The following is a 70,083-nucleotide window of genomic DNA, read 5'->3' on the forward strand; positions in this document are numbered from 1 at the left end:
TGCAAAACCAAACCATGTTTTTTTTTTTTTTTTTTTTTTTTTTTTTTTTTTTGCCAAAATTCTAGTCCATGATCACCTTTATATTTCAATTAATTTTACAATAAAATTATAAGGTGATTTATTCATTCCATCAAATCAGGTTTAATTTACATACAAATCATACTTCGCATATAATTATTTAATCGTTGCAAATAATATAAAACAGATATAGTAATTACAAGTTAATAACACTTGCGAGACTCTTTAGGATTTTAGATTACCAAAGAGGCCAATGGAACCAAATGAACTAGGTTAAAATGGCATGTATGAGCCTGCCTTATTATTGAGCCCTTATCAATTTGTCAATTGTCATAGCCCAAATTCATCCCAAAAGTAACAGAACTAGACACAGCAGTATAGGCTTGCGTTCTTCGTCTAAGGCTTGATTTCGAATTTCGTTTGCATTACACACTTCCAACAGGTTGGTTTCTGTTTCTTCCTCTTACTCCCTTTCCTGTGGATTACTTGGATTTTTTCTGAATTTCCTCATTTCTGTCAAGATTTTATCATAGTTTAGATAATTACTTCATTTTATCAAAGTGGGTTGCTTGCATTTTGCTAAAAATTGATGCTTTCAATTGTTACAATTTGTGGGATTTTATTTGGGTTTATGTAATTGTTGATTGATGTTGTTGGGTTGTTGTTCTTTGATTGAAATATTATTGGGGTTTGTTTAAGCTGAATGAAATTGTTTATGAATGTGCACACCAGGTGTTTGATGTATTGCCTCTTTGAGAATTCAATGTTGCAACTTCAATTCACAAAACTGTCTCATAAACACTGTACACAACATAATATGTTTCTTGTAAAGAAATTTGGACAATGAGTAATATATCCTTTTCATTTTCATCTATGAAGGATGGTTTGGTGGCTGGTTAGAGGTTTTGGGCAATCCTGCAGGAGTCAGAAGGGGTATGATTACTTGCAGAAACTTACTCTTGTAAACATTAAGCTGAAATGGGTTAAAGATAAGACCCTTGATGAAGCCGTGGCGGGTCAGAGGGACCTCAAGGCGGCTTGCACCCTTGTGTCCATCATCTTCTCTGATTCCGAGGACTGTGTTCCAATATACCATCTTAGGCGCCAGCGTAGACAGCTTGGGATTCCTGATGAACTTAAGCTATCTAGCTTTGTAAGGAGATACCCAAGTATCTTTCATGAGTCTTCTTTTCTCGATAGTGGGGGCACGCCTGTCCCCTTATTTAGCTTGACCCCTGAAGCATTGAGTTTGCATCAGGAAGAACTTAGAATACTTAAGCAGAATCAGATGGATACAGTGATTCGGCTACAAAAGCTGTTGATGCTTGTTAAGGATACTACTCTTCCTTTACAGACTATTCACCAGTTAAAATGGGATCTTGGTTTGCCACATGATTACCATCAGTCATTGATTCCCTGCTTTCCTGAACTTTTCTCTTTCGTCAACCTTAAAGATGACCGTGTTGGATTGAAGCTGTTGTCATGGGATAGTCACCTTGCAGTTTCTCATTTGCAGAAAAACAATGAGGGTGCATCTGGTGATTGTCTAGCCTTTCCTATTGGATTCCCTCGAGGTTATGGATTGAAAAGGAAGTGTATGGAATGGTTAGAAGAGTGGCAGGGACTTCCTTATACTTCGCCTTACTGTGATCCTTCTCACTTGGATCCCCGTACAGATATATCTGAGAAACGGATAGTTGGGGTGTTTCATGAGCTTCTACACCTCACAATCCTAAAACAAACTGAACGTAAAAATGTGAGCAACCTTCGAAGTCCATTGCGCTTGCCTCAAAAATTTACTAAGGTGTTTGAACGCCATCCTAGCATCTTTTATATTTCAAAGAAAAGTGATACACAAACAGTTGTCCTTAGGGAGGCCTACTGTGGATCTGAGCTCCTTGAGAAGCATCCACTTGTAGAGATTAGGAGACGATATGCTGAAATGATGAAACAAGGATTCTTGGATAGGAGTAGGGGTTTGTATCGGGAAGCTAGGGACATAGAGTAAGAGTTCGAATGAAGCTAGGTAGTTGCAGTCATTTAGGAAACCCAGTTGGAAACTATCCAATGCTGATGCTCATTCTGGGAAATGGATGGCAGTGTGTCAAGGATTTATAGCTGCTAAGCATAGCCTCATAGCAGATATGCTGCTATGCCTCAATGAGAAAGCCATTTGTGGCTTTTGTCACGATACTCAGCTATGTCCATGCCATTTGTGGTGTCATCTCATACAGCTGTATGAGATCAGATCATATTAGTTGTCAAACTTCGACTAAGGCATTCTGTTCAAAGCTTGGAGGAATCTTCTTTGCAGCTTGTTCCATTATGGAGGTAAATTCACCGACGTACTTTACTTTGGTGTTCTGGTTTGAGCTGTTAAAACTAAGTTTGTCCAAACTTGGATGGATGTTTAATCCTAATATCTTGCAAATTGTTGAGTGTGCAGTTCCAGAGCTGTTCTTTCTAAATTCACTTTATTTATTTTATATTTATTTTTTTATTTAATATGCAGGTTGTCTTTGTATAATCAGCTGTAATTTGCAGTGATTTAGTGAGCACAAAAGGATGGTGGCACAAAGTCGCATGGAAGCTTCTAGAATCAGAGACAAAATAAAAAGAGATGCAACTTTGCAAACTGGTATAAGAAGTTTGCTTGAAGTTAACATCCTTGCATCACATTACTGGAATGTGGGATGACCTTTAAAGTATAAGTTGGTTGCATGAAGAGAATGCTGTTAAAAACTTAAAACACAAGTAGGATATCAATGAATTTCTGAAATTCTGATTTGTACATTACACTAGTATATAATTCATTAGATCCAACAGACAGTTTTTGTTCATCTGAAATTATTCATTGTTGGGATTAATCCGTCTGATATAGATCACTGTCCCAAAATCATCTTTTGGTCTGCATCTTTTCGGCATTATGACTGTCAGGGCTTAGGGTACTTTGCGGAGAAAGAATAAACTAGAGATCACTTCATTCACTTGTGACTTGAATACTCAATAATATACAAAATGGTTTTTGAATACTCATATCTACATTAAAATTCTAGATATTACAAGACTATCTCATGTTGCTAATCTTAACTTCATTAAGAAAACTGAATCACTATTCTGTGAAAAATCTCCGACTATAGCCCCTCTGGGATATAATATATATTTCTATCAAAGAGATCCTGAATATCCCCTGCAGTGTTTCGTATTGTTGCACAATATTACAGTCTCCCAGGAATTTGGTCTTCAAATGGTTGTAGAATTAGGTACTGCACATAATTCTTTTCTCAAATATAATCATGCTCTCGTATACTTGTGCTGGAATATGCCTGATTCATTTGTACATCTCCTACTAGTCTGCCAGTAAGCAGAAAGGAAAAGAATTTTAAGCAAATCCGTCAAGTGTTGTTTTTGACCTTGTGTCCTTAGGCGGGTGTTGGCTGAGGAACATCAACTAATCGCTCCATGGTCTGAAGTTGATCATATGGTGCAATCTATACCATGAGAGAAACAGTCAATTTAAAGATTATAGCTTATGCTTCAGTGTTGAAAAAATCATTGAAGTTTGTTTCATTATGTCCAAAGTTAATAACTAATAAAGACCAAATGAACTGAGCTTTAGACAAGCTTCAACGCTGAGAGTTGTCAGACGAGTTACTTTGTGAGTTTGTGGGATGTAAGCTTAGTTACAGTAACAAATTTATATGTGAAAGGATGAAGCAAAATTACCTGGTTAAACCCATCTGGCCATGTTATTTGCACAGCATAGTTACCCATAGGTCGGATTTCTTCTGGCTCAATGTCTTCTGAAATATCAGAATACTGCAACATTTGCTCCCCAGTCCATTCATCCTGTTAAAGGAAAAACAACCATTTTATCACATGATACAAGAGTATTTGATTGAGAATTTCTTTTGTTAGAAGAACTTTCATTATAATGGCTCACACAACAAGATACACAACTTCATCATATCACCCTTCTGTTAGATGCAGAATTATTTGAACCATGGGTGAATGATGTCACTCAGTTGTTCAAATTGGTAGGACATAGTTTATCTTGGCTTACCACACTCTGCGCTGATCGATCATTCCGTCTAACAGTTGCCGGATGTAGAAGGAACTCTTCTTCCGAATCAGGTACCTTCACCCTTATTGCTTTCATTGATTTGTCATAGCTGACAGCAGTTGATACTAGCAATATACAAAAAAATTTGACGTAGCTTAATTATAAATCCATTGAGATTAATTTACAAATCCAAGGCTTCTATTGATTCAATAACTACAAGGATCTTTTATAATGCTGTAAACCAGTGATATACAAACCTTGTTGGCGAATCTTGGCACATTGCTGTACAACACAAACTCCAAGGTCTTGAAATGTCTTTGCAACCTCTCCCAAAGGATCAGCTACAACTTCTGGTTGTCCACTATCTCCAGAAGCAGACAACTGCAGAGGTAAATATGTAGTTAGGACAATGTTTACACCAAGAAATACTGACTGCACCGACTTAAACTGGGCCTGTACATGAATATATTTGACCTGAACAAATATCAACTCGACTGAAGAAAAATAACATAACTAATATTGCCCGTCAAAAAAAAAAAAAAAAAAACATAACTAATATTGACTAATTTTCACAAGAAGCTGATTTAACATAGACCCGAAATGTGATCCAAGTCCCTAAAATATCCATATTGATTCAGAAAGCAGATATCAGGATTTTCTGGTTCGTAAATGAATATGCATGGCATTCTTATGATAATAAATGTTATTATCAAACTCAGAGCACATACAGCTGGCTTGATTGGAAGTTCGAATAGATGCGGGATTCCAAACTGCTGAACAACCTGAAAGGACAACAGCCACAATGATTGTGTTAGCTCCTCTCCAGACATGCTGAAGGATCGAGGCAGCATATAAGGAAGCTCAATGATCAACCATTGAAATCAATAAAGTCTGGAAATCAGCTGCATGCCTGAGAGCCTGAACCTCTGCCGAAAGGATAGAAGCGCTTTCCATCAGCATCAAAGTGACACATATTTTCCACAACAGCAACGCATGGTACCTGGACATTCATGCAATGAGTCACTAAATACTAAAGTTATTTGCAAGAAGTTCAAAAAAAATTCCTATCACAGGTTGTAACAGAAAAGCAGAAGGTAAATAATTGTACAATAGGTTTCTGCTCTGAAGAATCAAACCTTGAGCTTTGAGAACATGCGAACTCCTTTAGCGACATCAATAAATGCCAGCTTTTGAGGAGTTGTAACGATAACTGCTGCTGTTAATGGAACAACCTGACAAAAATATTCTACAAACTTCAGCAAATGATAGGGAAAAGAACTATAATTCCATTTTTTCTCCACTTTTAAAACCTAAAATAAGCAGAGGCAACAATAACCTGACACAAAGTTAGCTGAATGTCACCAGTCCCCGGTGGCATGTCAATCACAAGGTAGTCGAGTTCCCCCCTGCAAGATATGAAACTTGTCATATACTTAATTTTTTACAACTAGCGATAGTAAAGAGTCATCGTCTTTAAATTAGTTCAGCAAAGTAGTTAGATACTCATGGGAAGACTATACAATTCAGTTGTTGCAAACAGCTGGTTAATATTTAGCAAAATAGTTAGATACTTAGGAGAAAACTATACCATTCAGTTGTTGTAAGCAGCTGATTAATAACACCAGAAACCATTGGACCCCGCATAATTGCACGACCTTGCCCAGCAAATCCAAATGATACCAGTTTGACACCCAAGTATTCAGTTGGGATGATGGTTTTCGTCTCTGCAATCTGGACAATAAAATAACATAAACAAGCATTTCAAAAAGCACAGCTAAAAATGAGTTTAAAGGCATTTCTATCACCATTTCTAGTAGCCTGCTCTCTGGTGAAACCATTGTTGGCAAACTGGGACCATAGACATCAGCATCGAAAATACCAACTCTAGCTCCCATCCCAGCAAGAGTGTAAGCAAGATTAACAGCAACAGTTGATTTTCCTACACCTCCCTGTATATTGCAAGAAAAGAGAAATATGTTGAATAATTTGAATCCCAGGAAACAAAACAAATTTTGATATAACAGTGGCCATCATAATTTGATGAACAAAATGAATTTTACAGCAATCCAAAATGATAACCAGAATATCTGTCAAACAATTTTATAACTTGATCCAACTTTCCATGAATCAGCTTCTTCTAGTCTAAAACAAGGCTCTTACTTTACAGCTAGAAACAGCCACAATGTTTGAAATTGTCTGCAAGCCCTTTGGAAGATCTGCCCCAAAAATTGGTTTAGCAGGTTGAGCAGACATCGTGACATTCACTTTTCTAACCCAAGGAAGTGCTGCCACCACCTCATTTGCTTTCTGCTCAAACTGCAAAAAACACGACAATTATATACCCCATATTAATGCATTATGATTGTAGCCCAGATACACATTGCAAAGGAATAGGCGGTATAGAGTCAGTAGAGATCAGATTACGGAATTAAGGAATTAAATTATGATAGTTCTACATGACATATCAAACATTTACAACAATGCTCCAAGGGAAAAAATGACACCAGAACATACATTAGCAACAATCAAATTTGTAACTTGGAATTAATTTACCATGTCCTTGACTGGACAGGCAGGGGTTGTAAGCTCCAAGCGAAATGACACCTGAAATTAGAGGTTTAGAGCTCAGGGAGTAATGATAAATTACAAAGATACAAGAGCACAATATTATTTAAATGACCTCTCCTGAAGCTTCATCAATTTGTAGATCCTTCACAAAACCACAAGAAACAATGTCGGTTCCAAAGTCTGGATCAATGATTTGAGACAACGCTTTGAGGACATCGCTCTCAGCTTCTTTAATTGAAGATGTTGAAGCGCCCACTGAGTGTCAAAAAATAAAGACATGTTGAGAAACATGACTATATGAGTGACAAGGCAGAGAGTTAATGCTTACTTACAAAAATCAACTATTATTAGGCACAAGTTTTTGATCTCGACAATTAAAGAAAGTTCTATTAATTCAGATTTGAAAATGGGAATTGAAATTATATTGCAGGTTAGCTCAAGCTCGGCTGTTTACTAACAGGATACCTTTTTCTTATAAATAACTGATATCCATTTCATCATATATTGAACAAGAGATCAAAGCTCAAATACCAGGTAGCAAGAAAAATAGAGTAAAAATCCTAAAACACCCAAACCAGCCAGTGTTCAAACTTCAAAGACACCATGAGGACAAGCCTCATACATCCATAGGAGACAAAATCACAAAACTCAAAGACACATGTACGACAACCTACAGTCAATAAATGCCACAACACCCAAAAAAAAAAAAAAAAAAATCAAGACTCAAGATACCTAATAACCCAAAAGAAACTATCAATTCATTGAAAAGTATGCAGGGCAAATCCAAGAACATTGCAACTTGTGAAAAAAGCCTTCAATCCCCATAATAGCCATAATATATAGTTAAACCAAGAATCACATAGTACACCTACAACCTGAAAAAAATAGCCAATACACAAGGGAGAAATAAAATATCTACAAACACTAGATCTAACCCATGTCATTACCATGCCAAAGCTTCCTCCAAATGTCAGAGGTTGCTGTTCCAGGCACCTTTATCTCTAAACTCCAACAACATTCTGATAACCCATTCCCTTTGCCAATACCTTTTTAAATTATTTGAACTACACAATCCATCTGCTGCACATACTACGACATCTACAAAAAATAACTATCTAAAATACCAATATAATTTTCTGTCAACAGATATCATCAAGGTACAAGCACTGCTTCCAAAATCATTTATCCCCACACATATTTTCGAAGCAGCATACTAGGGATGAGAAATTAATTACTCACCCATTGCTTTTCCACAGGACCTGCTCCCTAATAGTTATACTATTAAGTTATAAATTTTGGAGCAACCTCTTACATTAATAGACCATATCAATGTCGTGCAGTCCCATAGAACAAGTATTACTCGAACATAAGCTCTTAGCGCTTGGTTTTATCCCTTAATAGCGTAGGAATTGAACTCATAATCTTCAAATTGTGAGCTGAAATCAAAGCCTCTATGCCAACCTCAACAAGGATTGTCCATCTATTTTCAATACACATTCTACCCATGATGCTTGCACTAGGATAAGATTGCCAATCTCGGATTTAGATCCATAAATCTAACAAAAAGAAATTCTTAACTTAAGTGAAAATTCCGTTATGAATGCGCCATTGTCAGGACTCATGGACAATGATGGATTCCATTGTTGTACATGTATATGTATTTAAAATAGTAATAAATTTTCTTTTCCTATTTCAATTTTCAAGTGTAATACACATGAAGAATCCAAACATCATAGCATACTATCAACTTATCAAGTATCAACAAGGTTTCACCCAACAAAAACTATCATCCATAGTTCCATACTTAACACTACTCAAATAAAAGGTTAGTTGTATCATCATATGTATTAGTCCCTCAATAGTCTATTCCATATTATTTGACCACTTAACTAATGCTTTTCATTCTTCCACACCATCCATCACCAATTATATTAATGCATTATTACTATTACTTGTCAACTTAAAATTGCAATGCCAATATAACAGCTAATATCGCCTTAATTTGTGTGCATAATCTTAAAATACACTTATATCGGAATGGAGGGAGTACGAATTAAGTAGTCACTCCCATACTCCCTCTATTGCTTTCAAACCATCTAGAATTCTACAAAGTATCTTAGTTTGCCAAATGTCAAAATGTCCAATTTCCCTATATTATAACTCACCCATGATTTATACAATATTACTCACCAATTTCAAGAAATTAATCAAATACTAAACATAATAGAATCAAATATACCTTCAACAGAAGAAGCTTTAGCTGTAATAGAGCTAAAATTAACTTGATTATGCAAAACCCATGTAGATTTTATCTGCCTTTGCTGTTGAATTAAACTATTAAATAATAATCCTGCAAAAAATCATCAAAAAGTTTGCAAATTTTTTAGCATAAATAAAATTAAGACTGAAAATTGAAGTGGGATTCAAATAATTACCATTTTTGTGCTGAAGATTTTTGGAGGGTTGAAAAGAAAGATTAGGAGGAATGGGTGCATGAAGTAAATGCATTTTTTATTTTTCCAGGAAAAAAAATGCAGAACAAAGAGGAAAGAGAAAGTATGAAGTTTTAAGCTTAAAAATGTCAGAAAATCATCATCTGAAAATCCAATCTTTGTTGCAAATAAAACGACGTCGTTGGGTTTGGCTTGTTTTTGTTTTGCGTTATCGGCCGTTAATATTGTTGGCCCACGGCGCCTTTTTCTTGTGGCTAACATATTTTGGTTTTGGGGATAGAATTGTGGCTAACATTTCTTGCATCTTCTAAATCAAGAATGAACAGCCTTTTTTTAATTTTGTTTAAGATGACGGGTTCATCTTGTTTATAGAGTTAGTCATGGGTCAGGTTGAAAAGTTTCGGTATGATCATAATCTAAGATGGTATTTATTCAGTATTTCTTATCCTAATATTGTATAAGAGACTTTATGTAAGAAAACATGAAAAAATAAACATGTTAGGTAAATAATTCTACAATACAAGCATAGTGTCCAACTTATTAGCTAATTCATATAATCAAAGAAATGCAGCCAAACCATGTAAAGTCTATATGAATTTTGAAGTGACACATCACTAGCTCTTGGTAAGCGAAACCATCACTTATTTCAGAAGTCACTCCCATTTGCAAACTTCAAATTAGGCACTTTCTTTGCTTACATGAGAGTTACTCTCTTTATCCCTATTTGTTTGCTCTATAGACAAAAATGTGTTTTATTAAGGATTGAACCAAAATATTGCAAGTGAATGAGGGTGTATTTGTCCTTTTCACTTTGATGAGTGTATACAAGTGGATTTAGTGGTGAGGGCATGTTACTATATTAGGAAAAGAGGTAATTTTTAAGGGGCATCCCAAATAAGAATATGGAGCAAACAAATAGGAATAGAGGGAGTATCTCTTAAAATTTCTCTCTCGAAGCCCTTAAAAATCCCTTGTTATTGATGATCACCATATAAATTTTCGCATTTCGCAGGCAAATGAAAACTTCTCAAAAGTCAATATTGGTTTACAACATGTAATTTATGTGACAAAGTTAAATGTGTTTACTATATATTCACATAGTAGGAATATTGAAAATGCTTTTTGGTGACATTAGTGCTTCTTTTTCCACAACACAGCTACACTAAGGAAGGTCAATGGAAATTAAGGACCCAAAAGACCGACAATTCCATTTATGCAATGCATGTTTGGCAAAATAGCATTATTACTTTCCAATGACTTATTAATTTGTGAGAAAATTGTGTCCAATTTATTGAGGGTCGTAATATAGTGGGCATTGACTTGCTAAAGAAACAAACTTTGCTATGCCTATAAATAGAGGATGAACCATTGGCAAATTGCAAAGCACTAGAATTAAGTCAACAAACATAAGAGAGAAAATGAGTATGAAGGCAGTTTTATTCGTGAGCATTGTGATAAGCCTTATCGTCTATGTCGCGAATGCTGATACCGGGTTTGCTGTTTATCATACTCACCGTACTCGTAAGTATTTTACACTATTCACATACGTACTGTAATTTGAATGTTAGACTATTCTTGGTAATTTATACAAAAAAAAATGTAATCTTGTGGGTTAAGACTCGTCTCAAACTCTAATTATATATTTATCAATAAGTAATATGAACTAATTTACAATTATAAGATGACTAAAATATTAATAGTTGAAGTTATTCAAGCGTGAAACTTAAACATATTTTTCTAATGTTCGAAATGTGTACAAGCAGCCTCGGCATGCTACGGAAACCAGGACAATGGACCATGGATAACAGGAGTAAGTAATGCTCATTGGAAAAATAGAGGAGCATGTGGAAGGCATTTCAAGGTTACTTGCATAGGAGGAGCAAATCTAGCTCCTCATCCTTGCAAACGAGGCAGTGTTATTGTCAAAGTTACTGACTTATGTTCTAGTTGTGCTGGTGATCTTAACCTTTCTCAAGAGGCTTTCAATGCAATTGCTGATCTTAGAGCTGGCAAAGTTTGTGTTCGATACGACCCGTAAGCATACGCATACACTATCAGCTTAACCAATTCATATATGTATTGAATTTTTGGAATATACACTTATCTTGTGATTAATTTTGTTTTGTCTAATGATTTGCAGACTATAATTAGGCGGAAGGCTATACCGAGATTATCATACAAACATATCAAATGCAGTAATTATGATGGTTAAAAATAATGCAATGCAGAAGCTTAATATAAAGAGCATGCTATATTGGTAATGTTTGAAGTGTGTGAATGTCAATCAAATTATAAACCGTTTCTATAATTCAAATTCGTATATTATGTATGATGACAAATTCATAAAAAGAAAAATGTTTGTGATTTCTTGTGTTAAAACATGAAGCATCAATCACCGAAGATACCAAAGAAGCTTTAACTTATTCTATTAGTCATCTAAGATATATCGACTATCCCAAATAATAGGTCACACTAATTGTTTGATCGCGCACAAAGCATGATGCTTCCAACATAGGCGCGTAGATTAACTAGATAACACCCTTCTTTAGAAGTTTACGAACAACATCGACAATTCGCAAGCTATGAGAACCAGCTTAACGAACAATGGATGACTGGGATGAATACCAAAACTCAATACAGGAGCATGTGGGAAACCATGAACAGAATCGGAGAAATTTAGCTCCTGGCCCAAGCGAAGGAGGCAAGTGTTATTGCCAAAGATACTGCTCATTGAGCTAGGTGACTGGTGGCCTTCACCTTTTTCCGAGCAGATGGTCAGATGTACCATGCACACAGTACACCCACACAAGCTTTGATCATTTGGATCTCTTCCAAATGAGCTAAAAAATTGTATAGGGCATACTATAAATAGGAATTGCTCCTTGGCTGCCATTCTTGCTGCTATTAGTTCTATTTTAAATGTCTAACATCTAAATAAAACTAATGACCAAAATATGTGAGCTGAAAAGACCAATTATTCTACTTTGCAAGCAATATTTGTCAACAATTTTTAATATCAAAGAGCACAAAGAAAGATTATGGGTTTTGGTACAATCTAAAACTGAAACTCACAAAACCCAGCAAATAAAAAAATATCCTCTGATACTTGGTGAAAACAGACTAATTAATTAGTAAATTGAACAAGAATTAACGCATCCATTAAACCATCCTTCCTTCAATGAGAGAAGGCAACAATAATTGTCTCAATGTGAATTTTTCTACAAATGAGGTCAAGGAGAATCTAACAAATACCTAAATGTGCAATTATCGATTATCCACTGAAATGGAATCCCCTTCTGGAGGAAAATCAGGTACTGCTTCCTAAGAACTGTATCCTAAACATCTGAAATGTATCCAAGATATTCTCCTGTCCATAAAATTAAGATTTAAGGAGGAATGCCTGCAAAGAGCGAGAAAAAATCAGTCTAAACTCCAAATGAAGGCAAGGGTAACGAGAATTTAAAAGAATAAAAACAGCTTCAAACATCTTAATTTTGAATAACGACGGACATAAACTTACTAGTTTAACTATTCCTGGGCTTCTTGCTAAATATGACATCTCCAAAGCTGTCAAACAGCTGCCCCGCTAAGCTCTTTGGATCATCTACTATAGTTTGAATATAGGTGTGAACAACCCGACGGTCTTGTTCAGTAGATCTTAAGCTAAACCAAGTCAATAATTTCAATCTATGTTCCGGTTTTATGTAACCATGGCACTCCAAAAACCGCATCGTCTTTATGCAAAACTCAAAATTACCATCCAGGGGACCGGGCCCTCCAGAGGCCCGAAATGGTGACCCATTTATCAGAGTGCTGTCACAATCATGGATCTCTTCATTTGAACTTGAGGCCCTCTTCCGGTGATTGTCTGTCAAGGAATCGACAGCACACACATCTCCGTTTCGAATGGTAGCCCAAGCGTGAGAATCATCACTTGGCCCACTACCATTTGACCTAGCCAGCCCAAGCCCATTCTTTTCAACATCATGAGAAGCAGCATCATCGTCAGGCCCAGTACCACGCTCCAGTGTACATCCATTATCTTCATCCCTTGAAGACTCAAGAGGTGGGGTAAGGTCTTCATTTAAATCAGGAACTGAAACAACATTTAGGTCAAGCTCACGAGAGACGGGTGGAGGTGACTGGTGATCTTTAGGTGATTCACAACTTGTCACTTGACAGCATTGTTCTACATCAGCACTGCAGAAGCCTTCAAGATAGCCCTGTTCTTGAGCCCAAGCTAGTTGCAAGACTTTCCCAAGGTCCCGCACCTTAAATCCAGAAGATGACCCAGCCAAATTTGAGTTGGGATGCTCCTTTGCAGTTGAGGAGCTCCCCTCAACAGTGGGGTTTTCCTTCTTACAGCCTCCTGTGGTGGGATTCTTATTGATATTAAGTATCTCTACACTCTTGGTAAAACACTTAGCCTCAGAGTGACCTAGATCGCCAGCTTCCGTGTAGGAAATTATTCTGAAGGTGTACTCAGTGCAAGGCTCGAGATGTGTTACAGAAATCCTTCTTTTCTCCCTTGTAAAGATGGATTGAGGCTCCTTCGAAAATGTCCCCTGCCTGCTTTTGCAGTACCATAGCTTGTAGCCTTTGATGGACTCAGTTATTGGTGTGGGGATATCAATCAAAACTATTACAAGTGAAGAAGAAGCAACTTCTTCAAAAAGGAACCTGCATGCAGCTGGAAGTGAATCCACTGCCAAGTTTATGTCCCAAAAAAAAAATTAAAAGTTAATAATTCATTATGATAGACCTTGGACATTCCTCGGCCAAGGAATTGGGAAACAATGAAAGTTTTATGGGTTCTGACCTTTGTAATTTGGACTCATATTGGAAACATTCGAAAGGCGTTCATTAGCTTTATCGATTGCATGTGAACAGAGCTTTTGTACATCCACGGCAACAGCAAGCCTGCTAACTATGCCTCTAGCCATTTTGACGGAGTCTCCATTCATGGGACCCACTTCTGCCTCCAACTTTGACTTAGCTTCTGCAACAATATCATGGAGGTCCTTAAACTTAGCTGTGCCATTAAGGAGCCTGTAGCTCAAAAATATTCTATAACAAAGCACATCGACACGTCGAGCATCCTTTGCTATAGCCAATTGCTTTTTCCAACATCTGCCAACAGTAAAATTTAAGCATATTAATTGAGCTGAGCCCAGCAAACAATAATTAATTTATCTCGAGGAACTCTTAAATGCCGTTTAATAATTACAAATATATAAAAATATAAAGTATAATCTGAAGTTAAAAGTTCACTTAATGAAGCAAAGTACCTACCCAAGTACCCCAGAGACTTTGCCGCAAGAAGCACAGCAGTAACTCCCATCCAAATGCATGTATTGCCCAAGGTTCACAACTCCCAGTTTTTCTTGTTGAAATGCACACTCAATGTGGCATGATAATCCACAAGAATCACCCTGCCCAGACTCAGTTTCGCAAACCAACCAAAGGCTAGGATCTTTATTATCATCAAATTGGTGACAAATGCAGCAAGAGCACCTCCGACAGAACGCATCATCTATGGACAAAATAGCTCTACACGCAGAATTTTTACATATCCAAGTACTAGAACATCCGAATTCAAAAGATTGCTCCGTTTTCGGCATGAATCGAGTAGGATTTTCTCCCTTCCTACTTTGCTTCCTAGAAGCAGAGTTATAGGAAGAGGAAGCAGTCTTCCTGCTCTCTGGATTTTTCACATTTTTGGTGCATGCTTTCAGCTGCTGCTCAATCATACTTCTTTTCAAAGAGGATCTTAGCTTCTATTCTTTGCCAAAGCAAGTCTTCAATAGCTCTCTTCAAACCAGATTTCAGATATTCTTTTCGAAGTTCTAGGCCTCTAGAAGCATAACATGTAATTCCCTTCTTCACCGGAGTGTTTTGCACACTAGAGGAATGACTAATACCTAAAAGCAAAAAAGGAAAATGAAGCCTCAAACTTGAACAATAGCAACAGGAACAAATGAACAATCAATATGCATAAATCCTCCCATAAACAGAAAGATATGCAGATGTGGCATCCTCATTCCTATGTGACTTGTACTATTTATCAGGGCAAGCCATTGCTGAGTAGGAGAGGAGACAATTTATATATATCAACCCACCCAGCCCAAGGCACTTTATAATTAGTAAGGCACTGCACTGTGCAAGTACTACGTACTTTAGTAATTATGCAAAATATGAAGTAAGTAGCGGAGACTGGAGAGGATGATGCAAAGAGAGAAGAAAGTATAAACAGGGAAGGTTTTGAAAATAAATAAAATTGTATTAGGCAAAGACTAACATAGTCTTTTCTTTTGTAACAAACCAGCCACTCTGAGGTCTATGCTTGCAATGCTAAGTTAATTTCAAAGCATCAATATTAAAATACATATATTAAGGCACCCTGAATTATTTTTTTCCTCCCATTTTTACCTCCCCTCTTAATCTTCATATAATATATTTCAGATGACCATCACAGAAAGACAAGTGGTGAAAAGACATGAAGCACAACCAAGAAAATTGTCCAGCAAACTCAATTAGCAGATAAACAAATGATCATCGTGCATCAGGAACTTAAAGAATTTAGGATCCAACTGATGAATCCATCTCTCTCTGCTAATATACAGGCGTAACAGTTCATCCTATTAGAAACATTTGGTCAAAAACAGCAAATAAGAAGCATAAGAGTCACTAGGGGTGTCCAATATTCGGATAGAAACCAAAATCCAATCCAATCTAAACAAAATTACTAATTTGGATCGGATCCGAACTTAAATCGGATCAGATTGAACTTTTTTTGAAAATTCGGATCGGGTCGAATTGACCAAGTTTGGATCCAAAAACCGAATATGAAACACTGATTTTAAAAACAAAGAATGTTTATATTAATCTAAAACTATGTTTTCAATACTTGTATCAATTATGTACAACTATGTTTTCAAAACTTGAATTTTTATAATCGCATTAGGCCCTAACAATTTGCAACGTATTTTAATTCGGATTTTTGGATCGGATCCAAATAACTGAATTTTAATTCCGATTGGATCGGATTGGACTTGAAAATCAAAAACCGAATGCACACCCCTAAGAATCACAAAGAAAAGGAACCCTTGCATAATTTTGATAAACAAAGAGTATTAAACTCAAGTGGTACCCCCAAAAGTTCCAAGCCAAAAGACCAATGAACCATTAAAACCAAGCCAACATGCTCCTGAAAATCTCAGTCATTGTTTCAGAATATATAAAAATTAAAAATATATATATGAAAAATCAAGAACAATAGACACATCTTTTTGGTATACAAACAGATCCAATTCTTCTCAAGAAAAAGAGATTTTCCGATTAATGTAATTTGACGTTTTTAAATCTGTTAACGGTGTATTGATGGTCAAACCAAAAGCGGAGAGGGGGTGTGGGGGTAGCAACAAGTATGAAAAAACAAACAGATTACGCAGGACGGAAGGACAAGAAGAATTTTACATATGCATATCTAGCAAAGGAAACCAAAAAAACAGAGATTTAGTGAGGCAAGATTAAAAAAAAAAACAAAAAAAGGGGGGAGGCGGGGAGGGGGGGGGGGGGGAAGGTGAAAAAAAAAAAACAAATCAAAACAAACAAAGTGTACCTGAAACTCTGAAAGAGGTCCACTGCCAATTTAGAAAAATTACAGTAACCAACAACCCCAGAGAAGGCTCTAAAAAATGGAAGTTCTTGACAGGGTAGAAATAGCGGAGTAAACGAGGCTCTTATAGACGCTCCAAAGAAACTGAAGCGTCACGATTTTTATGATTAGCTAATATCTTTTTTTAAAAAAGCAGTAAATATTCCTATGTTTTACAGGACATATACAATGTACCTTACAGCAATCAAAATTATTAGCAAATCACGAAATTTGCAAGAAAAATAATGTTTCTATGCGACAAATGATGAAAATGAGGGTTTTTTTTTTAAGGAAAGAGAGAGAAATCATGTGAAAATTGAAACTATCAAATTAAGAGGCAACATTACTCAAAATGGACGATTTGGTAATATCGGTATAGCATAAATGGCTGGACAAGTTAGGATATATATACTGAAACATCTTAAAGATAATCAATTGACAGCTCATTGTAAACCTCTTGTAACCTCCAATGAGTCCAAACACGAGAATTGGGCAAAAGAGCGAGGGCGTGGTAGAGGGCGTGACCACAATAACAGTTGCGGAAATGTAGAAGCAACATGTCATGGAAGTTACATCACATGATTCACTCTTATATAAAATCATAAGTTCAAAAAAAAAAAAGCAATTTAAAAGTTTTATAGATAAAAAATAAATAAATAATTACAACAAAAAAAAAGTCCCATTATTTGCATTTTTTTAATAAATTTTGATAACTTCGTGCAACTTGTGTGTTTGTACACCATGTTAGGGTAAAACTGGCTAATCTTGTACTCAATATATCTTTTTGTGACAAAATCATACTTTGTATTTTGGTAGACAACCAACAATAAAGTAATCCAAATTTAAAAGAATAAAAGCGGTTTAAGACATTGCCTTTTGACAACAAAATTGGTGACTGGCTTATGCAAAAGTGAATCTAGTGCACAAAATTAAAAATATACTCCCTCCGTCCCATTATTTCGTGCCTGTATTCCTTTTTCATTGTCCCAAAATGTTGAGTGTGTTTCTAAAAATAGCACATAATTAAAAATTACTTTTTATCTTTCCCATACAAAACACACGTTCACCTAAAAAATCATTGCTAACTTTTAATCTTTTTCATACAATATTCTCTACTTTTTATCATTCCCCTACAATGTTCTCTACTTTTTATCTTTCCAATAGAATATTTCCCTACTTCCACCATTTTTCTTAATTACCGTGATTTTTAAGAAATAGGCACGAAATTATGGGACGGAGGGAGTATAAATTTTTAATCAAAACTGCCTTCCTATCATAAGACTAGTTTGTAGAAGGGTGGGAAAGGTGGAAAGAGAAACCGATATGGGTCACACGCTTACCATGACTCTTAAAAGTGATCTTAGAATTACGAAATAGGTTTGAAGGTTACACATAGTAGTGGTCGCAAAGTCCATTTCATAATACTAGCAATAGTTTAACTGACTCGCGTGTCAATGCACAACCTTAACTACATTTTAATGAGAAATTTAAGGTTGATACAACGAAAATATATTTATTGAATAATCAAAAAAATATAATACACGGTACCATACGTATTTATAAATAGGTAAAAAAAAAATATAGTCAAAGTACGTGTATGGATAGTGCAATGTTTTTAGTACTCCTTTCATTTATTTTAAGTGTTATAGTTTCACCGACACGGAACTTAAGACTTTAAGTTGAATTTATAAAAACATTTAGTACTTGTATATAAGTGGGGTTAGTTGGGAAATTAAAAACTATAAAATAATGAAAGTGAGTGAATAGTTTATCCAAAAGTAAAGGGATGGGATGTGAGAAGGAAAAAATAAAAACTTAAGAGTGGGGACAAGTGAGTGGAGAGATATAATTAAAATTTTTGTGGAATATAATTTTTCTAAGTGTTGTACTTACAAAAAATAGTCCAACTTAAGGAAACATCACACTTAAAAATAATCATTGGGAGTATAATCTAAAAATTTGGATAATAATAACTGGGCAAAAGTTGGTCGAAACTAACACGTCCTCAAACATTCATGTTCTCACCGAAAACATGAAACCAATAGAAATCTAGTGCGAGATTGACCCGGATCAAAGACTTGTCGAATAATGCTGTTTGAAGGATGGCTGGTTCATTTGGAACACGCTAAAGTATTAGTAAAGTGCTCCCCGTACCATTTGAATTATTTTTTTCAAGAAATTAGATTCTAAAATTCTCATAAGTTTGAACAATGTCACTTAATTTAAATAGGTTTGACGGTTACACATAGTAGTGGTCACAAAGTCAAGGTTCATAAGCAAATTATTTTCCCGTTAATGAAGTCAAATGGTGTGAACCTTGTTCAACTGTGTGTATGAACCTTCGAACCTATTTCAATTTAAAAACATTATTCCAACTTATGAGAAATTTAGTCTAAAGTTTACAAGCAAAATTTGCCGAAAGAAAAAATTCAAATAACGCAGGAAGCACTTTATTAAGTCTTCTAAACCTTGTCTCAAATGAACCAGCTAGCGTAAATTGCATTATTCAACAAGTTTTTAACGCATTTTATTCGGGTCAATCCCATTTCTATTGTTATTGTGTTTGCAAGTAGAACATGACCTATAGCCCAAAATCTTCAATTATTTTGTATTTTTCAATTATTTCTGAATATAAATAAATAAATAAATGAAAAATAAGGTCAAACTAATCCACTGACATGGGTAGGGAATTAGGGATGTCAATGGGGCGGGGCGGGTGTAGGCCTTCCCATCCCCATCCCCACCTAAAATTTTCATCCTCATCCCCGTGGCGGGTTCAAAATTCATCCCTATCTGCGCCCCGTCGGGTACAATTCAAAAACCATCCAATATAATGAATATAGATTTAAAAAAAAAAAAACAAATGTTAATAACTTAATACTCCGTATTACACACTTTTTTAGTTATAAGATTAGTGTATTACAAATTATTATATTTACTATTTTATTTTACATATATTTTTTAAAAAAATAGTATAAAAGTATATAATTTTGCATTCAAAAATATATAGACGTGGGTGTGTGGTGGGATGAGGCGGGTATAAAGTGGGGCTGGTGGAGCGGGACGAGGATGGGGCGGGTACAATGTAAAATCCACCCCCGCCCCACCACCCACCAAACCAAGACCCATCCCAGCCACACTGAGACGGGGATGGGGCGACTTGACCCGCCCCACTGACATTCCTAGACATGGGTGTAAAGTTTGAATGTGTTAATTATTGTGGGACAGAGGGAGTACTATTTTGTAAAAATAAGTTTTTTATTCTTATCTTTTCTAATCAAGTCTAAAATAAATACTACGTAATAAGGTGACTAAACAAGGCCTAAGGTTCATTTTATAAAATTAAACTCCTTACCTAAACATTTCTACACTGAACTTATTTACCCTTGTCAGGACTTACTTATCTTACCTATGAATTAAACAGTTGAAACCCTAATCCGAACACACAAATATAGAAGGTTTTTATTTTATTATTTTTTTTTTTTATTATTTATTAATGTTAGAAGAACAAGGCAATAGATACAGGCATGCCTACTGAATTCCAATCATAAGTGGCAACATCTCCTTTCCCTTGGTGACCAACTACCTCCCCCACCCCCCTTCTCCAAACAACCCTATCAGAACAAGATATTTGAGAAACAAGAGTATCATTTTATTGTTCCTGTTGGTGATTTCAAATCTCTAGAGTCTAGACTACGGATACCAAAACAAACTAAAAATTACTTTATGGCTTCATCCTATCAAATCAATCATAATTCATATACCATATGAAGCAAAACCATGAGGCATTGTACCTAGAGTAGGGAATTGATCTTCCAATCTCATGCTCTAGACTTCAAGTTCTCAACTCCAACTAATACCCATCCATTGAATAATGGATCTGTTTGATATCCTTCAATAGTCATTCCTTCTTTCCTTTTCCTTTCCTTCCTCCTCTTTACTACAAGAACGGAAAACTGTGTTAAGGCGATACCACACAAGAACTAAACCCAAATCCAAGAATTTAAATAAGGAGAGATTCTAATTAGAAAGAAAGAACTATGATAAAACAGCCTGCACATTGATCCAGCAAGTAGCAAAGACAAACATAGGGAGCAAAGAAGACGAATTCATTATATTTCCCAATTAAAATATTCATAAACATGCATTAGCTACAATGGGTTAAGCATTTCCCAAAAAATTAGACAAGTAAAGAGCAAACTCTGTGAATATAAAAGTCCAACATATTAATCAAACACTCACAAAACACACCAATTCAGATTCGAGATAAAAGACATTGAATACAAGTTTCTGGTTCTCAAAATAGAAGTGTGAAATGGAAAAACATTTCATTAAATTCCCATGTCCCTTGAATTTCAATCTCTGGAGAAGGAGAAATAACTAACCCTCTACCTTCAGTCAAAAGCAGGATCAATAAATATCTAATAAAAATGTACAAATCCATTTAAATTAGTGGACCTAACCCTTCAATTCAAGACATCACATGATCATGCTATTCCGTCCAAAGACTAATTTAGAAACAAATCAAGCTGAAACAGAGTTAGCAAGCAAAAGCAGTCTCTTGGAAACATTTATCGCAATCATAGAAACAAAATAAGCTTCGTCCCAATGCACCTCCATAAGTAATAAACATGCATGCTAACAATATAATTTCATGCTACAAAATAAACACAAGGCTATAAATTCAAGCTTTTTCTTGCCACTAACACAGGTCAAATATGAAAACACAGGACTCCTAAAATCAAGACACATTCAAACAATGCACAACCCCAATTCAATTTGGACACAATCTCACACAATAACCTTAAGTCCTAAACTCTTAAGACCTATCCCTGGAGCCGGGGCAGGCGAGCGGGGCAGCCGCACTGGGTCAGGGAAGAAAAGGTCCATTATCATACTTCCATCATATAATACAGGGTTATAAAAAAAACACCCTTCAACACATTAGCAATCAAATTTGACTGAATTGCCAAATTAGGCTCCATGAATATTGAATAACATTAATTCCATCTCGCTTAACATTATTAACGTAAATTGCACATAACAAGACTCTAGCAACAAACTGAATCGTAAAATCTTTCATAAATTGAGTAATTACAACCAAAATTTCAATATTCCAGCATAAAAGATCCCTAAATTGACTATACTAACAATTAAATCAACGATAAACCCTAGATTGTGAAATTGATATTCGATGAATTAAAAAAGATGAATAAGTTACCTCAGAAGCTGCTTCAGTGGAGGAGAGGAAGCTCCGAAGCTGCTTCAATGGAGCATTAAGAGTACGCGCTTCAATGGAGGAGAGAGAAAGGGAGAGAAAGGGTGCAGCGTAAAAGTGAAAAGCTCTAAAAGGAAATTAAATAAATACGTACGAGAAAATTAATGACACGCTTAAATTTAGAATTTATGTCAACCGTCGGATCTATATAAGCAGTAGTATCAACGGTCATATATTTTCAGTTAAGTTTTGTACTTCCCCGTTCTACGCATTAAAATTATACCCAAGTGGAAAAATTACTCCGTAAATTGAAATACGACATTTTTGTACATTGACTGGCTCGTTATTTTGACATGTATTTCAAAATTATTATTCCGTACTCAAGTTTATAAAGTACGGAGTATGTTCTTTCAAAAAAAAAAAAATACAAAAAAGTACGGAGTATGTTCATAAAAAGTTAAAATATGAATAACGCTTTGAGATGGAGTGTGTTCCAATCTAGAACATATAATGTCTCAAACTGAATTTAGAGAGACTTGGTAAGGGCGTAAGGCAAAAGTGGAAATTGAAGAACTTCCTACCTCTAAAATTGTAGATGAATATCCTTATGTAATCAAGTTTTTATGTATTGCTAAATGTTACAGTACTTCGTATATATTATATCTATTGATATTTTATCCCCTTCTTGCCTTGTAGGAAATATAAGTTATATCAAAGTTACAGATGAAAAGAGTGAAAAAGTTTATATAGTTTGATTTGGTTTCAACGTTTTTCAATCACATATTTTACTAGTAAATAGTGTAAATGTATGGATTGAATATTGTCGAAGACTAGTTCAACTAAAATGAAACAAAGAAAATAGCTAATAACTAAATCACTCAATCTATGTCTTCATACATACTCCATCCAATCAATAAATCAATCTATACATACTCCATCAATCAATAGATCTGTTCAAGAAGTTATTATGATCAAAATCCGATCATATATACTCCGATCAATATATATCTTGGTGCAACACATAAGAATCTTCTTTTTATAAAGTTTCGGTTCATTCACATTCTTTTATTTAGCCGATTGAGTCCGATTGAGTTACTTAGAGTGTTAGAGATACATTTCATATTCCAAGTTTTTCACATATTTTTTTAATCAATTCAAATGTGCATAAATAGCACGTAACTTCAATTTGTATGCAAACAGTATACGACTTTCTAAACAATGAGTAGGGCTGTTTATCGGTCTAAGATCGGACCGGACCGGATCGATTAAGCTAGAACCGAACTCGGACCGAACCGAAAGAATCAGTCCAAAACCCGGACTGAACCGCTTTGGATCGATTTAAGAATTTTTTTTTAAAAAGAATACTAAATTTTTAATAAAGGTATGAAAAACACAAAAAAAGTAAAGGAAAAACTATATTTTAACGTCTTACGTCTTTTTTTGTATGTTTAGTAAAAAAAACTTATAAAGTTAAAGTTTTCTAAGCTTATTAAGGATAATTTTAACCATTATTAAGGTTTCACACATATTTTTAATAAAAAAAAAAATCGGTCCGATCCAAGACCGGTTTTTATAGGGTTTTGGACCGGACTGGACCGAGAACCGGAAAAATGAATTTCAAGACCCGAAGACCAGATCGATTAATTCGGTCCAGTCCAATTTCGGTCCGGACCGATTTATGAACACCCCTAACAATGAGTAGCACTTAATTATCAATAACTGGCACCAACAATTACTCACAGTCACTTTTAGTTAACCTTTGATTGCAATTTGCAAATGAATCCACGTGATGTATTTAATATGAATTGAATCTTAAAAGAAATTAAATTTATAAAAAAGACAATTACAAGTTACAATCATCATATATTCCTATTATAGTTTCATCACGTGACTAAATAAATAAATGTATGCAGCATGGGATTTAACATAAATTATGATAAGGATTAATTGAAGTTTAAGGGTTTTTTTTTTTTTAATCTTAATTATAGGAGGAATTTATGCTTGATGCTTGTATCATCTTATGTTAATAGAAAGTTAACAACTTTAATCGTATTTTAGAATTAATGGTCAAACAAAGCAAGCTTGTAATGCCTATTATTCTTATATGTTAGGCCTAAGCTATAAAAGTTTGTGACACTTTGAATTCCTCTAAATTGTACTATAGTAGAAAGTAGAAAGTAATTCGATTTGCCCTAATTGTTTGACACCTCACTTTCACCAAAAGAGCACAAATTTAGTATCACTAACACACTAACTTTCTTACCAATCTTATAATATTTGGGAAAGAATTACCTATTAATCAATAAGAATAAAATGCTGTTCCAATGTGCTAGTCTAAGCTAGCCTGGCCTATTAGCTAGTAGCTACCAAAGAAAGAGACAGTAATATAAAAAAATTTGACCTAATTTGTCCTTTAATTCAAAATCATTCTACGAAGTGACTTGTTTGGCCTTATTTTTCAAAGTATTTTATCTTATCTATATCGTACAATATAAAAGGGCACCAATTGTATTTATGCATCTCAAAGGGATAGACCAATTGGATGGTAAATGATAAGTGATTTAGTTATAATCATTTTAAAGACCAAAAAGTCTTTAATAACACATTTTTTATATGTATCAAAATAATTCAAATATATAGTGTCCCTATATATACAAGAACTACAGTATAAAATATAGAATACTTGTGAGATTTAACTTAATTTCAAGATTGAATTATTAGTAGATTTTAATGCAATTAATTAAAGTGTTATCGTTGTAGCTTCACCAAACAAATTTGTCAAACCGGAATCCAATCTCCTTTTCCTTTACAATTGCTCTCCTTGGATTTTTGGAGTTGGCATTGAGTTTGGGACTTGGAAGCACGAATTTAAAAGAAATTGTGTTTCTTAAAAAAAACAAAAAAAAAAAAAAAGAAATTGTGTAAGTTTACATGTAATCCTATACACTTGCCGCTTGAAAAAAATAGAGAATACAATGATGATGACAAATTTTGCTTCTAATACAATGAAAATAATACGACATACACAACTATTTAGCAAACATTGAGGTCTAATCTATATCATATTCTCTAATTTTTCTCTAAATTGTTATTATGATTTGTTTGAACAGTTATTATCCCTTAATGAGAAAGGGAATGCTAAAAGGATCGGACAAGTAGAGTAATAGATAATTGACAGATGAAAATATTAAAGAATGGCCCTCATCAATTATTAAAAGGAGCTCCTTTTATGTACGTTTTTTTTTTTGGTGCCACCAAAAAAATAAACATGCATTATTTATGCCTTTATTTAAATTTTTTGGATGCATGGTAATGTCAATTTTGCATGCATGGCTCCCACTTATCTAAACGTTGTGGACCAAAAAAATTAGGGTTTAGTATCAATGGATAGTTACATCGAGCTCATAAATGAAAAAGTTCCACATGCACCCATTATGATGTTTGAGATATTATCAGCCTACGAAATTTAAGAGAATGCATCCTCATTTACATGTTGTAATGATCTTTATTAGCTTCACAAATTGGCCTGGTTAATTCTTCATAAATCAGTTAGTTGTGAGCAATACAGTATCACTAAAATTTGGACTTGTTTCAATTATGTACCTTTCACGAGTTCATCTTGTTAATGACATTACTATCTATTACATTATATACTACTAAGGCCCTGTTCTCTTCACCTTAAAAAAATAATATCAAGTAAAAATAATTTCAGTTCAGTAAAATTTAGTTTTCTTAAAAAGAATTATAATAGAAAATCAGTAAAAATAATTTCAGTTCAGCAAAAATAATTTCAGTTCAGTAAAATTAATTTAAGTTCAGAAAAAAAAATTAAAGTTCAGTAAATATAATTTTTTTTCAGTAAAAATAATATTAGTTCAGCAAAAATAAGGTAAAGAGAACGGGGCCTAAAAGCAAAAATAAAAATGACACTTGGCAACATATATTAAAAAAATTTCCTCCGAATTTACTCGCTTAAAAAAATTTCATTGTTATAGAAAAAAAAGGTTTATATCTTATTTATGACATTAACTTTATATAAAATCTTAAGTAACCTTCCTAAAATATCAAATTGCCTATTAAAACCATTTAATTATTTTTTTTTTTACTATTTTATTATTTTATATATTTATCCATACTTTTTAATACTTGGTGAATCGATTTATTATATTTCATATATTTCTTTGTAAAGTTATTTTCATCATAATTATATAACAAACGTGCATTATTGTACGGGACTTAATCTAGTATTTTCATTAAGTATAAATTATTAGAAAGAGCAAAATGACACATGAATAACAAAAAATCAAATAAAGGAAACAAAAAAGAGTATAAAAAATATTATAAGTTAATGTGCTACTTTAGAGCGAAAAAACCGATAATTTACTATGGAAGATCAATAACAATATTCAAAAGTTTATACAAGTCTCATTCATGTATGGTCCTGGTTAGGTGAAAGTTTAAAAAATATTGACAATAGTCATATTCTCATAGACTAATTTCACATCCTGATTAGATGGTAGAGATTTGACTATTAAGAAGTTAAGTAAAGTTTTCAAAAATTACGTGCTTTGTTTTATATTTTAGTTTTGAGCTCATAACACTCTGAGTTTTATATTACGTATTTGTCAACGCACAACTTACTAAATTTATATCTTTTCCATAAGTATTACACATTTACACTAGTATATACGTACTTAAGTATATTGAATAAAGATGACTAATAAAATCAAAATTAAGTGCAAATAAATAAATTGAACTTAGCTCATCGACAAATTAGAAAAAGTTATTTTTAAGTTTTGTTTAGACATTTTAAAAGCCATAAAACTATAAAAGGCTTGTTGCTTGGCCGATGTTCCTCCTTAATGTACCCTTGAAGTCTTAAAAAATATACCGTATATCCCTGAAAACTCTTAAATACACCTTGTATTCTTGATAATTGTAAAAATTTGCACCAAATACTCTTAGACTCGCAATAAATCTTAATTTTGTTAAATTGAGACCCCAAAAGCATCAAGTTCTATTAAATTATTTTTAATGCTACTATGATGCTAAACCATTTAATTATAAAGTAAATTTAAATAATAAAGAAAATTCTAACACCCAAAAGCTTAGGATTTAGAATAATCAACGGAGTTCAAAATTTGATGTAATTTATGGTTTTAGGCGGGTTTACTGTATAAATATAAATAAAGTACTAAAAGTGAGTTAGTGTGTGGGCATGATCTTAATTTAATAACTCAATGATATGTGCATTTATTATAAGATTAGGGTATTTGATGTATTTATTTACAAACCTTAGGGGTATATAGTGCATTTAAAAATTTTCAAAGATACACGATGCATTTTTTAAAACTTTAGAGATACGCATAGCATTTTATTTTATTTTTTTTCTTTTTTTGGTATATAGAGCCACAAGGACAGGGGTAAAAATCGACTCCGGAAAGTTGAATTTCATTTTTGGCCCACCAATTAACAGTTCTATAAGGCCATATACTTAAGTATTTTAAAAATGCGACCCCATTGTTTTTATTCCCAACTCCAACTCCAACTCCAACTAAACGTTCCCCTTATTGGTTTTCCACTTTTTTTTCCCTGCAAAGTTGTTAATATTCAGCTAACACAAGTGTAAATCTTTCTAAGATCAAATTACACGTTCCCCTTTTTGGATTTCAAAGTCAGATTTATGTTAGAGTGTATTTGAATTTTTATGACAAATACCTATCAATATACCCCTTTAGAAGTTTCATGGTTGGGATTTCAACACTAAAGATACTAACCTGCACTCGATCATCTCGAGCTTTTCTCTACACAAGCACGCACTGCATACCCATACTCTTTCGTCTAGTTTGCTAACCGCATGACTTTGTGGTCCACTACACCACTATACTAGATTACTAGCTATATGTTGCAAGTAAAAAAAAAAGCGACGAAGTACATTGTATAAAACTGCATAGTTTATATTGACCTGAGCTTCAAGTGCTAAATCAGTGCTAGTTTCAAGTGTGATGCCAACAGCTTCATAGTAAAAATAACAGCAGCAGTTTGCAGTATATATACAACATTAAAAGTTTCATGAAATTACAGGCAAAGCTTAGATACTACCAGTAACATTTTTTATTCCACTGAACGTCTATATTATAACACGATTAGAGCATTTATACACATAACATAAGGAAAGCAATAAAATAGAGGTAGATTACTCCCGAGGCATGGTACTTGAGAGCAACCATGTACACTTGCGAAACTGAAATGAAGATGAGTGAAACCCTGCATTCAAGAACAGAGTTAGGGGATCTATAATCTATACTATCCATCCAACCCTGAATACTAACAAGCCAATGCATAAGTTTGACCTTTAATATATGCAATTATATACTCCCTCCCCTTTTTTTAAATGCAACTTTTTTGACCCACATGGAGCTTAGGTAATTGGTTTAGATTTGTTACTATATTGTGTTACTGTAGTTTTTTTTCATTTATAGGATGTGTTGCATTTAAAAATAAAAAAAAATAAAAAAATAAAAAAAGAAGCTACTTCTGATTTTTATATAAACTAGTAAACTACATAGTGTAGTCAAAGTTAGTATTTGAACAGTGTCAAAGCCAAACTATTGCGATTATTTAGGAACGGGGGTAATATGATCCAATTTTTTTTTTTTTTTTTGAAACAAAGTTCTAATCAATCTCTTAATACTTCATACTCATTTATACTCTGCGGTCTGCCCTTCAAGAGAACAATTCCTTTTGATTATGCTTACTACCCTCATTCAAATTTCAAAATCATTAAGCTTGCTAATCTAAGCATTTTCTGGTAAATCCGTAAATCTATTATTAATTGGCATACAGGGCAGTACCAGCAAAACCTCATTACCAAGTTGAATTCAATTTGGACAAGATTATATCATATCTGCTAGCTTAATCTGTCCCAAGAAACTGTCAATTTATTGATTAGAAATAATTTGGTCTAATATGTAACCCACCAAAAATTTAACTTGTAAACTACACAGTGCATTGGTCAAAATTATCAGAAAACCAGCATTAGCACCAAAAGATAAAAACCCTTATTTGGCTACTGTAGCAATTTGAGCAATAATATCTGTTGAATATATGTAAAACATACCATAAAAATTGAAAATTTCAAAATTAAAATAGGTCATTTGATAGCTTGCAAATTATCTCACAAGTCAAAAAGCACAAGATCTGTGGGGGTAAAAGATGCATTTTCACCCAATGTATTGCAGTAATATGGTGGTGTGACAATGGTTTAATCCCTCTCCACTCCAGTACAGTTCACTCAAAAACCATTCCAAAAATACATTTCAAAAAGTGTCTTATAGCTTTCCTTTTTGTTGTATATGGAGACAACCATATCTCTCGGTTGCAATACTAGCCTCCCCTATCAATTCTCTATAATAATCAGGAACTTCAGCTATACTATTTATTAAATCAATAGAGTTCACTCATACTAAGCTAACAAGCCCAACATTACTCTCTTATCATTATGATAGATAATAGGAACTGCAAATCTGTTCAGTTACTTAAACTGTGAAATCTCAGCTGGAATTAACTTTGAAGGAACCAATAAAAGTACTCTCCCCATTTGGACATGTATAACACAGGACTGGTTCCCAAAAGCCTTTTGAACTTTGCCCAAAAATCAGGAATGTTTTGTCCCATATTCTTCAGTTTCTATTTGCTTCATCGCTCACTATCACTAAATTGCTAATTGATCCATTAACCTAACTAATTAGGCATCTCATGCTACATAGAACAATAGGAGATTAGGAGTATTTGCACAATCAGCAAAACTCGAGCAAGGGGACAGCAGGACAAGGAATATAGACCGTCTTAAATCACATGCACTCAAGTGCTCACCAGGGCATCCCTCATAAAAAGTGCTGAATTTCAACCCTCAACTCTGTTCTCCAAAGATTTTGCATACTTCCATTCCGATAAGTCTCCCAGACTCTCTCTGGATCCCACATCTCACCATTCTTTGAACCGCCAGTCAGAAGATGCACCATAGCATTGCATAACAAATATTCTTAGACGTCAATTCATATAGCTGGTGATAACAGCTTGTAAAGTCTTCTTTCCTCAGACTGCTATCAATCAAGACAAGGTGGCAAAGGCGCACCAACCACCCCTCAGCATCTAAAACGCATCACAATTGTAATAAGATTCCAAGAACTGCCTGCAATGAGCGTATCCTCCAAGTTTTCGTCGAGAAAAGCTCATGTCCCTCACGACCACATGGAATTCCTAATCTCCAAAAAGATCAACCTTATCATCCCTCACTATAAAAGTTTCTTACCTACTATTCAATTTCCTACTTGCATCAGCATATACATATATAAAGCAAAGCGAAAACGCCCGTATCTCCGAGATAAACTAATCATCCCTCCAACAACAGTCAGTCATAACCACTAAAACCTCACAAAGTCACAATCACTTTAATTACCAGAAATTCAATAACTAAAAGAATAATAAAGCGTAAAGCAACATCAAAAACAAAAATTAGCACACAGAAAACCACAGCCCAACTAAATCACACAGCAAAAACAATCAATTAATGTAAACCCTAGATAACAATCATAACATTAAAATTCAATCAAACAACTACACAATTAAAAAACCCAAAATAAAACAACCAATTAAGCTCAAAAAAATAAAGTCAAACCTCGAAATCGGAGCTCAAGAATCGGCCTTAAGACCCTCACAAGGAGGACTCTCCTTGAAATTTTTGGCGGGATACTTAGCACTCAACAACCCAACCTCGAAAACCAAATCATTACCACTAGATCGAATCCCAGTAATCGACCACCACTGAAACATAGCCCTAACCCTAATTCCATCAAGCTGAGCAATCTTATTCTTGACGATTTTACCCCTGACGATCTTCGAATACGACGCGAGGTAGTTGTCCGGCGGAAGAGTAAGCTTGCATTGATCACTGAGTTTGACGGAAAATTCGCCAGAAGTTCGGTTGATTGAGTAGTCGGCGACGTTCGAGGGGAGAAGTCCGACGGGAAAGCCGTAGCTTGTGAGTTCTGTGTGTGCTGCTAACAGAGAATTAGGATTAGGGTTTGCGGAGGAGAGAGAAAGAAGAAGGAGGAAGAGAGAGAGTGGGAGGAGAAAGAAACGTTTCGCCATTGTTGATTGAATTTGGAGGTTTCGAAATTCAGAGGTTTATCTTCTTCTTCAACGAACGTGGAATGTTAAAGTTAGTTGAGTTTTTCAAATTTTATTAGGGATTGAATTCGTGACATTGATGTTGCGATTGAAACGACGTCGTTACTGTTTGCAGATTGTTGGTTAGAGATTGCAATATTGGAGTAGCTTACGACTTTCAATCAGGGCAACACGATTTCTAAGAATTTTATTTTTATTTTTTATTTATTTATTTATTTTTGGAAAAAGATAATTTAGGCTTTTATTAATTTAAGTCAAACTATGTCAAAGTTTGAAAAAGTCAGCACAAATAAGTCAAATGAGACATGGAGTGTATTTCATAAAACTTTTTTTTTATATACTACTCTTGAACTCTCATTTGGTTTAATAGAGAGTATAACTTTGATGACTATGTAATTTGATATGTTGATAAATGATAAACTATATTTAGTTATTTACCTATATATATGTGTATAACAATTGTTGTAGTCTAAATGTGAATGCGTGTGATATGCACATGTCGATACATGTCATGTCCATGCACGCTTAAAGTAAGGATTAAAAAGTTAGAGTTATTGTAGAGAGGTCTTATTATATTGTAATTCAATATATTAGTCTAAAAGTAGGATTATCATATGTGTTTTGATGTTTAAAAAGATCTTACTATTTTTTTTTTATTTTTTATTTTTTTTTATTGTATGAGTTGTAGACTATACATAATATATATACAAGAATAACACCAAAAACTTTAAATATGACACCAAAGCACCACAATGAAGTCCTAAGGATTATATGCCCTACTAAATTATAATTCCTCATCATGTATGTGGTTGAAGTGGTTGAACACTCCCTTAGTAATAGTTGAGTAGAGAGAGTATTATCCAATTGTTTTAGGAGTAGAGGGAAATGAGTAAGATTTGAAAGCCTAAAACAATTGTATAATACTCCCTCTATTCTTGAATAAGTAGATCATCGCTTGTTTTATTAAGCCGTTTTAGAATAAGTGTATCATTTCATAATAATGCATTATAAGATGTGAATAGATTATACTCCGTGTTACATTTTGACTCCCTTACACAATAAAATACTTACTTTTGTGCATAAACATGTGACGCGCTTATTTATTTGAAAACAAAGTGAGTATCCTAATCTAGGCCACCAATTAAATAAGGTTCTTTAGCATTAATAAATCAAGCGGCATGGGACCCATATAATAATATTAAAATTATAAAAAGGGTCAAGTTAAATTAAAGTTTGGCACATGACCAATTTTATCATAATGATCCATATACGTATAGCCAGGTTTAGGTGACAAATGATGGCCCAACCTACAAACATACAATTGGACCTAAAGCGACATAGCTGTGATTTTGGATTTATAAAGCACATGGTCTATGGTTCAAGTGTTCAACACATTCCCAACTAGCACTTCAATTCAATTCAATGTTATTGTTATATGGCCTATATCTTATCATATGATATAGATTAAAGATTATTTCATATGAGGTCTAAGCTATGATTATTGTATTTACCACTAATTAAGTATTGATTATTAGGTGTGACCTTATCTTATCAAATTTTAATGGAACAATGCCGACTATTCTTGTTCTACTATCTAGTATCTAGCTTAGATAGCCTTTTGATGTTGGTGTGGTATTGTTGCTTGAAACCAAAACTTCCTTTGTCTCGCATGAAAGATTGAGCTTGAATACCTCTATATATTGAAAAGTCTTGCTTTAACACTATCCATCATGCGTATGATGGGTACAAATTTGACTTTAAAGTAATGATTAACACACATTAACCATGATCTAATTATATAACTTCGTTATAGTTATCTTATTCATGATACTATGTATTTATATGTCGAACTTCACATTATATAGGATTTTTTTTTTTTTTTTTTTTTTTTTTTTTTTTTTTTGAGGAAATCATTATATAGCTAGCTTCTAATTATATTCAAGGTGACACATTTATTATTTCTCCTTGTGAAGAACAGAAAGGATTGTCAAAAGCTAATAATTGAAGCTTTATACAAGAAATTGCATTCATGTGCTAAGATTATCCTAATGTGCTCATTGCAACCCTTTATGTAGGGGTGAGCATGGGACGGGTACCCACATCGTTAGTACTAACGGTTCGGGTACCCGTTAACCAAAATCCCTAAAAGTGATATCCATAACCCGAACCGATAAGTTCGGGTACCCGGATTTTCGGATCGATTATCGGGCCGGGTACCCAATAAGATATCCAATAATGATAATTAAACTTAATTATGTAGTTATTATGATATAATTTACCACTAATTAACAACAATATCATATGATTTTGACCAAATTATTAATAATATTACTAATCATTGATATTATAAAGTAATTATGAAGTAAAGTAAGAGTTTAGATTTAAAAAAAATAGATTTAAGTAGGGAAAAAAGCAAAAAAATGCTTATCGGATCGGATCGGGTAATTGTTAATTTTAAAATGATACTCAATAACCATACCCGATAACAAATTATTGGAACGGGTACCCGATCTTACGGTTATCGGATCGGGTACCCTAATTTTCGGAACGGTTACGGATCAGTTTTTTGGGTTTTCAGTTTTTCGGGTAGTTTTACTCAGCCCTACCTTTATGCTCTATTTGTCACTTGCTTGTACTTTGTACCTTATAAGGCTGGACTCTAATTGAATTGGTATCAATGGTGTACCTTGTAGGATTATAAGGTTGGACTCTAATTAATATCAATGTATGAGACTCATCGCATTTTATGACAACATATTTGACGCACCACTATTGAAAATTGATAAGACTAGTGGATTACTTTGGAAAATAATCTTTTTTGGACAGGAGCTTAGAAAATAATCCTGATATGATGAAACGACTATATGTTAAACGAACCTGTATGTGTGACTAATCTGATTACACTCTCTTAGTCTCCTCCAATACATTCTTATTTATTTCATAATTTTAAAATGACATGGTGGATCTACCTACTTCACATTAAACATGTAGGTAACATGCATAATTTTTTCCCTCGCTAATTATTCCATTAAATATGTCAATTCACTAGTTTAAAGTACAACAAACAAAATTTTTGTAGCTTTTGCAACTCCACCGCCACCGCCACCTCCACCTTCCTCAATCTCTCTAATTTTTTAAGCAACGAAAGTGTCAGATAATATAAACTCCTCAATCAGAGTGATTTCCATTGATCAATATTTATAGGGTTACAATGAGAAACCTAATCATATTAGGTAACTATAAGATATGTACAGATATCAAAGATAATCTTATACAAAATATATCCTAAACCTAAGATGAGAATATTCTATGGATATTCTCTATCACACCCCCGCAGTCGGAGAGGGAGAAAATCGGATGCTCAGACTGGATCTGAATCACGCATCAAGCGGTAAGGATAGTATGGTAACCCATGATCAAAAGAGAAGTAGTAGACATGTGCCGGTGATGACAATGATGAGAAGCAACAGCCACGACCTACATAGAGTAGAAATAAGCACTGCTAGGCCGGAGGAGAAGGAGAAGAGCCGAACACAGACTTGGGCTAAGTTGCAGATCCAGAGAAGAAGAAGCTAAGGGTTCAAACCATCATCGGGAAGAAGACACTACACTACTACGTGAAATCACAGTTGAATAAAAACAAATAAAATAGCGCAAGAAAAGATTAAATTTCACCGCTTGAAATTAATCTCAAAAGAGAAACCCAGGTAGCAAGAATCAATACTCCACAAAGATTCCAAGTGCTGCAACAATAAGAGGAGCCAACTTGATAGCAAAAGAGATGTGCAAAAGTAGTTGACCTTATTCTGATATACGACCACCAAAACAAAATCTATGTGATTATGTGTAGAAAAACCAATGGGGCAATGTAAGAATCATTGTTGGTCATGAGGAGGTGGAAATAGAGTGCGGCACATGGAGAAGGTTGGCAGATGTAGTTACTGCCAGTAGTGGGAGGCGGTAGTGTATGCGATTGCCACCAATGATGGAGGCGGCTTTCGCGGTTGCTACTGTCGGTGGGAGGCGCAAGGTTACATAAAGATTTTAAAAAAAAAACTTTGAGAAAAGGAAAAAAAAAATCTATATGTGTGTTTGCGGAAGCATAAAAAATTTGTGTATATCCCGCCGGTGGGTTTAATTTTCCAACCCACCGGCAGGGTGAGAATTTTTATATATGATCCCAAGATCTCACCTAAGCTGTGATACCATGTCAGATAATATAAACTCCTCAATCAGAGTGATTTCCATTGATCAATATTTATAGGGTTACAATGAGAAACCTAATCATATTAGGTAACTATAAGATATGTACAGATATCAAAGATAATCTTATACAAAATATATCCTAAACCTAAGATGAGAATATTCTATGGATATTCTCTATCAGAAAGAAAGCAGGCAATTATATTACTGGCCGGTGCGTTAAAGCATATATACTCCCATATACTGATATACGTACTTTAAGGATCATGTATGCCATTGTTATAAATTCATACTAATTAATTAACATGGATCCATAATATTAAATAGACGTGCAAAGATCGCAGAGAGTCAAAGAAATTTAAAATTGGTCTTCTAATAATACTAAATTCGACGCCCGCAAATTACTCAAATCGCCCGCAAATTATGAATGAATTTACGTTATTACCCCCAATCTCTAACTTAACCTCTTTCTCTCTCCTCACTTAAAATCACCACCACCACCACCCAACACCACCACCGCCACTGCCACCAACGTAAAACAACATCCACCACTTTAAATCACCACCACCACCGCTTTATTTTTTTTCGCCGGAAAAGTAGACGAACCGTCCTGTCTAGGCGGTTCAACCATGGTCAAACAGCCTAGGGAAAACGGTTTGACCGTGGTCAAACCGCCCAGGCTAGGCGGTTCGACCGTGGTCAAACCGCCCAGGCTAGGCGGTTCAACCATGGTCAAACCGTATTGCCTAGGCGGTTTGACCGTGGTCAAACCGCCAAAAAAAAAACGGTTTGACCACGGTCAAACCGCCTAGGCAATACGGTTTGACCATGGTTGAACCGCCTAGCCTGGGCGGTTTGACCACGGTCAAACCGTATTGCCTGAGCGGTTTGACCATGGTCAAATCGCTTTTTTAGGGCGGTTGGAGCATTTTCCGGCAAAAAAAAATTATTTAGTCATCCGCAGTGGAGATGCGACATTTGGGGGGTGGTTATTGGGCGGCGGTGGACTGTGGTGGGGGTGGTTGTTGGGTGGTGGTGGACAGTGGTGAGGGTGGTTATTAGGCGGAGGTGGGCAGTAGTGGCGGTTGTTTGGCGGTTTGACACTAGGGGTAACATTGTAATTTCATTCATTAAATGCGGGCGATGTGATAAATTTGTGGGCGTCGTTTAGCGATTCACTTTAATAACCAATACATATAAAAATGATACATTGGAATATATATATTATATTATATATATATATTTTTTCCTACTAAGAATTTGCAAGGTTTCTTCAAAATGCAATATCCCTTGCAAATTACTCAACTAAGCATCACGAGAAATTAAGATGGATGCATTAGTTTTTGGCATATCGATCCATATACAAATCATACTATATGCCATAATTAAGTAGTAACATAGCTTAATTAATCATCAAGGGTCACAAAAATATTAAATGTACAATATGCTTTGATCTTCTTCATAATCTATCCTTCTCCTCTTGTTTGTGATCCTTGCTCTTGTCTGGTTATTATTAGATGCCAAAAGTCCAAAGTTGGGCATTTTTAACCTTGGAAATGCTCTCCAATACCTCAAAAGGGAGGATATCACCAATTACCACCACCATCTTGCTTTCCAAGTCTACTTTGTAAGACATAACTCCTAAATTTGGTTTTTGGAGGAAACAAAGAATTTTCAACTAGTTAGTATATATCATAAGCCATTTTTATTAGTTGTACAAATAAACGGGTTTTATATACTTGATGTCTCGATATATAAAACAAGCTATCAGGTGGTCCCTGAGTTTACAGTTTCTCTTCACATTTTTTTTCCTATCAAAATCTCGTAAGATTTTTAATATCTGATAAGAGATTGTGAGATTGATAATAATGCATGATATCCGACATTAAGAAAAAATGCAAAAATTCATACTGTTATACAGTATATGGTTTCCCTCCCTTAATCCCTAGATGGACCCTACCTTACCAAATAAATATATGCACTAGGACTTATCAATAATTCAATATGTAAATTTATTTAATTTATATCCATAGGCATATTAAATAAATAACTTGTTTTTTTTTTTTTCAAAGGGTAAACATAAATTGTTATTTACCTAATTAACTATTTAGTCCACTCTTAACATGCTAATATACTACTAGTAGTTCTAGATTAGCCTTGTTTTTACTTAATTAAAGATACAAAATCTTATTGTAATTAGGAGCTAAGCTACTAAACTATGTATGGTCCCTATCTTGATATTTGAAATTAGACTTATTTCTAGGCTATCAACACTGAACAATTGCTTTGGTATTACAATCCTCGATCAACAAGAGATTACAATCTAACATTGAAGATGAAAAAAAAAAACATGAAACTTTAAGATAATTAAAAGGAACATACCATCTATTTTTGAGATATGTTTCTCCACTTTCTTTGCACAACCATTGCAATGCATTGACACCTTCAGTACCACTGTCTAAACAAATACAAACAAATAATACATATCAACATTCTCATAGTGATATAAGGTTAGTTATAAGTATGTGTATGATCATTCATAAGTCAGTTGATCATAAAGAAGGGCAGTGACATAGACAAGATTAACCTATGTAAACACCAAACCCGACCTCATAGTTGTTCTGTAATATATTCACATACGACTCGAAAAAGAGAGATGAATGAATATGCATATTAGTACATGAACATACCTTAGGTTTCATGAGCAAAGCCAAGCTTTGAGAACCAGAAATAGCATCTTTAAGAGTTAAGACTTGTTTCTTTTGACCTTCAAAGAGAGGTTTCCTTTCTTGTTCAAACTCTTCATCATCTTCATGAGCTTCAACAGAGTTGATACAAAAACATGTCTTTGAATCAAAAGCAAGACAAAGTGAATCTAACATCCTGCTTAACTTCATCTTCTTCAATTTTCTTTACTAATTTCCAAAATTCCTCAAAATTATACCAAAATAAACGAGGTGAGCAACAAAAAAAAAAAAAAAAAAAAGTTTATTCCTCCTTCCTAATATATGTGTATGTATATGGGAGAGGAACATATATGTAATACACTAGCTTAGCTCATCTCACTTGATAATAATATAGATTACCTAAAGCTTAAACAATGCTTAAAATTGAATTAAACTAAGTAGAAGTGATTAAAAGCTTAAGGTCAATACATTGGGGAGCTAAGAAAATGAACTTTCACAAGACCCAATAAATTAATGAAGAAGTAAGGAAGCTAATTTGATGAGCTAATAATAAAAAATAATACTAGCTATATATTATAAGGTATTGGGTGTATATGGTAGAAAGATCCAAGAGGTAAGGATATAAAGAAATTAATAATACACTTTGAATAAATAAATCTTATTTTAAAAAAAAGGGTATACTAATAATACATACTGACTATAGTGTAATATTTGTCATTAGGTGATCTGAGCTTCTATCTAAAGATTATATTGGAGGAAAGAATAGACAATATAAATAAGGAGTATTTAGTTGGAGAAAAAAGGAAGAAGATGATGAGCAGCTTTGAAAAGAAGGAAGTGATATTGATGTCAGATCTAACAGTGGGAATGGAAGAATGAGCATCACACTTCACAGTTCACTCTCATGTGACTATTTATCCCTTCTTTTTTTTCAAAGATACCCTTCATTAACATATGCATTAATATGAGATACACTTTTGATTATTTACTATTTATAGTTTTATACCCCTCTGTTTCTGATTAATGCGATTTTTTTTTTTTTTTTTAAATATTATAATGCTAAATAAACTTAGGAATTCAGTTTATAGTTCGTAACTTATGACTCTATTAATTCTTAATTTATATGAGTATTTTATAACTATTTATAGTTTTATACTCCTCTGTTTCTGATTAATGCATTTTTTTTTTTTTTTTTTTTTTGTAATCACGACATTTTCTAATATTATAATGCTGAATAAATTTAGGAATTCAGCTTATAATAACTTACTGTACTAAATAGTATGATTCTCTTTATCTGTATGAGTATTCTATAGGTATATACATGAAATATTACTGCGTAATAATAATTGGGAAAATTCATTGTTTTTTACAAAATGACTTTATGCAAAAGCCTACACTTCAATGATTGAGGCAATGCTTAGCCTAGTTACTTGGATTTATTTTTCAGTTTTTTTAATCTAGTTCAATTCTATAAAGATTTGATTATAAAAACATTTACGTGTTTATATAATACGTAGTATTATGAAAGATGTAATTGTTTGTATTATGTAAGCTAATCTATAAAATTATATCTTATGTCAAAGAAACAATAACAAAAACATAAAGGTAAAATAGTGAGTGCACTTAAACATAATTCGACTTAAAGTTTTTGGTACCACTTCAAGATTTTGACTAATTAATTTAATTTAATTAACATTCATTAGGGATGAGTGTATACTTAAAGGGTTGTCATAAATAAACAAAAAATAAGTGGTAATATATAGAACACTTGAATTTAGACAGAGTAGTACATACAGAAATTGTAAGCCTAGCAAATATTTACATGAGTAGAGCTACAAGTGTCAGAAGCAGAGGAAACAACGGTCAGAAATACCAACTAAGGAGGTGCAAAATATAGTGCTAAGTATATAAATTTAGGAACATGGGTTAGTTGAGGAATAAGGCATATCCCTACCCTATAAAAGCAAGGAGCACAAATTAGAATTTTGCTCAAAGGTTGGAATCCTTATGAACAGTGGCCGGACGATTTCACCCCTGTATTTTGCCTTTGGTTTCCTTATCTACAGTGGTCTTCCTATTTTGCCCTCCATTTATTTTGCAGTGAAAAAGACAAAACTCACAGTACACATCTCTTTCCTCTCTCATCTCACACAGACAAACTTCTCTATTCTCTCTCCTCTTCTCAATCTCGTCCTTCTTCCTTATCTCACATTCTCACCGACGACACTCTTGAAGAATACAATTGCTTAGAGAAGGAATTCTTCTCTCAATTCTGTCGGATTTCTCATCAACTCTTCCGATGATGTCGACCTCAATCTTCTTCCTAATGGCGGCGAGTGATCTTTAATTCTGGAAGTATCTCACCATGCTCATCTCTCTCTCTTTCATACGATCCCTCACAAGGTGGATATTTATAATGAGTAATTATTTCAATTTGTTTGTAATTTTACCCCATTTCAATCCCTAATTTCGTTCTCTATTTTCTAGGGTTTGTCTCGGATCCTCTTATTTTGATTTTTATTTTTCCTTTTTATCTTCTTGTTTTTTAGGTTGATGAGCTTCGAAAACATATCGAGGTTACACAAAATTCTAGTATTGAGTGCGGCGATGGCGCGTAAGAAGAAAAACTTTATCAGTTATAATTCACCCATATTTCTTATTTGGGGTTTTACAGATCTGGAGAAATTTGAGGAGATAGAGAAATTTTGGGCGAAAAAACAAATAATTCTTTTTCGGCTGAGATTTTTTGTTAGTAATCGTGATTATCAGAACGTGAGATGATATATTTAACAAAATAGCGTAACCTCACAAACAACCTCTACTGATCATCTTCGACCTTAACTCAATCATCGCTGTCCTCGGCCTTGGCCTTGTTCATACAAGTGATGGCAGGTAATGTAGCAGTTATAACTTGGGGCGGAGGTGATAATTATAATGGCAAGATGACATGGTTTGTTATAATATCTTGCATGATGGCTGCTATGGGAGGAATTCTTTTTGGTTATGACATTGGAATTTCAGGTTTTTCTTTTTTACAACTTTGATTTCCTTGTTACATACTTGTCAATTTTTGTCTCAAATTATCAAGCATAATATATATAAGGTGGCTAATTAATCTTGGCTTTAGGTTAGTACTTAGAAATTTAATGTACTATAAAATGTGTATCGAATTTGAAGGTGGAGTAACATCAATGGAGCCATTTCTAAAGAAATTCTTCCCAAGTGTGTATTTGAATATGATGGAAGACACCAAAATTAGCAACTACTGCAAATTCAACAGTGAATTGTTGACTTCATTCACATCATCTCTTTATGTTGCTGGCCTTGTTGCATCCTTCTTTCTGGGGTATATTTGTATTAAGTAATTTGTGAGTTTAAGATGTTTTAGGGTGTGAAAAATTATTAGATTATTGAAATTTCTTAGGAATGTACTAATTTTCGGAAATTTATTGTGGGGTTTGATTTTGGGTGCAGGTGATTGATCCATATTGGACAGTGCACTACCTAATCAATGTAGCAAAGGAGATTCTGACCGTTATCAGACCACCGAAAATTTTAGCAACTACATGTTCAGTCGATTTTAATATTTAGTGTCTTGGTTAGCAAGCTGTTCGATCTCATGAAGCAGTCTGAAACTATTAGCAAAGTGTGTGCTTTGATGTTTCTTTTTAATTTGATTGTCTTTGGCAATTTGGCAATTTGGCCAGCATAGTCTGAATTATTTTTGGAAAGATAACACACAAATGTTGAGATGTGTGAGTTGTGTGCAGGTTTGTTCTTGTTACATTTTTTAATATCAATTTAGATTACAATTGATGATTATGAGATGTAATATGTAGGATTATAAACTGATAATGTTAACTCATTTCTTTCTTAGGGTCTCAAATATTAATTTTCTGTATTGCAGGTGATGATGTCAAAGTAAGTAAATGGTCCATCAATTTATCTTGCTTCTACATATCAATTTATTTTGTGTTCTTTATTATATGTTTTATTTGGAAGTTATTGTTGTAGAACTTTGAGTTATGTTTAATAAAAAATAAAATTAGTCTCATATTCAAAAACAAATGTATATCTAAAATTAGGCTAAATATAGAAGACTAGATTTGATAAAATTTCAATTTTTAGTTCAATTTTGGCGATGAGTTGTGTTTTGCTGGAATTTGTTATATAGGTAGAAGTGAAAAAATCTATACCAAGACATGAACAACAATCAAATACTCAACAATCGCAACAACAATCGCCTCATCGGCAGCAACTGCCGGGGCAAGGGTACCCTCATACAATTAAAGGATCTGTTAGGAATTACAGTAATGGTAGTTATGGTGCTAGCAACAGTGATCATACCCATAAAACAAAGAAATTATTTGTAGGGGGTTTGTCTGCTGATCTAACTGAGGAGGAATTTAAGAAGTACTTTGAGAAGTTTGGTAGGATTGCAGATGTAGTTGTGATGTATGATAACTCCAATAACAGGCCTAGAGGATTTGGGTTTATCACTTTTAATTATCTTGGTCAAATCCTTGTTACCACCACCAGTCCTATTGGTGGGTATGGTGTAGTTGGTTATGGGATGCCTATGGCTCCTAGAACCCCTTGGAATAATTATGGGGTGATGATGGGGGTTCGACCTTTGCACTATGGAACTGGCTATTATTGTTAGAGAGAGAAAGTTCACTTAAGACTTATAATTTATAATTTTGTTTTGTAAATTTATAAGTTTTATTACTATTATCAGAGGGAGAAAGTTCACTTAAGAAATTAAAATAAGAGTTATTAGCTTAGGAAAAGGTTCATTGGACCAATTAAGCTAATCACATTTTCTCAAGTTAAATTCTGAAGAAAGATCATTTGAGAGAGAGAGAGAGAAAGAGAAAGATCAATTACAAAATAACACATGAGAGAGTGAGAAAGAGAAATAGAAAGAAAGAGAGAGAACATTTAAGAAAGATTATTTGAGAGAAACCAATTAAGAAAAATCCCCTGACAATAAGAGGAGGACCACTTTTAAAAAATCACTTGTGAAAATAAGTAAGATTAGCTTAGAAAAAAGCTTAATAAAATGCTAACAAGAAAGAGAAACCACTTAAGAAATATCACTTTAAGGAGAAAAATCACTTTAAGGAGAAAAATCACTCAAGATAAAGAAAGATCACCCAAGAAGAAACATCACTTAAAAAAAAAATGATAACTTGGGAAAATCGATTAGGGCAATTAGTTTAGGAGAAACTCAGGACAATTAGTTTAGGGAGAAACTTAGAGTAATTAGTTTAGGAGAGGAATAGAAAGAAACCATGAGTGAGAGAGACAACTTAAGGAAAGACCCATGACCTAAGAAAGTTAGGACAATTAGCTTATGAAAATGTAATTATCTTAGGAAAAAGGCTTAATAAAATGTGAGAGAAAAAGAGACCATACAAAAGATGAAGAAAATCAAGGGAATAATCTAAAGAGAGAAAAAGATAAAGAAGCCACTTAACAAAAAGATCATTGAGATATACCACTTAAGAAAGATCACTTAACATGAAAAAAGAGAGACAACTTAACAAATTAAAGACCGCTAAATAAAGAAATTAGCTTAGGAAAAAGAGTTACTAAATGCTAAAACGACATCAAGAGAGATACCACTAAAGAATTTTCAATAAAGAAGAAAGATCACTCAAAAAGAAATATCACTTAAGAAAAGAAATATCACATAAGAAAATCAATAGACTACTTAAGGAATCACTTTAGTTAATAGGGCAATTAGCTTAGGAGAGGGGCATGATAATTGGGAAAGTCAATAGAAAACTTCATTTTTTTTTTCCCTTGCCAAAAAAATTATTATCAATTTTTTAAAACAATAACCATGCTCAATACTACTTTAGACACATATGTAACTAGCACCCGAATATAATATTTCTTTTTAAACTCATTACGTATTTGAAAAAAAAAAAAAAACCCCATATTGTTGCACTCAAGACAACAATTACACTCTAAAATTCCAATTAGTAACGCGTGCGAAGCGGGCGCAAAACACCCTAGTATATATAAAAGGTCAAGAAAACAAAGAAGTTCCTCTTAATTCATATCTTTTGTTTATAATTTTTGGAATCTTTGGCCTCCAACATTGCATGCAGCAATGCAGCATATGCATAAAATTGGAGAGAGAATGTCTTGTCATGCCACCAATTTTTGGCTTAGTTTGGATTGATCAAATATTGAAGATAAGTACTACTTCTACCTCATAAATTTAACTTCAGGGGCCATGCATACTTCAGATTTCTGTTCTGTCATTAGTCAAACATGTCATGTATTGCATCTTATTCACAAGTGCTGTGTACTAGACTACTAGCTAGCCCATGATGTATATGTCTAGTAACTGGTTTTTACGGGTTGGACCAGAATTTGTTATCACATTGTCTTAAATTCTTATATTATGATGGTGTACTAGTCATTTTAGCTTTAACGTGTATATGTTTGATTAAGGGCCTGTTCTCATTGACTGAAATGAGCTGAATCGAACTGAACTGAACTTATTAGATCTAAACTGAACTGAACTGAACTGAATATTTTATAAGAGAAGGAAATTAGGAGCTGAAATGAACTGAATTTATTAGAGTTGAACTGAAGTGAACTGAATTTATTAGAGCTGAACTGAACTGAACTGAAAATAATCGTATGAGAACAGACCCTAAGAATATAATACTGTAATTAAGTGCAAGGGGGAGTTTGATTTAAATTTGTACGTACTTTTAAGCTGATGAAGAAAGTTATTTAGTTTATAATTAAGGGGTTTAAGCTGATGAAGAAAGTTATTTAGTTTATAATTAAGGAATTATTTGATAAGTGATTTTTTTTTTTTTTTTTTTTTTACAAGAAATAGAATACTTTGTCACAAAGTGATATTTTCTACATTTCATCAATATCCACTAAAATTGGAAGACTTTCAAAGTTAGTGGATATTTATCTGCATATATAGTAGTCACTTTTCTAGAGAGTTATGGGCTAATGTCTTCATGGTTCAAAAAGTTGAATTTGTTGAGAAAGTAGGTCATTTTTGAAAGAGACTACAGTAGTGTTTATGGTACTTTGTCCTTCACAGTATATAAATCATGTGTTCTAATTAATTTTAGCTTGAAATGGATTAATTACATTATTTAAGGCCTATTCATTCCGTTTAATTTCAGTTCAGTTCAGTTCAGCTCCAATCAGATCAACTCCTAATTTCCTTCTCTCGTAAAATATTCATTACAGCTCTATTCAGTTTAGTTCAATTCAGTAAATGTGAACAGACCCTTATTCTTTAGTATACAATTATCTGATTTTTACAAACAATTGATTTTAATATATACTAGTACGTGGTAGTAGTTTTGAATATACAAGTAAACTTGCAAAATTCTCATCACAATATACATGACAAATTGACAATGCTTACACTCAATCACAATATTTGATGTTAGGACTGAGGAGTGACTTATGTACATGTATAAATGTTTTCCTTCATATGCAAGTTCTCAACTTCTCATATAGTCATATGTTCTACCTTATGCAATCGATCTTACCTTTTTAGCAGCTTTTCGAGGTAAAAACTAATTAACTCTTTTATTATTTGTTTTTATACTCGGATCAATAGCTATTTTCGAACAATACTATCTATTTTAAAAAATCAATCGTTTTAGTCACAACTTTGGCTAACTTCTAACATCTATAAAAGATAACAACTGCTACAACTATAACATGTCTTTTTTAACTTGTTTTTATTTGTTCTTACTAAATGAATGTGCCCAATCCATAACGTCCAACACCTAATTATTCAATTAAGATATTGTGAAAATGATCTAGTTACAAGGTTGTCTAACTTATCTTACGAGTAACATTTATGTAAGGTGCTGAATTCTAAGAATTTCATACTAAATTGTAAAATTCACGAGATAAAACAAGTGCAAATAATCTAACTTAAAGATTCCATTACGTACACAAAGTTCAACAAATAGTAGTCCTACTTGTTTATAATTAAGCTACCCAATTATTTTTGGTACCAAAATAAAATATATCTTGATTGCATGCGTCATGCACGCATTATAGACTATTCATAATTTATAAACTACAAAATGTTAACCCTAAATTATCAATAGATCAGATAACGAACGGCTAATTTTTGTTGTTATATATAGCTCATTAGCTTGTACACGACCTTTTAGTAGCATGGTGAGGCAACAACAAAAATAGGATTAAGAAATTGAAAGCTTAGTTTTACCACCTCCATTACTAATCTATTGCAACATGTATGATGGATAGTATTATTTTCAAGCATAGCTTAAGGGTCTGTTCTGATTGACTGAACTTAGTTGAACTAAACTGGACTGAACTTATTGGAGTTGAACTGAACTGAATATTTTATGAGAGAAGAAAATTAAGAACTGAACTGAACTTATTGGAGCTCAACTGAACTGAATTGAAAATAATCTGAAGAGAAGAGACCCTAAATCTTGCGTACTTTGAAAGTATATATCAAGATAAATCACAGTTGGTAGTCCAATACAACATGTGAATAGCGTAAAAGTTTCAATATAGCATTGCAATATATAAGAACCGTGAATTATGAGAAATTAAACAACATATCATGTGCGACAAGAAATGCTCATTTGAAGTGCAAAGCATGAAGTTGGAAAGTATATGTACCAATGGCAATGTTATATGTATAAGTAGATAGATTTGATGATCAATTTAACTTGTCACATTATTTCATGCTCATTTTTAGTTGAACCTGTTATTGTCAATTCATCTTCTTGCATGTAATTGTTATAGTATATAGTGGTAGTAAACAGAGTGCCTAATTAAAGTACTTCCAATAGTTTCAACTTTCAATACATGAATTATTTTAGTAGGCCCTCAATATAATTCAACTCCTCAAGTATGAGCTCATATCATATGCTCTTCAATTATTGGATGAACGTAAATTATTTATTGAGCTTATGTATTACGTGTCTATTATCTACAGGTTGGTCCATGTGCCTTCTTAATTAATAATTAAAAAAAATATTGTGGGGGTGAGTTGAGTTGAAGTGAGCATCAATTTGTGATTTATTTCAGAAATTATTTATAATGAAAGAACTAATTAAGCTAGTTAGGCATGAATTTACCTAGGAGATTAAGTACTATCTCAATATTTGTATTGCATACATAAATTCATAGAAGCAAATTCATGAACACTAGTTGAACTTAAACCTCGAGCTCGTCTTGATTTTAGATATGTCAATTATATTTAAAATTTGTGCCTCCGTTTTTCCACTTTCTTTGTCTTCTCAGAACTTAGGACTTGGAAGGATTCACGACCACTCTACACTCACTCTCTATTTACTTACTGATAACTAGACCTGGTTATTGGGCGGGTCGGGTCAGGGTCAAAGAGGGTCACATTTTATAGGGTCAATATAGGGTCGGGCCAATGCGGGTCGCGGGTCGATAATGGGCAGCCCTACAAAATATCAATTAAAATAAATATTGGATAAAGCCATTATTAAATACATATGAATACAAATTAATCTATATAATTATTTTTACATTATGTATTTTCTTTATCAACTAAATTGGAAAACATGTTGGCCCTATATTGACCCTACCCAATAAGGGTCCTGTCCATTAATAGCCTTGTCCATTAAAAGCCCTATAAACTTGGCCCTGACCCTATTATCAATGGGCTACCCTGTCCAATAACCACCCCTACTCATAACTCTAGCTCCCTTTGACCTTCCTTAATATCACCAACCACCCACCTCACTACGACATATGTCGTTCGCCGATGTTGATGATGAGGTCATAATAAAATGTACTTCGTGTTAAGTATCACCTTTAATTGATTTTCTTTTGTGTTTCCTACAATTTGGATAAGGTAATTAAAATCTATTCCCGAACCTAGGAGTATTCCCTCCCCCGACCCATAGACCATCCATACTCACTACACACCAATAACATTTCCAAGGTATCCCTTAATTTCAAGATTATATTATATTTATAAATAAATTTTAACTAAGATTATTTATTAATTATTAACTTATTAAGCACCCACGCAAATATCCTAGAGTACATTAAACCAAATTTTCTACTTTCAATATCAACCATATTATTATCTTCATGATTGCCAAAAGTATGAATCCAACATATATATCTCAAATAAAAAGCAACCATCCAACATTAAATCAATTTCAACATCAATGGACATTTCCATAAATGGAATTATCTTTTGTTATAACAAAATTGGTTGTTGAAAAACCAAAAAAGTAATAGAAAAAAGAAAAAGGGCAAAATGAAAAGCACGTGTGATTCACAAGAGTTCTGAGGATGAACTAACAACATAAATAAGTTGGGTTATAAAATATTGGTTTCATATGTTCTGCTTTTTGGCAACGGTGCCTTAAATTTGTGGGGGTCACAACTTATTAAACATGAAAATAAGGCTTATATTATTTTTTGTCCTAATTTGTGATTGGTTACGGCTAGAATTTTGGGTATGACAAAATTATATGTAGTGGAATTTGCAGAAATTACGTGAGTGCATGACAAATAATTGCCAGCCTCAAATGTTTGTTTTTTTTTGTTTCATGTTTTTGGCTTGTTTTTAATAATTCAAGACTGCTAGTTTGGTCTCTAATAATTGTTTGATGTACTTTTTACCAAGTTATTTATTTTTAAATAAACATTCTTGTAAAATAAAGATAATATCATGTTATTATAATGTGCTCTTTTAATATTTTTGATACAATAAATTAATAGAGTGATATCGATCAATTATGAAGATATTATTGTTTCAAGTCCTCTAAATGCTTGTATTGCCTAGTCGGGTATGCTCAAAGGCTAATAAGAGTGTATTACGTGATGAATTTAGTTGATAAAAATAGGACAATAGCCTAAAAGTGGATTTAAATACTACAATACATGTGTAATGAGTTAGATTGGTATTGAAATAGCTAATTGAAAATTTGATGTCATGCAAAACATCCACTCATAAAACATTATTACAGAAAAGCTTACAAATTTTCTTTTCATCCTTAGTTAAATAGCTAATAGTACAAAGTATGAATCCATGTATTTAGCACGATAAAATTATTATTTTAAATAATTATTAATAAGAAGATCAAATTGTGTTTTCATACAACATTTGTGATTTGTCTAGGATAATACAGGACATTCTAAAGATCCCAAATAAGGTTCTTGCTAACTTTTGTTGTTGTTGTTGGGGTGTGTGTGTTTGGTTGGGGGGGGGGGGGGGGGGGGGAGGATGGGTTGCTACTGACAAACGATTCATTCATGTTAGTGGTGATGCTTGTTGTCCGTGTTGATATGTAAGTCACTAGATTGCTAGAATTTTGTTGCTAATGTTATGTTGCTAGAATTCGATTACAAGTGACCACAATTGGGCCAACAATCCCTAAAAATTAAAACCAATGATGCAGAATTGGCGGAAATGTACAAATGCAAATGTGCAACAAGGCCACATGCAAGTAATGTGCCATAATATACAAGGCCGGTCCAAACATTGCAATATGAGCCGTGAAAGTCTTGTCCATGTGATTATCAAAAAATAATCATGTTTTCATGTCCAAACAATATACTTCGTATTTAATATGATGTTTTCACGTGTAACATGTGTTGATGTGTATGCGTTTAATAGTGTATAGTTGGTAGAATTTTCGCCTTATGCAATTGTAAATTTGTAATGGACTTTATGTGATAATCATTTTAAATATAAGTAGGAGTTCTATCTTCAAAAAGTTAAGAGACTTTTTATCATATATCATAATGTGGTCTTAAAAAAAGACTATTCTACGTATAGTTATTATTTTGAAAATAGCATATTAAGCGTAACCTCAACTTATTTTTTTTAAGGCATGTTAAAACAAAGGACTTTACTTTCATTTAAATTGTATTTATTTTTATTTATTTACTAGCAATTGCTAGTATTTGTATTAGCCAATCCTCTCAAATATGTTTCTTATTGAACCCTTGAAGACTAGAGTACGTACTTTTATAACGCTTAACTAATCAATGACATAATTAGGCTTTCAGTTTTAGATTCTAAAGTTACAATGACATATCAATTGTTGAAATTGAAAACCATTCAAAATCCTCTTGGGCAACGGAAGACTAGAATTCCATGTAGTTGTATTCTTCCAACTTTAGGCTCGTTTGAAGTCAAACTGGTCAAATTAATTACGCAGTATGTATCTTGCAATTTTGCAAATTTGCAATTATTAAAAAAAAAAAAAAAAAAAAAAAAAAAAAAAAGCCAAGTCTAGCATATCTTATCCTTCAGTTTTGAATTTAAAGTATTACTTTGATGGACATGTACATACTTAATTTAGACTATTGACATGTACTTGTAATTATTACAATAAGATGCAAGTGGGCCAGTGGGGTAATTGGAACAATTAAGATTGTAAGAAAATGCATATAGTGGATCTTATAGTGAGGATTATAGTTTAGATATATTCAAAAATAAAATATTTTTTGTGTTAGAGGGGATAACTAATATAAATGAAGTAAAAATGTAAAAGTGAAAACTATTGGAGGAATTGGAAAATCTAAAATTATAACATTTTTAAATGTAGAATCTTACCACATATAAAATGGTAACACTTTGAAAATGAGTCAAATCAAAATTAGTTCAACCTAAGTTGGTTATGTAGAACTAGTAGGAGGTAGGACATTGAAATAGTTTTAAGCAAGGGAAAAGCTAAAAAGTTGCACTTTAATTTTTAGAAAGGGAAAGGGATGGCCAAGGAAGCAAAGAGATTGCAAGGAAAATTTTTTATTTTATTTTTATATTTTTTCCTTTAAAAGAACTAAAAAATACCATTTGTTTTTTCTACTATTATGGAAAAGGAAAAAAAAAATGTTAAAAGACAATTTCATCAATACACTATTACTTCATAACGCAAAAGGAAGAGGGTAAAACCGATTTTTTTTTTAAATGGTTCCTTAGGAAGAACACCATAAAATTTGTGCTTTTTAAAGAAATATATTGAACAAACACCTTAATTTAAATGGAAAAAATAAACATAGTTATAGTATCATATTATGCAGACAAACTCAATTACAAAAACTTAAAAGATCGAAATTATATAAAAATGATAGTTATATGTGAATAGTTAATGATGACATATTTTGCAATTATGGGTAAAAATATGAGTATTATGGAGATTTTAGGTGAGAAAGAGAGAAATATTTTGTGTATTTTTATTATATTTTTTTTTGTACAAATTAAGAAAAATGCCATGTTTTGAAAATAAAGTTAAATTACACACTATTAATCTTATAACAATTTATTTATTTTTGTTTAGAAATTTTCGAAAATAAGTCACTCTAGGCAGAATCCAAAGAAGTTTCACACAAATCACATTTTCAATAGGAAGTAAAAAACGGGGGATTGAGAAGATCAAGGATAGAGCCAAACATGCATGCAAGCAATAGCATGGTCAAAATAATACTGCGTCAACTTTAGACATCAAATAATCATTTTCTACAGTACTATTACACCTCTAGATTCTCTCCTCCTTCTAAATTGGAGAATTATCTTTTTCCTTTCTCTATTTTTTGCCCTCCTATTAATATATATATATATATATATATATATATATATATATATATATATATATATATATATATATATATATATATATATATATATTTTTTTTTTTTTTAATTTTTTTTTGCCCTCCTATTAATTTACTTGCAAAATAAATTTTAGTTTATCCTATACAGAATTACAAAATATACACCGAATACTCAATAATAGAAGATTTGTTTCCGCAACTATTTACTAACACATTCCTATTACTTATACCTTTTTCTTTATAAACGCCGATAATCAATATTTGTAAATTTATAAATAATACGAGTATATCTGGCACATTAATAATGATCTCCTCCGTAGATTTTATTCATACTTCATACTCCGTATTTAGTTTCATTTATTCACCTAAAGAAAAAAAGAGTGCAGTTAAAGTTTAGCTGTACTATAGTCATGGTCGAATTAAAAACACGATAACCCAAAACTGTAATTAAAAAATTCAACAACTTGTATTAAATAGATATAATAACTTTATTATTAATTATTATTCTTCATTTTTGGATTAATGAATCTTCTTATTGAGTAAATTTCCCCTCTTTTTTCTCTCTCCTCTGCAAATAATTTTCCCAAATTATCAAATATATTTCACTTTCCACCCTTCTTCTTCGACAACTAATCATCACTGTCGGCATCAACTTCACCAGCTTCTCTTCCTCTTTCTCTCTCCTCCATTGATACAAACCTTCACTTCAACGATTCAGGTTAGTTTTTTTTTATTGTTTGCTTGATTTTTTAGGGTTCTTGTGATTTTACTGGACTTCTGTTTGAATCGATTTTGACTTCGTTTTTAGATCTAAGGTTTAGGTTTTTGATCTTGTTTTTGAAGTTTAATTTGTGTTTGATCACTTTGTTGTGTTTGATTTCAGTTTTAATTTATTTTTGTGGTGAGTTTGATTATGAGTTTGACTATGTTGCAGTGATTGAATTGGAGAGAGATGGCGAATCGGAAAGAAGATGAGAAGAATGAGAAGATTATACGAGGTCTTCTGAAGCAACCTGGAAATCGCAAGTGTATTAATTGCAATACTTTGGTAATGTTTGATGTTATTTGAGTAGTGAAATTGCTTGGAATTGATACAGTTATATGTTTGGGAACTGTTTTTATATGGCTGAATGCTGATTGTTAATTCTGTGGCAATTGTTTTGTTGTTCCTGGCCGAATAGGTTTAGGCTTTTGCATTGTTCTGATTAGCTAGGGAATTGAAAAATTGGCTACTTGTATCGATTTTTCTTAGGAAATTAGTGTGGAGATTGATGTCTTTTGCATGCTGAGAGTTCCAATTAGCACTACGAGGCAAGAATGAGTATCTACTTAGTTATTAGGCGCCTTTTACGGTTACGTACTTGTATTAAGGACTTGCAAATTATTGGTTTATTGTGTTGGTATTTGAAACTAAGTGGAGTTATTTGTTCATAATGAGTAGTGATAAAAGGATGGTTATGAGGATGGATGATAATGGGTGGAGGAAATAGGAGGTAACTGTATTTTTTATGAACTATCATATTCTTTATTTGGTAGTTCTGCAATATAGGATTGTTGGCTTAATCTTTAGGTCACGAGTTCATTAAATAGAATTGTCGACATGCTTGGAAAGTTACTAGGAATTTCACTTTGGATGGGGAATGAGATTACTTATTGATTTGTTATAGAAATCTCGTTGAATATGCAGTAGGGGGAAGAGGGACTATCCTTTGAACTCCATAATTCAGTTTTAGCCCTTAAAATAGTAGTTGACGTGAGAAAATATACTAATTCTGATGATAAATGCTTAAGGCCAAACCAACATTTGTACATGATTGTACGTTCTTTAAAATATAATACAAAGTATTTGTTTATCTAGGTAGCAACTTATTACCTTATACACGACCTCTTTATTATTTACGTTTTATTGGGGTCATTACTATCATTGTGATCACATGTTAGATCAGTTGTGAACTGACCTCATGTATGACATGTTAAATTCTACATTATGGAAAGAACACAAATATGTGTCCTTGTCTTTTTACATCTTTGAATGTTTAGGTCGCTCTATATGGAGAGTGATTATGTGTCTTTTTTTTTTTTTTTTCCCCATACAGGGGAGATGTTCAGTTTCTTATAAGTAATATTTAGGAGTACTTATATTAGTTTAGTTTCTATTATGATTCTTTGGGGGCTTTATCATACAATCGAATATTTGATAGTTTGAACACTAAATGGTTGACAGGAGTGTAATTTTTGGCTTGTGTGTTCTGCACTTATGCCTCAACTTGACATGTTTTCCTACTCAACTTTCACATTTATGTGTGCTTGTGAGGAATAACCTAGGATCTGGCTGTGTGATTCAGTAGTGCTGTGACTGCTGTCTAGCTAGCTTCTGTATTCGCATCTTGTTATGTAATACTCTTTCCGTTTCATTGTTATGGTTACACTTACACATTTCATAAGAACTAAGGGAAAGATTGGAAAGTAACAGTGTGTTTGGATTGAAGGAAATGGAGGGAAAGGAAGGAAAGGGAAATGGAGAGATGGAATATCTTTCATTTGGATAACAAATGTGGAAGGAAGGGAATTGGAGGGGAGAGAAATGGAGGGATTAAATTGTAGGAAATTGATCCCTCCAACAATGGAGAGATTTGGAAGGAAAATTCAACATTCTTCCCTCCCCTCCTTTTCTCCTCCCTCCCCTTCTTTTCCTTCCTCCTTTTTTTATCCAATCACAGTGTAAAAGAGAAAAGTGGAAGCATTTTGTAAAAAAGTTGATAATAAAGTAATGTAAGTAGTTGAATGTTGTAAGAAAAAAAATAAAGTAATTTACGTTGTGAACTGTTGTAAGAAAATTTTTTACAATATATTGTGTATAGTGTTGTAAGTAAAAGATAATAGCATAAGGTATTGGGAAAAAATGGAGAAGAAGTAATGTAATATTGTGGGTCATAATGTCAAATGTCAAAAGTTGATAAAGTTGATTGTAACCGTACGAGTAAATTAAATGACCCATATTTAAAAAAGGCGCGCCTAGGTGCATGCCTTGTGGCATTTTTTTTTGTATATATATGTATTTTTTAATTTTTGGGTCTAGGTAAGTGATCTTAGTGAGTCGAACAGCTTTTTTCCAAGATATGTTCCCACTTCATATAAAGTGTGTCTCACTTCAATGAGGTACAGAAAATCGCTATTGCCTTGAGCATATTTATACATTGGTAATAGCTAAAAGTAAACTCTATCCATACATTATAATGTGTAACAGAGGGAGTATTAGGCAATCATATATGGAATGCATAACCATTGGATTTGTTGCTACTTCTCCAAAGATTTTGGAGTTGAATTATATTCTGTTGCATGCTGGAATTCAGTATTAACCATTGATCCAAGATACTGTAAGATTCATTCTTATACTTCACATGCTTCTTATACCAAAGAAAGCAGGCTTCGAGATTATCTCTTTAAGTTTCTATCTATTGGAGGTGTGCTCAGTTTGATTTGTTTCTCATTTTCAATCAGCTGTATTGGAAATGTGATTTTAATCATGCTCTTTTGATTATGTAAATTCTATGTATCTATAAAGATTTTCATCCAAGGAACAAACATTTGTATGTGTAGTAATGTACTGATTTCTATTTTTCCACCAGGGTCCCCAATATGTTTGCATCACTTTCTCAACATTTGTTTGCACTACTTGTGGTGGGATTCAGTAAGTGCTCCTTTGCTCAGCAGTGATGCTTGGTTTAGCTTCTCCATATATGTATTTTTACTCTTGTTGAGTCAAGAGGTGCAACAAGGGTGTTTTATTTATTCTGCCAATGTTAAATTTTTTCAGCCGTGAATTCACACACCGAGTAAAGTCAGTATCAATGGCCAAATTTACACCGCAAGAAATTGCTGCACTTCAAGCTGGAGGAAATGAGGTATTTTTTTCTTCTTCTCTCATGGATCATTTGAGGTTTCTCATGAGGTCCTTATACCACCTATTATCATCACAGTGGGCAAAGGAAATACACTTCAAAGAATGGGACCCTCAGCGGCAAACTGCTCCTGATAGCAGGTGAGTTCTTATTGGTTTTACTGGACTGTGCTAGTGTAATCTTATTTGTGATCATTGCCATTTTTTTGGGTGGGGGACGAGAAGCATTTGTTATACTATCTTCCTGGGTTGGCGATTGTCTCCACAGTGTTTACAGAGCTGCCACTTTTGTTTTTTTTTTTTTTCTCCCTTTCTTCTAATGATCTATGAACCATAGTGGGAACAAAGAAATATTCCCTCTGTTCTCTCTGATAGTGTGTTCTAGACTCTGGTCCTCTAGGGATGGCCACGAATAGATCCTCTCACAAACAGTTTGGACTCATATTGCAAAGAAGTTTGACTTGTCTTGACTGGTTTTGTAAATGAGCAAGGCTTAAATTGATTATGATAGTTTGAGTTCTAAATGAATTCAACTCAATATCACTTGAATTCTGCTTGTGGGTTTGTGAATATAAGAAACATAATACATATCTTCCAAATTTTGTGAGTTTGTTTCATGTCCTATACGGCTATGCCCCATTACCTCCAAAGCTTTAACTTATAAAGAAAAGGTAATTCTTAGCACAAGTTTCTCTAGTCAAACATTACCCTAGAGGGGAGCAGAAAAAGAAAATCACGTAATTTATTATGTTATTTGAACATTGTAATCTTGCCAAGCTCAAACTCAATGAGATGATGCAAAACTTGAAAATTTTCTACTAGCAAAGCCCAAGCTAGTCAATGTAGTTTGATTCGGCCAATTTTGGTGTTATTAATAAAATAAAACCTGGTCATGCTGGAGTTTGACTCAGCTTGTGAGCAGTTCTAATGTTTTCCTTGCTATTTTGGTTTGTCCAATCTTATTGTCATCTTTACTTTTTAATGCATAATGCTGATACACGAATGGCTACATCCTATTAACTTCAGCTCCTACTACTAGGACATTATCTTTGGAATGAAAGGAGTGTTGCATGCTGAAAATAACAAGTTTTCACTATGCTATTCTGTATCCTGGTCATTTCTTAATTTTATGTTACTCCCTTGCAGCAACGTGGACAGACTTCGGGACTTTATCAAGCATGTGTATGTGGATAGGAGATATAGCGGTGAAAGGGGCAGCGACAGACCTCCCCGTGGAAAACTGGTTAGATGCTCTGATATGATGACTAACATATTCTTGTAAATTTGGCTGGTCAGGGGTAGGATTAGCACTTTTGTCTATCTTGATGTCTTGCCGGGTGGGATATGCACCGGGGTGTTTTAGAAGATAAAAGATTGGCTTAGGTTAGGTGGTGTTTCTTTGAAGGAAGTCTAACAATAATTTTTGTAATATATTGTTGCATTCCCTTGTGTATTGTTTAAATCTTGGTTTGTATGCTTCTTAGGGTGACAAAGAAGAACCAAATGAAAATAGGAGATCGGATGCTTATCAGAGTGGATCTCGAAGCCCACCGTACGATGATAGATATGAACGCCGTTCTAGTGGCAGGTCAAGTCCTGGCTATGATGCAAGAAGTCCAGGATATGATCAAGACAACCAGAGGCACAGTGACTATGGGAGAAGTCCTGTCCGCCCTGGGATTATCAATAATTGGCGACGGGAAGACAGGTTTTCCAATGGGAGGAAATCTGATGATCGTCATAGTTCTGATGGGGAGGGTAAGCCTGAAATCAGGTCGCCAGATAGCCAAAAGGATTCTGTTGTCCCAAGCCTTCCTGCTGTACGGCCTGTTGGGGAGATATTGGGGGATAATGTTGTACCTCTTCGCATTAGTGAGCCTCCAAGAGCCAATAGCGGCAGGGTTGTTGATGGCCCTAAAATTACCCAGGTGATGATACTATGACATAATGTTGTACCTCTTCGCATTAGTGAGCTTCCAAGAGCCAATAACGGCTCACTTTGCATCTCTATACCTACCATATTGTATTGCTGCAACCAATGTATTCTGAACACCTTTAATAATCTGTTTTGCAGAGAACTGCCTCTTCTAGTAGTTTGGCATCTAGCAATGGAAATCCCGTAGAACCTAAAAAGGAAACATCATTGATTGATTTTGATGCTGAGCCAGAACCGCCGGTGACTGCTGCTGCAACACAAGCTCAGCAATCAACTACTGATCAATCGATTGTCCAGCCAACAAGTACTCAAAGTGATAATGATTGGGCTTGTTTTGACAGTGCTCCAGTGGATAAGGTGTCTCAAGCACCTCAAAGTACGAATCCACTGGACTCTCTTACGGAGTTGTCAGTTCCAATTCCTGGCCATTCATCTGGATCCACTAGTGGCAATGCTGCTCCCATGCCTTCAAATGGCATGTTCCCCTCATCAACTAGTGGCGATTTGCTTTTTGCTTCTGTGGGTAGTACATCAACAGATGCATTCCCTGGGGCTGCTCCTGCATCCTCACCATTGACCACTTTGTTATCTTTCCCATCTGGAGGTGCTGTGGCTGGTTCTAACTTGCCACCAACATTGCCCTCAAATGGTGGTAACTATCAGCAGTATGGGATGCAGCATCAGCAACAGGCTTTCACCCATAATGCTGGTGGTCAGCCTGCTGCTGCACAATTGGCTTCAGGTTTTCCTAATGGTTTTAGTAGTCAGGTAACATTAACTACAAATCCTAACCTTTTCACTGTAAAGATGCTGAGGTCATGTTGTTGACATTTTGCCTTAATTACTCAGGGTGTGGCTGGCAATCCTGCTGCACAACCTTCTCAAGTTATTGCAACTCTTCAGTCACAAACAGTTGAAGTTAAACCCAATGATAGAAGAGAACTTCCTGCGGTATAGATGTGCTTGCTTTTTATGATCTTTTTAATGTTCAGTAGGTAGATTATCTCATAATGCCTTCTTAAATTCTCTACAGGATCTCTTTACTGCTACATACTCGTTTGCGCCTTATCAAGCTCCTGGTTGGCGACCTGGTGTCAGTGGTATGTATCCTGGCATGCAATATCCGATGCAGTATAACCCGGCAATGGTATGTCAAACCCTTATATTTGAATTACTCTTTTTATAGGTTTTACTAAACAAATATATGCTTTCATGTGCTTACAAATATGCTAATTTGGTACGTGCATGTTGCAGTCTATGCCAACATTTCCGCAGCAAACATTTCCACAGCCAAACAAATCATCTAATCCTTTTGATGCTGAAGGATCTTCTGGGCAACCTGCAGCGGTAGGCCATTAAATTACTTTGAAATAACTATTCTTTGTGTGCATTTAGGTCGAACTGTGGAAATAAAATTAAAAATAAATAAATGAGTAAAATTGTGGAAAGATTCAGGTTTAGGGTGGAAATTAGTAAAAGTAGATATAGTCACCTGTAGTTTTTGTATTCTGTTTTCCAGAGAGTCACAGAAGGCAATTATTATTCATCAAAATGGATTGAGTATCCAAGTCTTGAGTATGACTACCTGAAAATCTTACCATCTAAAGTAGCCGACTTTTGTTGAGTGATACTTCATGTATGTTTTACATGCTATGTTATAAAATAGTCGCATATACTATGGTATGATATTTATCACCTTTCTTAATTAGTAATGCTTTATGATCAGAATTTTTCATTTTTCCCCAACTATACTATAATTGATAGGGTGAGGATGGGGTCCCTACTCATTTATTGAGTTTATAGTGAAATCATGTTATGTTCTTAATTAGAAGGGACTGAAATGATGTGATTATCATGTCCAAACGAAGGAAGTGATATTTTTGAGAGAGATTTATTGCCTTCATGAACCTTTTTTGACCTTACTATCCATACGTCTATGTGTGTGTGTGTGTTTTTTAAGACTCTTCACATAAAATTACTCTCAGAAGTACAGGAAAGTACTCATAAGTTAATATAGAAGTTCAGATAAATTTAGATAAACTTGAAATTTTTTGGGTGAAGCAGATGAGCTTTAATCAGAGGTTAACTATGGAAATTTGTATCCCTTTTAGTTGTGGTTCTTGTGAAATCACTGCAATCTCACAACCCAGTTTATATGGCTTTCACATGTGGGCATCAAGGACAACTTTGTTAATAATTATCCTTGCATACACAAAAGCTTTCTGGCACTAACATTGTGGAATTGTTGATTTCCGGTTCCCCACTTCTAACAAGTACGGTCATCCTATTTGAATTTTTTGTCAGTACCCTCTTAGGATGGGAAGTGGGGACGGTTAAGCATTTAACTTGTAACTATGTTGCACAATTAAATACTCAAAACATTATTCTTGATGATTCCTAAAAATATTCTTTTTGTTGTGGGGCCTCAAGCAAAGGTCCTATATACCCATGATGATATTACCAAGTTGTTGCTGTTTAGACAATTTAGTTGCCTCTCGGTCAATCTTTTTGTCGATTGACTGATCTGTCTGTAAAGTTGACTCACCTTTAAGGTTTTAGTTCTCTTGAACGACAAGTCTTTTCTTATATAAACTAGGCCCCTGTGACACTGCTATGTTTTTCATTACTATTTGTAGGCTTTTTGTGCAATCAAATTGTTCAAATTGGGTTGGTTGTTGCCATTAGTTACTAAACACACTTTGTGTCTGACCTGTAGCCATGAAGAGGTGCTAGAATAGTGGAATGTATTGCAGACTGTTGTAAATCTTTTATTTACACAGTAAATGCATTAAACATCAAGATAGGAAAAAGTCTAATCTGAGTTTTACATGTGGCTTTAAACTGGAGGATGTAAATTTTGTAATGAAAATTTTAAACCCTAAACAAATGCTTTGATGCAGTTCCCTTCTATGTCAACTTTGCATGCTGCTCTTCCCAATGCAGCGGCTCCAGGAGGCGTAGTGCATCCTTCCAACATTGGTACTACTGCTATACCTTATGGATCAGCCATGCCAGGTGCTAATTCGATTCCTCCTCAGATGTCAACAGTGCATCCAGCTGCACCGTCTCTCGGATCAGCCATGCCAGGCGGTAATTTAATGCAACCTCCAGTCTTTCAGCCATAATCTAAATTGTCTTTGTTTTTCAAACAGAACAGAGTTACTTTACTGTTGCTTTAGAAAGTGGGTCGTTGTGGACATAGTGAGGCCCAATGTGCTTTGTTTTAGTTTCTGACATTTGCTCCATATTGCCAGGACCATACATGGGCCAGCAATTACCCCCTAACATGGCATCATCCAGGTGAATACTTATATCAGACCTTAAAATTATGTTTGTTAATGCTCAATATCTTATTTCCTGAATGAGTAGATTTATGCAAATTAATTTTTGATATGACATCAAGTTTTCAGTTTGAGCATCACTTTATGGTTGTCTATAGTTATTAGAAGTATATGAAATCTAGTGTAGATTGTAGCTTGAATTCCTATACAATTTTCGATTTCCTTTCCTATAAAACACATTGCATTCATTGAACTTGGAGTTAATTATGCAGGCCTCAGGGATTCGGTAGCTTTGGTAATGAAGTGCCTGCTTTTGCCTCATTGAATCCGGCTGCTGCCATGCCGAACCCTTCCCTTGGTGGGAACCCATTTGGCTGAAAAGCAAAAACTCGTCTTGCTGCACCCCCGTAAACAATTCTTTTGTGGCTATGTTAAGTCCTTGTGTAGAGTAGATACATCAATACTCCACCTCAATTAGGAAGTTTTGAGGTTTTGGGGCGTAGGTTCATTTGCCTTGTTCCCATGTAAAGATATTTTGCACCTGTATGTAGAATACATCCAGAGAATATGAAGAGACGAAGAGTAAATCTTGTGATTTAAAAGAAGCATGAAAGACTGCGGAATTGCCATATGTTCCATTTTTGGAGTCTCGCTCATTTAGATGATGGATCAGCCTTTGGCAATTGCTCTAAGCTTCTGCACTCTAAGTTGTAACAATTTTTTTTAATCTTATTGTAACCTAGTTTGGAGTCTACTGCTTTTATACCGGTAAGCGGCATCCATTTGTGAAAAATATATTTTAGTTGGCTTGTTAGAACTCTTTTTGTATCCCTTTTAAATTTTTTATTTTTTATTTCCAATTTATTTATGTGAATATAGATGTTTTGTTTGAATAAATATCTTGTCATATCATTATATGAGACTTTTCTGGTTGTGTTCCATTTTGCAGCTTCTAAATATTACGTGCAATAACCACATATTTCTTAGTTCTTACTTATATTAGCCACACCTTTTTCTAAATTTTTCTTTTTATTCTATTCTTTATGTGTTAAAATTTGATTGAATATCGTAGACTTGTAGTATCTCTAGATAAACTATTCTCCACTAGAACAGTCTTTATCGGTTGAAGTTGAAGGTTACCTGAGTTGGTTAGACTCTTCCCATCCACCAAGTGGCAAAGGTTTAAACTATATGGGAGGGGAAGGGGTTGTTGGCTGGTTGCAGTCGGCATTGACTGGACCGAGGGTTTCCTTGCAATACAACCCCAAGCCCTGACCTTTGTTATAAGCTCACAATGTTATTATGTACTCCGTAGAATAAATACTCTACCAGCCCCATGACGATGGTTGAATCCTTAAGAGTTATCCGCCACAGAAATTGTTTGTGTTCAGGGACGTCAATGAGCCAATGTTTTCGTGAACAGCTTGATCGAATTTTGGTTTGGTTTTGCTCATTGACATCCATATTTGTGCTCAAACATAGCAGGAATATGACCATCTTTATTTTTTTTTAACAGAAAGAGCAAGACAGAACAAGGAGTAAAAAGAGTATAACCACTTCAGCCTTTCCTGCAAGATCATGGACTAACACTATATTTTCTCCGCTAACAACAGATCAGCGAGCAAAAGGAGAAAGAGCGTCCTATTGTTCTAACATCATTTTGCAGTGAGGAGATGTCACATGATCCCAACGCTGTTGCAGTCTTGCAAGTCTTTTCTGAATCAGTTAAGATCGAAATCTGCTCAATATTACTTGCCTTTCACTTCCATTACGCCCTTCAGAATCACACATCCTTCCGTATGCAGGGGAGAAACAGCTGATATTTCTCATTACTGAAGTCTTTCAAAAATTTCATTGTCACTGCCGATCTTTGATTTGTTCCCCGGCTAGCTTGATGACTTTGAGAGATCTTACACCTCTTAACCATCTTTAAATCATTAATGCTTATTTTGGTATGCGCATCCTCGGTTTCTTGAATCACAGACTTACATGTATTCTCATCCCATACTAGAAAATCTAAGCTTCTAACAAAGGGAGATCAAAATTGTTTTGGTAACACCCAAGTGACCTAACACTAAATGTATATTTTTCTTTCATCTCTAAATAAGAATAAATATAGCACCCTATATACAAATGAATATTGTGATATCACAAAAATCATCAGGAAACCCTTTTGTAGAATTGTAGTTTGTACTAGAGTCATTTCATCAGTCACAAGGAGAGTACAAATTACTGATACCGTATAGTTGTATGTATACCGAGTCAATCGGGTCGGGTAATTTTGAACACCCTTACGATCTGTATATATACCAACAGCCAACTCAAAAAGTCAAATTCCTCCAGAATTCTGATATTTGTCTTTTCTTCTCTTGTCAATGTCAAATGAAGACAGCTTTAGATGGGCAGATCTTGTCTTGATAAAGAATAAATAAGGCTGTTTTTTTGTTCAGGGGAATTCATCTGCTTGTCTGCTCTTTAGTATTACTGGTGCTACAACTCCTACAAGCATCCATACTGCATCAAAACATGATTTTTAATTTTTAAATTTTGTAAGAATATTTATATATTTTTTTTTTTAAGGAAAAAGAATTATTTAGAGCACAAAAAGTAAGACAATGTCAAGGGTTCTGATACTTACTGTATACACAGGCTGCTATCCATTCATTCACTACTCTGACCCAAGTGCTTGTCCAACCTACATCAATTGTCCACCTGCAAAACAAGCATTAGTCTCTTTTGAAATTTGAACAATGGTTTGAATTCGAAACCTGCTTGTCTTAAGTGAGACGCGCAATAAGTCATGACTCAACCGTTAAACAAGTCATCTTTTTACATCCTCAAAAAAAGATTTATATCGCATAAAATTACTTTTATCAAAATGTTATGGCAAGTCCGCCCTCATAAAATTACACCCATCATTTGTCCTACTAAGGTAGGTTTTGTAACAAATGAGATGTATAAAACTTGTAATATCATTAAGGTCAATCAAATGTCACTACAAACTCTTTTTACTTATATGTTTCCAATTCAAGATCAAAGTATTGTTGATTGCAAGTTATTATAAGAAAACAAATTAAAGAAAAACTACATTTTAAAAATAAAATAACCATAGAAAACTTACTTCTTCATTGCATGATGTGTATTCCAACCAATGAGCAACATTGCAAAGTACATGGCTCCAGTCGCAAAAACAAAATGGAAGAAACCATAACCATATGGAATCCCATCGTCGTCTGGCTGTTTATCTTTTTTCTTGAACTGCACATGTTCGTTATTGTTTTGTTACTTTCAAGTTAATAGCTATTAACTCCGGCTAATCAAGGGAAAATGAGAGAAGATTATGACCTGAAAGCATTGGGAATCAATGCCTGTTGAAAAGGTGGCGATCACTATGGTGAGTAGTGCAACAACAAAGCTCTGCATGAACAAACAAAACTTAGTCTTTCATTTGTTTCCCTTCAATTTTTGAGTTTATAACTTGCAATTTATTCTAAAATTGTCATTTAGAGATGTCAAGAAGTTCCTAGGAACTTACAATGATGGTAAGCCAGTCAGTTTGATTTGAACCTTCCGACCTCTTGTTGCATTTCGTTCCTGGAGGCTCACTATGAACAAAGCAATGTGATTGAATGTAAGAACACGAGTTTTAAGCAGAAGTTTGGTCATCAGAAGTAATCTATATAGTAAATTCGGGCTTGCCTTCGGATTGCACCCCAGCATAGATACACAATGTAAAGTCCCATTAACCCAGGAGTCAGGTATCCAGCACTGATCTGCAGAATTCGGAAATAAACAATGATATTAGATGCATAAGACATTGTTGCTTATACCAAGCAGTTCGGAAAGCAACTTCTTTATCAAAATAACTTACTCTAGGTTGCATGGAGACGCTTGTCATCAACTGCAGAAGTACAAGAGTCCAAGTGATGAAAAAAATGTTTTGGAGACATGATGTTTCTGGTGCATACCAGATGTACATCAAGATTATCCCAACTATGCTCAGAACATACGCGGTGGTGGCAGTAAACATCATATGGACACGGCTGCAAAAGCAAGCATTTGTGTTTAGAAATATTTCTTCAATGCCACAAGGAAGCTAGGGAGTGCATTTTTTAAATTGACAAGATTTTTGTTTTTGTTCCTCCCTGGGAGATTACTAACATTTCCCTTTGTCATTCCCCCCAGTGTAGGATCACAGATCTAAACGATTTTGTGGTCATATTAGGAACAATCTAATGATCTCTACTAGTTATCTGAGGACAAAAGATCAAAAAATCGTACTCACCATCTATCTGCATACTTCTCTGACTGGCAACAATCATTCAGCCAGAAAATGAAACTGATCACACTTACAAGCTGGATTAAGAGAAAGATCCTGTAAGAATATAAAGAAAAGTGTAAGGAAAGTTCAATAAAAATATTTCAAAACACAAATTACTTATACAGGCACAAGATATATACCCAGCACCAAAATGCGCGATCTCTCCTGCATACAGAAAAAAAAAAAAAAATGATAAGTTTTTGGCCAAAAGAGTGCATAGATGTGAAAACAAGGTAGTTCAAAAGTTATTTGAGAGCACTGACCATACATCTCGACGATTGGGGTTGGAAGGAGAAATGGAATAATCATAAGCACAAAAAACATGCTAGATTTAGCAGACCACCAGCCTGAATGCCAAGTATCTCTTTGATCATGCACTTTTGAGGTACCGACAGTGGATAGGAACATCGCGAAGAAAAACAACTAATTTGTGGTTAAGGAGAACAATATTTTAGACAATCTCAAATCTAGAAGAATGAACATTCTCAAATTCTAATATAATTTTGAGAAGCTAAGGAGGTTGATTAGGATACAAAACATCCCATGCTCACGCGCAATACTCCTTCAGTGCCCAAGCAGTCTGTACCGGCTTTGCATCCTCTCAATCCTGTGCACATATAAAGGTTGAATGATTAGAAAGTTTCTTGGTATGAAATTTGAAGATCATTTATATCTTCAGCTATTTCATGTAATTTCATAGAAAGACCAACTGAATGTAAAAGTAATTCAAACAAGGGCCAATATGTTTAGGTAAGGCCTAGCCAAGTTCGATATACAGCTAAAATAAGCTCAAATAAGGATCAGAAAGTTGAGATAGAGAAAATATTAATTCAGATAAAATTCGGATGAACAGAATTAAGTCATAAATAGTTTGCATACAAGCCAGCATGGTTGCGCGTTCAGATTAATTGTTTATTGTTTGTAGCTCATTTTATGGTTGTAGTGTTGTACATTAGATTTAATTGATGATTATTCTTAGTGTAAATTGATATGCTATTAGTGATTGAGGTGAATAAAGGGGGCAAATTATGCAGCTAGTTGAACTTGGACACATATTGACTCCCCTAATAATGAAGAAAAAAGAAAGGATCAAAAGAACGACTTACTTGCCATCTCTTTCATTGCACCTTTGCCATAATCTCGAACAGCCCATGCTAGAAAATTTGTAATGAGGAAAATGAATCCATATACATATCTAGCCATCCATGGATTACAACCATAACGAAATTGGGCAAACCAAGACCCGTCTTTGATTACTCCCGGATACTTTTCCTTCACGGTGACGATGGCTGTGGTGGTGGGGGTGGGGGTGGGGGTGGCGGTGGCAGTGCTCGTGCTCATACCACTCTCCACATCCATTGCAATTTCAACAATTCCTTCACATCTGATATTTCATCGAGGCAAGAAATAAGACTCGAATATATTCCTCCACAACTCCCCTTCTCTTGATCTAGCAAAATCGAATGAGGTTCATAATTAATGTTGCCTAAAACATAGAATTTCCTTACAAACATATACAATTAAGAGCCTAATTAATGACAAATTATTACATCAAACTAGTACAATAAGACGAAAATCAAGACTCGTTATTGAACAATATTCTTAAGCCCTAGCTTACCTAAGAGCATATCATGCATATCATCAACATGATCATAAAAATCTCACACAAAACATTGTTATATAACAAATTTTACAACAAACTATACATTTGGTATGCAAGAATAGTTTCCTAGTTGATAAAGCTTTTATCCTACACCACTATTTTCATGTAGTTGCTTACTTTATAAGGCACTTCCAATGACTTCCCTAAATTGGATGAGATGCTTTCAAGGAACACCTTCTAAAAATAATAATTTCATGGGTTTACTAATTTTATCTTCAAACATTATTAGTGTGATAAAAATCATTCCCTATAAATCCCATTTCACTACATTAACAAATGTTAGCCATTTTCATAACAAAAGACAAAAACAGTAAAATTTCTTCCCAATTTACATGGAGAGAAAATCTACTGTAACAAATTTTAGATTCAAAAGATATTTTAGAGTCTTTTTTTGTCATTTCTATCAACATTATTATTAAAAAAAAAAAAAAATAGAATCTAAAAAAACAGATGGCAAGCCATTGAAACTTTACCGCAAAATCAGTAAAACCCAAAACACCCAGAAAGGTATCTGATCATATTAACACAAAATAACACCATAATTCTTACTTAAAACAAGATTAAACATCATAATTATAAATATACTTAAAAACCCAAAACCCAGAAACAGAGTAACTTCATAAATACAACATACATTGCAAATTAAACAAAAATTGAACTACCCAGAAGCCAAAATGTGGTAATTAACATGAAAATGAAGTGAAATTGCAAAAAATGAGGTAAATTAGAGTTGGGTATTACCAGAAATCAAGAATTGCAATCTGAGGAGAGAGAATGAGCCATTCAGAAAACAGAGATCTATGCAGTAATTCTGTAAAAGTATCTTCAAGAATAAACCTTTTTCAGCTCATTCAGCTCAATTTATTTATCTCTTTTTCACTTTCGGCGATTAAGACAATTTGGTAATCTGGGGTAAAAAAATATGAGGAGAGAGAAAGTGTAAAAGATCAAGTTATAAGTAAGTTTTCTCTGTCTCTGTTCATGATTTTGTTTCTGCAAATTCTTTTTATATATAGGCTAGCTTTATTAAATTGAGTAGCTTTTATTTTAACTTTATTTTTTTTATTTTTTTGTTTTTATTTATTTATTTAATTAGTTAATTACAAATTCTTATATGTGACCGGCTATCACGAGAGTTACTTGGTCAATATTACGAGATTACTTTGTTAATGTTAATGGGGTTACTTGGTAGGTTTTACCATGTTATAGAGATTACTCTGTTGGTGTTAATAGGATTACCCGATCAGTGTTATAAGGGCCACTTAGTTAATATTACAGTGGTTATTCAGTTAATATTACAAATTTACAGGGGTTATTCAATCAGTGTTATAAAAGTTATTTTGTTATTTTACAAATGATCCGCCATACACAATTAATTATTTTATTTTATAAATTAATTATTATTTTTCCCGCCGTAGCATCAACAAAAGATTTGAGCCTTTTAGGCAATTGAATGTGATTGTACGAAACGGCATCGTATGTGAAGTTGGAGTGACGAAAGTCCATTCAAATTGGGTTGTTATTTTTATTTTTGGGGCACTTGTCTTTAAATCAAAACTTCAAAAGAGTTGCCCAGTAAAAAGAAGATGCAATAGTACCAAATAAAAGAGGGCATTTTAGAGTTCTCTTGTGGCCAATTTTTTTCTCTTATTATAACACCTTTATTTTATGTCATATTATATGGTGAAGAGTTGTGATAAGTTGGAATAGTTTCACATACCAAATTATTTAAAATGGAGGTCCCTAGATAAGAAGGTGATGATGAGAGATGCACTTGCTTTTTAATTTGTGGATTGGAATTTTGATTTGGAATAGTTGATGTGTATCTAGATCAAGTTGGTTGAATGTATAAAGAGAATAGTATGTTGGTGGATTTGAGTATATTGACCATTTACGTGTTTGATAGGTTTCATATATTAACATTGTTTTTAAATAATCATGCATCCACTTATATTGAGATAAATATGGAATATAATGAGCTTTTATGAAATGGGTATCAATTCACTTATAGTTCTTTTTTCTAAAGAGTGAGGAATAGCTCAAATGGCTAGACTTTTCTATCGGTTTTAATTCTTGGGATTGATTCTCATCTCTGCCCTTTTGTTTCTCTAAACACTAAAAAATAATTATTTTTTTCTAAAATATATTTTATAATTAATTTATAATTAATATAAATTATCCTATTTGAAAAATCTATGTATTTATTTTCTTGTTACTTATATAGAAAATGCATAACTATATGTATGATCACTAGCAATGAAGTGAAAACATAAAAAATTTCATCCCAACATTGACAAAGAAGCCTAAGAGAACGGTTTAACTAATATATAATATGTTTACTTGAACTTATACAGAGTATTATGTAAACTTATATAATCAGGACTTTCATAATCTCATCTTAACTTATTCATTGTCATTGTGTAATTAAAAAAATTTGAGAATAATACACTTTAACTACTAATGAGCTAGAATTAAGGGATTTGATTTAGGTGTTACATCAACATTCCACTCTTTTTTCTCTTAAGATTATTCTACAATAGTAATTAAGCTTAAAAAAACATATCTAAAACCTTAGAAATTTGTGAATTGTTTGTGAGTAGATGCACTTATAAGCACTTAGTAATAATAGTGAATGTTGTTCTCACTAGTATAAACTATATCCATGTATGTCTAGAAAGTAACTTGCTATTCAATTAAATGTAAGGTGATTACAGACATAATGATAGATTATGTGAAAGAAACGAAACCGCCTAATTAGATTAAACAAGTTAATTAGTCAACGTGTTCTTTTCCTGTTCCCTCACTAGCTAAGTGCAATAACAAAATTAATACAGATCTAGATGCATGTTGAACACATGAGAAAGAGAAGAGAATGGTTATATACGAAGTATATTCTTTTAGCTTTATACAAATAACTACTTTAGTATTATGTTAAAATCGAGATTAAACAGGTCCAAATATACAACGTACTATTGCCCTAATGTTAGGACATTGGGTATATATGGTTTATCTTAATCCAGCACGATGCATGGATTACAATACAAATCCGTACATAAAAATATAAAATCTAAAATCTATTACTGTTAGCAGTTTTACCCAATTATGTCATAAAAAATTTAAAGCCGCCAACACGGGTAACTTAGTTGATGCGTTGCCTAGGAATAAATTAATAATCCATTCAAATAATGTATGGTGCTAATACCTCAACAATTTAGACTGTAGTTGTAAGATGTACTAAATTTGGCATTTGCCTGGAAATTGAACTCTATTTAATGATAAAGCACTAAGGCATATGACTTCACTGTAAGTCCGACGAGGATGCTCAAC

General features: G+C 33.8%; 9 protein-coding genes across 15 annotated transcripts; 4 read left to right on the forward strand and 5 right to left on the reverse strand.

The window, feature by feature from the left end:
- The first annotated feature begins 380 nt into the window (after positions 1 to 380).
- Positions 381 to 2,984, forward strand: LOC145579853 (protein WHAT'S THIS FACTOR 9, mitochondrial-like). The gene is made up of 3 exons (XM_081637138.1): positions 381 to 460; positions 898 to 2,349; positions 2,531 to 2,984. Exon 2 carries the CDS (start codon positions 899 to 901, stop codon positions 2,024 to 2,026), a length of 1,128 nt encoding a protein of 375 aa, XP_081493264.1. The 5' UTR covers positions 381 to 460; position 898; the 3' UTR covers positions 2,027 to 2,349; positions 2,531 to 2,984.
- LOC145579852 (fe-S cluster assembly factor HCF101, chloroplastic-like) lies at positions 2,976 to 9,239 on the reverse strand. The gene is made up of 15 exons (XM_081637136.1): positions 9,085 to 9,239; positions 8,889 to 8,999; positions 6,762 to 6,904; positions 6,635 to 6,685; positions 6,242 to 6,397; positions 5,887 to 6,030; positions 5,670 to 5,812; positions 5,418 to 5,487; positions 5,218 to 5,313; positions 4,992 to 5,081; positions 4,810 to 4,863; positions 4,339 to 4,462; positions 4,082 to 4,206; positions 3,745 to 3,867; positions 2,976 to 3,509 (listed from the first exon to the last, which is right to left on the reverse strand). The coding sequence occupies exons 1-15, from the start codon at positions 9,155 to 9,157 to the stop codon at positions 3,441 to 3,443; spliced, it is 1,572 nt and encodes a 523-aa protein (XP_081493262.1). The 5' UTR covers positions 9,158 to 9,239; the 3' UTR covers positions 2,976 to 3,440.
- Positions 9,240 to 10,498: 1,259 nt separating this feature from the next.
- On the forward strand, positions 10,499 to 11,412 carry LOC145578568 (EG45-like domain containing protein). Its single transcript, XM_081635870.1, has 3 exons — positions 10,499 to 10,623; positions 10,866 to 11,136; positions 11,243 to 11,412. The coding sequence occupies exons 1-3, from the start codon at positions 10,521 to 10,523 to the stop codon at positions 11,247 to 11,249; spliced, it is 381 nt and encodes a 126-aa protein (XP_081491996.1). The 5' UTR covers positions 10,499 to 10,520; the 3' UTR covers positions 11,250 to 11,412.
- Positions 11,413 to 12,230: 818 nt separating this feature from the next.
- LOC145578569 (VIN3-like protein 1) lies at positions 12,231 to 22,106 on the reverse strand. Of its 3 annotated transcripts, none has more exons than XM_081635871.1 (6): positions 21,981 to 22,106; positions 20,554 to 20,699; positions 14,395 to 15,023; positions 13,922 to 14,232; positions 12,623 to 13,807; positions 12,231 to 12,502 (listed from the first exon to the last, which is right to left on the reverse strand). In XM_081635871.1, the coding sequence occupies exons 3-5, from the start codon at positions 14,850 to 14,852 to the stop codon at positions 12,627 to 12,629; spliced, it is 1,950 nt and encodes a 649-aa protein (XP_081491997.1). In that variant the 5' UTR covers positions 14,853 to 15,023; positions 20,554 to 20,699; positions 21,981 to 22,106; the 3' UTR covers positions 12,231 to 12,502; positions 12,623 to 12,626. The 3 variants fall into 3 exon arrangements, with proteins under 3 accessions (XP_081491997.1, XP_081491999.1, XP_081491998.1); XM_081635873.1 differs by having other exon boundaries at positions 12,613 to 13,807; XM_081635872.1 differs by having other exon boundaries at positions 20,554 to 20,694; positions 21,981 to 22,083.
- Positions 22,107 to 27,978: 5,872 nt separating this feature from the next.
- Positions 27,979 to 31,267, reverse strand: LOC145579854 (uncharacterized). The gene is made up of 2 exons (XM_081637139.1): positions 30,658 to 31,267; positions 27,979 to 28,244 (listed from the first exon to the last, which is right to left on the reverse strand). Exon 1 carries the CDS (start codon positions 31,128 to 31,130, stop codon positions 30,672 to 30,674), a length of 459 nt encoding a protein of 152 aa, XP_081493265.1. The 5' UTR covers positions 31,131 to 31,267; the 3' UTR covers positions 27,979 to 28,244; positions 30,658 to 30,671.
- A 5,507-nt stretch (positions 31,268 to 36,774) lies between these two features.
- On the reverse strand, positions 36,775 to 38,341 carry LOC145578571 (heavy metal-associated isoprenylated plant protein 35-like). The gene is made up of 3 exons (XM_081635874.1): positions 38,063 to 38,341; positions 37,755 to 37,830; positions 36,775 to 37,013 (listed from the first exon to the last, which is right to left on the reverse strand). Exons 1-3 carry the CDS (start codon positions 38,267 to 38,269, stop codon positions 36,886 to 36,888), a joined length of 411 nt encoding a protein of 136 aa, XP_081492000.1. The 5' UTR covers positions 38,270 to 38,341; the 3' UTR covers positions 36,775 to 36,885.
- A 1,728-nt stretch (positions 38,342 to 40,069) lies between these two features.
- On the forward strand, positions 40,070 to 41,965 carry LOC145578572 (hexose carrier protein HEX6-like). Of its 4 annotated transcripts, none has more exons than XR_014098885.1 (4): positions 40,070 to 40,462; positions 40,609 to 41,080; positions 41,237 to 41,427; positions 41,534 to 41,965. XR_014098885.1 is itself a non-coding variant. In XM_081635875.1 (4 exons), the coding sequence occupies exons 2-4, from the start codon at positions 40,945 to 40,947 to the stop codon at positions 41,535 to 41,537; spliced, it is 309 nt and encodes a 102-aa protein (XP_081492001.1). In that variant the 5' UTR covers positions 40,070 to 40,462; positions 40,609 to 40,944; the 3' UTR covers positions 41,538 to 41,965. The 4 variants fall into 4 exon arrangements, 1 of the variants encoding a protein (XP_081492001.1); XM_081635875.1 differs by having other exon boundaries at positions 41,237 to 41,405; XR_014098886.1 differs by lacking the exon at positions 41,237 to 41,427.
- A 10,216-nt stretch (positions 41,966 to 52,181) lies between these two features.
- Positions 52,182 to 61,646, forward strand: LOC145579855 (uncharacterized). The gene is made up of 14 exons (XM_081637140.1): positions 52,182 to 52,372; positions 52,589 to 52,702; positions 55,284 to 55,345; positions 55,472 to 55,559; positions 55,635 to 55,696; positions 56,702 to 56,798; positions 57,040 to 57,483; positions 57,630 to 58,259; positions 58,341 to 58,442; positions 58,525 to 58,638; positions 58,746 to 58,838; positions 60,392 to 60,581; positions 60,746 to 60,791; positions 61,045 to 61,646. The coding sequence occupies exons 2-14, from the start codon at positions 52,607 to 52,609 to the stop codon at positions 61,148 to 61,150; spliced, it is 2,130 nt and encodes a 709-aa protein (XP_081493266.1). The 5' UTR covers positions 52,182 to 52,372; positions 52,589 to 52,606; the 3' UTR covers positions 61,151 to 61,646.
- A 591-nt stretch (positions 61,647 to 62,237) lies between these two features.
- LOC145579856 (uncharacterized) lies at positions 62,238 to 67,755 on the reverse strand. 2 transcript variants are annotated; one of them, XM_081637142.1, is made up of 13 exons: positions 67,498 to 67,755; positions 66,200 to 66,543; positions 65,627 to 65,700; positions 65,357 to 65,516; positions 65,234 to 65,258; positions 65,058 to 65,147; positions 64,644 to 64,815; positions 64,472 to 64,545; positions 64,308 to 64,377; positions 64,118 to 64,189; positions 63,894 to 64,030; positions 63,411 to 63,484; positions 62,238 to 63,271 (listed from the first exon to the last, which is right to left on the reverse strand). In XM_081637142.1, exons 2-13 carry the CDS (start codon positions 66,450 to 66,452, stop codon positions 63,219 to 63,221), a joined length of 1,254 nt encoding a protein of 417 aa, XP_081493268.1. In that variant the 5' UTR covers positions 66,453 to 66,543; positions 67,498 to 67,755; the 3' UTR covers positions 62,238 to 63,218. The 2 variants fall into 2 exon arrangements, with proteins under 2 accessions (XP_081493268.1, XP_081493267.1); XM_081637141.1 differs by having other exon boundaries at positions 62,238 to 63,286; positions 67,498 to 67,754.
- Between the last annotated feature and the right edge of the window lie 2,328 nt (positions 67,756 to 70,083).

The sequence above is a fragment of the Chenopodium album genome, chromosome 14, assembly GCF_948465745.1.
Source record: "Chenopodium album chromosome 14, dcCheAlbu1.1, whole genome shotgun sequence".
In the NCBI taxonomy this organism is placed as follows: Eukaryota; Viridiplantae; Streptophyta; class Magnoliopsida; order Caryophyllales; family Amaranthaceae; genus Chenopodium; species Chenopodium album.

Coding starts and splice junctions, on each gene's coding strand:
- LOC145579852 (XM_081637136.1), bottom strand. CDS start 9,157: ATGCATTTACTTCATGCACCCATTCCTCCTAATCTTTCTTTTCAACCC. Junction 5,813..5,886: donor AGAGCAGGCTACTAGAAATG/GTGATAGAAATG, acceptor TTTATTGTCCAG/ATTGCAGAGACGAAAACCAT. Junction 4,463..4,809: donor AACTTCCAATCAAGCCAGCT/GTATGTGCTCTG, acceptor TTACCTCTGCAG/TTGTCTGCTTCTGGAGATAG.
- LOC145579856 (XM_081637141.1), bottom strand. CDS start 66,452: ATGGATGTGGAGAGTGGTATGAGCACGAGCACTGCCACCGCCACCCCC. Junction 65,148..65,233: donor ATCGCGCATTTTGGTGCTGG/GTATATATCTTG, acceptor ATATTCTTACAG/GATCTTTCTCTTAATCCAGC. Junction 63,485..63,893: donor ACACATCATGCAATGAAGAA/GTAAGTTTTCTA, acceptor CTTGTTTTGCAG/GTGGACAATTGATGTAGGTT.
- LOC145578572 (XM_081635875.1), top strand. CDS start 40,945: ATGGCAGGTAATGTAGCAGTTATAACTTGGGGCGGAGGTGATAATTAT. Junction 41,081..41,236: donor TTATGACATTGGAATTTCAG/GTTTTTCTTTTT, acceptor TCGAATTTGAAG/GTGGAGTAACATCAATGGAG.
- LOC145579854 (XM_081637139.1), bottom strand. CDS start 31,130: ATGGCGAAACGTTTCTTTCTCCTCCCACTCTCTCTCTTCCTCCTTCTT.
- LOC145578569 (XM_081635871.1), bottom strand. CDS start 14,852: ATGATTGAGCAGCAGCTGAAAGCATGCACCAAAAATGTGAAAAATCCA. Junction 14,233..14,394: donor AAAGTCTCTGGGGTACTTGG/GTAGGTACTTTG, acceptor TACTGTTGGCAG/ATGTTGGAAAAAGCAATTGG. Junction 13,808..13,921: donor TATGAGTCCAAATTACAAAG/GTCAGAACCCAT, acceptor TAAACTTGGCAG/TGGATTCACTTCCAGCTGCA.
- LOC145578571 (XM_081635874.1), bottom strand. CDS start 38,269: ATGAAGTTAAGCAGGATGTTAGATTCACTTTGTCTTGCTTTTGATTCA. Junction 37,831..38,062: donor CTTTGCTCATGAAACCTAAG/GTATGTTCATGT, acceptor GTATTTGTTTAG/ACAGTGGTACTGAAGGTGTC. Junction 37,014..37,754: donor ACATATCTCAAAAATAGATG/GTATGTTCCTTT, acceptor AACCAAATTTAG/GAGTTATGTCTTACAAAGTA.
- LOC145578568 (XM_081635870.1), top strand. CDS start 10,521: ATGAGTATGAAGGCAGTTTTATTCGTGAGCATTGTGATAAGCCTTATC. Junction 10,624..10,865: donor TTATCATACTCACCGTACTC/GTAAGTATTTTA, acceptor GTGTACAAGCAG/CCTCGGCATGCTACGGAAAC.
- LOC145579855 (XM_081637140.1), top strand. CDS start 52,607: ATGGCGAATCGGAAAGAAGATGAGAAGAATGAGAAGATTATACGAGGT. Junction 55,697..56,701: donor CAAACTGCTCCTGATAGCAG/GTGAGTTCTTAT, acceptor ACTCCCTTGCAG/CAACGTGGACAGACTTCGGG. Junction 56,799..57,039: donor GACCTCCCCGTGGAAAACTG/GTTAGATGCTCT, acceptor TATGCTTCTTAG/GGTGACAAAGAAGAACCAAA.
- LOC145579853 (XM_081637138.1), top strand. CDS start 899: ATGGTTTGGTGGCTGGTTAGAGGTTTTGGGCAATCCTGCAGGAGTCAG.